The 72,089-nt window shown below is 46.0% G+C and overlaps 2 protein-coding genes and 1 long non-coding RNA gene across 3 annotated transcripts in view; 1 reads left to right on the top strand and 2 right to left on the bottom strand.

Annotated features, from left to right (window-relative positions):
• Window positions 1-16,654: 16,654 nt before the first annotated feature.
• On the bottom strand, window positions 16,655-51,262 carry LOC308309425 (formin-binding protein 1-like). The gene is made up of 18 exons (XM_080755259.1): window positions 51,135-51,262; window positions 45,338-45,453; window positions 43,486-43,542; window positions 42,534-42,681; window positions 42,351-42,413; window positions 39,774-39,875; window positions 37,548-37,562; window positions 36,914-37,042; window positions 33,780-33,926; window positions 30,929-31,126; window positions 29,853-30,029; window positions 27,178-27,192; window positions 25,714-25,823; window positions 24,022-24,154; window positions 22,856-23,034; window positions 19,558-19,694; window positions 18,213-18,371; window positions 16,655-17,139 (listed from the first exon to the last, which is right to left on the bottom strand). The coding sequence occupies exons 1-18, from the start codon at window positions 51,219-51,221 to the stop codon at window positions 17,111-17,113; spliced, it is 2,001 nt and encodes a 666-aa protein (XP_080611385.1). The 5' UTR covers window positions 51,222-51,262; the 3' UTR covers window positions 16,655-17,110.
• A 3,590-nt stretch (window positions 51,263-54,852) lies between these two features.
• On the top strand, window positions 54,853-56,017 carry LOC308309430. The gene is made up of 2 exons (XR_013963398.1): window positions 54,853-55,509; window positions 55,816-56,017. It is a non-coding gene; the product is annotated as an uncharacterized lncRNA (long non-coding RNA).
• An 887-nt stretch (window positions 56,018-56,904) lies between these two features.
• The window catches only part of atosb (atos homolog b), a 27,729-nt gene continuing 12,544 nt past the window's right edge, over window positions 56,905-72,089 (bottom strand). The window contains 6 exon segments of the mRNA XM_080755261.1: window positions 56,905-57,313; window positions 60,298-60,560; window positions 63,515-63,583; window positions 65,747-65,905; window positions 67,482-67,566; window positions 68,875-68,936. Of these exon segments, the coding sequence (XP_080611387.1) occupies window positions 57,160-57,313; window positions 60,298-60,560; window positions 63,515-63,583; window positions 65,747-65,905; window positions 67,482-67,566; window positions 68,875-68,936 (792 nt within the window). The 3' untranslated portion in view covers window positions 56,905-57,159.

Genomic DNA, 72,089 nt, shown 5'->3' with positions numbered 1-72,089 from the left:
CTTCCAATCCGGACTATTTGACTCCCACATAAACACAACCACTGTTGCCAGATTGTGAGGCAGAAATAAGCAACCAGGGGCCCGTTTGTTTCACGAGATTAAACCGGGATTTAACAGATATCCTGGTTTAATATATCCTGGATCAGCGATTAACCGGTTTCATGAAAGCTGACAGCCTGCAGTTATCCTGGATATGTTGAGGCTAGATTCAGTTTCATAAAAGCAATGAATGCCACATTAGTTACCATGGAAACGAATACTGTGGAGTGTGGATTTAGCCTGCTCCGGACGAGGATAACAGCCAGGTTTAAGCAGTCTATCTGATCACAAACCAATGATTTGTTTCGCCACGTATTCAATTATTATGAGTTATTGTTGCCTTGTTTTAATCGGTCTGCATTAAAGGACTAATTTAAGCACTATAACACAAGATCAAATAACAAAACATATATAGGCTGCACAACCTCATCATGACAGCTTGTGAGCTTGTAGATCAGCTGCTTTTGGTGAATGTTCCCACAGAATAGGTTTGCTGTGGTAAAGAGGAATTATTATATTATACCAGTAAGACGCGGGAAGCGAACGCAGCTCGTACATATTTGGGTTTTGGACGTATAGCTGCTTTGGGGACTCCTTATATGGTTATGGCTGAGTCATGGTGACGTAATCACTCAGCTCCATATATGGGCACAAAAGCGGGACAGACACACAGACAGACATGATCTGCTAGGTCTCATAGTAAGTGCTCACTGCATTCGCAATTATACATTTAACATGAAAACATATAGTATGCAGAACGGGTACATCAATACATAAACTGCTAGGCCTACTTTGTGGACGAACCATGTGATAAAGCACTAATCTTCTTTACAATGACGAGGTGTGAGTTTGTAGGGATAAGAAGGGGCACAAAAATGTGAGCCCGGACGACCCCCCAGGCCCCCCCACCCTTTCATGTGCTTGTCAGGGTTGTGGGGGGGGGGTTGTGGGGGGAGGGACACGACCCCCACACCCTGACGGTAACAGGTACGGTCGCCCCTTTTCCATCTCGCCCCACTACTCTACCTATAGCTGTAAATAACATAATGCTCATTTCATTTTGCATAGTGAGCTACTCAGGGCTGTCAACACTCAACTACATATTTTTTCGAATTTTTCATTAGAGTGAATTGTGTAATAATTACTGCCATTAACAGTAAAACTACACTTACAAAAGGAAACGATAATGCCTAGATTGAGCAGAGTACTATACCTCAGTAGACATAGGCCTATGCAGACAACAGACATATAGCATATAATATATGACTTGTCCTTCAATAATTGTCAAGTGAAAAGGGTTGACAATTGAAGCGTATGCCCTTCTTCCAGCTCAGAAGCATTGCTAAAACTTAAACTAAATTATTTGTGTCATCATTTTTGAGACCTTGACAAAGTAAGCCATGCTATTTTATCAAACAAATACAGTATAGGCTACAATAGTAAACATGTTTCTCTTCCCTACTATACATATTCATTTATATAATTCATGTTGGTGATTATTTAAAAGGTATTATCATATTAATGTATCATTGTTAAGTTCACTCTGTATATCAGCGGGCATACATGTATATATACAGGAATAGCTTCCACCTCTTCCCCACCAACCACCACATAATCAGCTGTTACACAATGGAGATAAAGGTCACAGTGCAAATACTTCAGTGTCATCATTGATTACCAGGTTAGAAGCAGAGACAAGATGAGTTAATTCAATTAACAGAATTCTTGGTATAGGGCGTTCCAAAATGTGGAACGCCCTACCAACAGTCATTAAGACATGTGAATCCCTTGACTCCTTCAAAACCGCTCTCAAAGGGCACCTACGGATGGCTGCAATTCGAAACTGGCCCCTGTAAAATCTGAATCTAATTGGGTCGTCCACTCACAGTTAACAGTCTTTGTATTGAGTTTGTGCTTGAAATGTACTGTAATTCTACAAACTGTTAATAAATCAATCAAAACCAAATAACTCTTCTCAGAGATAGAAATGCCATTACACGGGGGTCCGCAGACTATAATGCATGTCACACTATGGGGGTCCTTGAAATTAAAATGGTCGAGAATCACTGCTGGAGCTGCCGTCTCTTACGGGGGTCCCTGGCATATCATTTCTAATGGGGGGTCCGCGGGATAATTAGTGTCAATTTGGGGGCCCCCTTGACATGGAAAAGATTGGGAACAACCACTGGTTGTTTTAGTGGCCTGACCAAACGCCTTGTTTGAGCACCACAGCCTCAGCCGGCATTCCAGGGAAATAGCCAGCGGCCGTTGATAGAAGACAGATGGTGTTCTTACATCCTGAAGGGACACCTACTGTGTCTCTTCCGGTAACAAGACAACTCACCCCGTTTCTGTTTTCCTCCCAGTGAGGGGTGGGAGAGGCTGGACAGCATGACGGCTGGACTTTGACTTTCTCTAACTATAAACTTTCATGACACCAGACGGACAGCCTAAGTACAAATATAATTTATGAAAAGCTGCTACAGTGACGTCTGTTCACAGAAGTTGCTGTAGGATAATGTGGGGATTATCTGACGAGGTACCATTTGAGTGGGCAAAACCTTACATATACTAAATAATACTAAATTGTTTATAGGGTCAATATGAGTAAAATAATATAGCCTTTCCACAGGAGTATCTTTTTATATTTTATACAAACAGCCAATAGCATATTACAAAGTTATCCCCCCCACTGGGGAAAAACAGGCACGCACCGGGGTGAGTTGCCCAGTATTAGTCTCTTCCTGGCTAGAAAGGGGGTTAGGGTGTCAAATGACCACTCCTCCTTTGGCCATCCACAGGCAGGGGAGAGGGACGCCATGTGGTTGTAACATATTGCACGTTTCACTGTTTTACTCAGAGATTCTTTTCACCTACATTATGTAATATTTTCAGGCAAAGGACATACACATGTCTGCTATCATAAACCACTTAAAGTTTTTATACATTCATCAAACAGGTCGGGAGTTCTTAAACCCAAAGTGGACGCTGCTGTTCCATACATTTGCGGCACATATCATATGGGAGTAATTGTAACGGCATGCGCCATAAATGTATAACAACGTAAAAGAAAGGAGGGGAAAAAAAGCCGATGAACATAATATGGTTTTCAGCCCAAATCAATTGAAATAAGGGATTTGCAACTAAGACAATCTGGTCAGAACGCACTGTGTGTGGAGACCACAAACAGAACGCACTGTGTGTGGAGACCACAGACACAAACAACACTGTGTGTGGAGACCACAGACACAAACAACACTGTGTGTGGAGACCACAGACACAAACAACACTGTGTGTGGAGACCACAAACACAAACAACACTGTGTGTGGAGAGACCACAAACACAAACAACACTGTGTGTGGAGAGACCACAAACACAAACAACACTGTGTGTGGAGACCACAAACAGAACGCACTGTGTGTGGAGACCACAGACACAAACAACACTGTGTGTGGAGACCACAGACACAAACAACACTGTGTGTGGAGACCACAGACACAAACAACACTGTGTGTGGAGACCACAAACACAAACAACACTGTGTGTGTGGAGACCACAGACACAAACAACACTGTGTGTGGAGACCACAGACACAAACAACACTGTGTGTGGAGACCACAGACACAAACAACACTGTGTGTGGAGACCACAGACACAAACAACACTGTGTGTGGAGACCACAGACACAAACAACACTGTGTGTGGAGACCACAGACACAAACAACACTGTGTGTGGAGACCACAAACACAAACAACACTGTGTGTGGAGACCACAGACACAAACAACACTGTGTGTGGAGACCACAGACACAAACAACACTGTGTGTGGAGACCACAGACACAAACAACACTGTGTGTGGAGAGACCACAAACACAAACAACAAACTGGCAGCGACTTGTTTTTTTCTTCGGTAGGCCTAATGAGTTAACCCATTCCGACCTGAGATCAGATTCATACGAGGTTTCCACTGGACACACACTGGTCTGATTATAACCCATTCTGACCTGAGTTCAGATTCTATAAATGTCAGTCGTTCTTCGATTTTTCAAAAATAGCAGACCTACAAGCTCGTAGCGCGCCACTCGGTGGCGCGCTATGAGCTTGTAGATCTGCTGTTTTTCAATAGCTAAAGCATAACATGATGCTAACACAAGATCCAACAGCGTCATATCAAGTTAACAATAATGATGATGTTGTGTTTATACTATTGTCACAGAAACACACTGCACGGCTACTGCAACTGGAGAACGAAGATAGCTATACGGCCAATCGAAATGACTCTATGTAAATATACGTGTAGGAATGTTCACTCCCCTAAAATGCGCAGATAAAACTGTAAACACAAAAGACATTTTTGCAATGTAATTGCAACGACTTAATGACACTAAAACGTGACTTTCTGTTGGAATAAAAACCTTCTTTAACATTCCAACTGTGTTAATGTGGCTATAAAAACGAAAACCACCGAAAATGATTGAATGAAAAAGAAAAAGTATTTTGGTCAATTGAGGAGTTTCATTATAGCGCCGACTTACCACTGGGAGGGGTCACATTATAATAATATGCTAATATAAGAATGAAATAATAAATAATTCCTGTAACCAAATCAAATGAAAATCAATGAGTCATAAGTTGTGCTGCTCACTCTGTGCTCTACAATGTGTTCTCCTTTGTCACCTTATGGTGAGATAACAACCCCCTGGCCATGAGCCAATCAGTCGGGGGTTTGGTAAGAGGGGGGGGGGGGATAACCATTTACCCATGTGACTCTAGTCTGAACACTGCAGCAGTGGGTGGAGAGTGGGTGGAGAGTGGGTGGTCCTGCTTGTGGAAACACTGTTCTGTCCAGTGTTGAAACTGTTGAGGTTGGAGAGATTAGTCAGGATTGGAAGCAGAACAGAGGACTGAGTCAAGACCACAACATGTCAGCGAGTAAAGTCACATCCCAGACGGTAAAAGACCACAACATGTCAGCGAGTAAAGTCACATCCCAGACGGTAAAAGACCACAACATATCAGCGAGTAAAGTCACATCCCAGACGGTAAAAGACCACATCATGTCGGCGAGTAAAGTCACATCCCAGACGGTAAAAGACCACAACATGTCAGCGAGTAAAGTCACATCCCAGACGGTAAAAGACCACATCATGTCAGCGAGTAAAGTCACATCCCAGACGGTAAAAGCGGATCTCAAACGTGGATCATCAGAGCGGACCGAAGGAGGAGACGGACTATCTGGGCTTTCTGAAAGAGAGATGTCGGAGGAACAGATCTACCAGACCTCCATGCTGAAGCAGCCTGTGATAAAGCTACACAGAATAAGTATGTGCGCATGTTTTCATGGGACTGTACTGTGTGTGTGTGTGTGTGTGTGTGTGTGTGTGTGTGTGTGTGTGTGTGTGTGTGTTTGACTAAGCAGTGATTGACTAACCCTTAAGTAAATACATAGTTAACCATTACTTTGGATTTTGGACAAAGATCACTATGTGCACTGTATGTGTGTGTGTGTGTGTGTGTGTGTGTGTGTGCGCACACGCTCGTGCGCACGCTCGTGCGCGTGTGTGCGCACGCTCGTGCGCGTGCCTGTGAGTGTGCGGGGGTGCGTGCGTGAGTCAGAGAGAAAGAGTGACTGAGTTACAGAGAGAGAGAGAGAGAGAGAGAGATTTTATTCATGTCTTTACTCTTTTCCCCTCTCCTCATTCTCTCCATCCCAGATGTCTCTCCTGTCCAACTCAAACATGTCGACAGCAGAAAGCCACATCTCAACCAACACCAGAGAATTCATACTGGAGAGAAGCCCTATGCCTGTGACCAGTGTGGGACTAGCTTCAGCCAGAGCCGTCATCTCAATCGTCACCAGATAATTCATACTGGAGAGAAGCCCTACGCCTGTGACCAGTGTGGGAAACGGTTCAGCCATAACAATAATCTCAAAAGTCACCAGATGACTCATACAGGAGAGATGCCGTACCACTGTGACCAGTGTGGGTCTAGGTTCAGCCTGAGAGGTAATCTGAAAACTCACCAGAGAATCCATACAGGAGAAAAGCCCTACCACTGTGACCAGTGTGGGAAACGGTTCAGCCACAGTAGTACTCTAAGAAATCACCAGATAACTCATGCAGGAATAGCCGGAAACATCTACGGCAGAAATAGACATCTCAACAAACTCCAGGAAATTCATACACGCTTGAAGCCCCACGCCTGTGACCAGTGTGGGACTAGGTTCAGCAGCAAAGGAACTCTGAAACGTCACCAGATAATTCATACTGGAGAGAAGCCCTACGCCTGTGGCCAGTGTGGGACTAGGTTCAGCCATAGTAGCACTCTAAAAAAACACCAGAGAATTCATACAGGAGAGAAGCCCTACGCCTGTGAGCAGTGTGGGACCAGGTTCAGCAGGAAAACAAGTCTGGAAGAGCACCAGATAATTCATACAGGAGAGAAGCCCTACGCCTGTGTCCAGTGTGGGTCTAGGTTCAGCAAGAACAGTAATCTCAAAAAGCACCAGCGATTTCATACAGGAGAGAAGCCCTACGCCTGTGACCAGTGTGGGACTAGCTTCAGCCATAGCAGTCATCTCAGTCGTCACCAGATAATTCATACAGGAGAGAAGCCCTACGCCTGTGACCAGTGTGGGGCCAGCTTCAGTTTGAGCAGTACTCTCAAACAACACCAGATAATGCATACTGGAGAGAAGCCCTACGTCTGTGACCACTGTGGGACTAGCTTCAGCCGCAGCAGTCAACTCAAACAACACCAGAGAATTCATACAGGAGAGAAGCCCTACGCCTGTGACCAGTGTGGGACTAGGTTCAGCACGAACAGTGGTCTCAAACAACACCAGAGAATTCATACAAGAGAGAAGCCCTACGTCTGTGACCACTGTGAGACCAGGTTCAAATGTTTAACTAATCTCAAACGTCACCAGATAATTCATACAAGACTGTCTAAAGATGTCATGTAGTCAGAGAGCAGGTAACACTGGTGTAGTTGACCTACAAGCTCCCTCGTGACACATTGTGAGCTTGCAGATCAGCTATTTTTCCTGTTGCCCTCCCACTCTGCAGGGCGTTTTGGTCAGGTGTGGAGCATTCTACAAAAAACCTGTGTGTATGCAAAGAGGATTTTAAACTGGTATAACAACTGATGCGGTGCTCAAAGAACTGAGGGCCATGACAATATTCTACACATTTCTCTGCCACCTCCATTGCTCTAATCATCACCCACAACAGGTCCCTCAAGACCCCCCTGCACAGGAAAGGCAGCAAATTAGACCCTGGCAACTATTTCCATTCTTAGCTTCATCTCGGAAGTAATGGAAAAAATCACACCTGTGTGAACCAAGTGGTGCAACTCCCCTCTCTAAAAGCTGAACAACTCCTAATCTACGGAGCTCTCCATGGTTTGGTCCATTGGCGCGATTTTCGGAGGTTTTTGCTGATAATCCGGTGGTCTAGATGGAAACATTGGTGCTTTCTAGAGCAAGGATGGCTATATTTTAGCTCGCTAGCATTGACGCTAATTATGTAGCAACAACATCCACACACGGGTGCGGGTGCGTGCGCACACCAGTGGTGCACGCGCACGCATGCGCACACCACTCGTGCTCATTGACGTACCTACGACACAAACAGGTACATGGACATTGCGAGCTGGTTGTAGAAGTGGTTGCACCACTTAAAAATAGTCTATGAACAGGTTAAAAAGTACAAACAGCAAAACAGCCAAATGCGCAAATTCCAATCTGGCCTCAGAACATCCCACCCCACATGGCACTGAGACTCTATCTGTGCGACCACATCAAACACGAGGTGGATGCCAGCAAATACTGCGGCATGGTCATGCTGGACCTCCAAAAAGGCTTTCGACACCGTGAACCACTCCATACTGCAGGTTAACAAGCTTACAGCGATTGGTTTTGATAGCAGACGATATCAGTGATCTGGTTGCAATCCTACCTGGAGGGGGTGAACGGAACTCCGCCGGAACTCCACCAACTCTCCACTCCACCTCCCTGCAGCTGTGGCGTTCCACAGGGAACTGTTCCTGTTCGCGGATGACTAAGGGTCGATTCATACTCCTATTTTAGAGCCGAATAAAAGTCGGTTCGGCGCTGTAGAGCCTACAATTTGACGTCATTTGAGGTTCGGGGGGGCGGGTACCGTCCTAAAGTCGGCTCTTCGGTGCTACTGAAATTTTCTGACGAGCCGAAATCATTTCGGCACTACAGCGCCGAAACAGGAGTATGAATCGGCCCTCAGGGCTGCTGGTCTCAGACAGGGACAGATTGCAGGTTGAAGAGGCCCCTCAGCTCTGAACTCGGTAGAATCTGCATCTGGCTCGCTGATAACAAACTGTCATTACACCTGGTAAAAAAAACTGAATCCATTCTCTTTGGATGAAATGGAGGAGACCACATACAAGGTTTCTTCGACTATGCATGCATCTCTTGGTACCACAGCACCTCAAAGGCCCTTAAAACAAACTGGTCAGGCTACTAGTTGGCCCCACTCCCCGAACCCACCTCACCCCTGCCCATTCTGATTCTGCTGAGAACAGCAACTTGCAATGGGTCTGGTCTACAAGATTTGCTACACCCCTATTTTTGACGGGCGCTATAGCCCCTCCTATGCTCAGCTTTCCGGGGTTCATGTGAACACAAACATTGGCTTGTGATTGGCTGATTCCCATAGCAAGGATTTGATTGGCTGAGCAAAGTATTGAAGCTAAAAGTGAGGACAGAAAATTGAAGATGGGGAAAATAAATGATGATTTTTTTTCTAGGGGCGCTACAGACCTTCCTATAGGGGGCGCTACAGATCTTCCTATAGGGGGCGCTACAGACCCTCCTATAGGGGGCGCTACAGACCCTCCTATATCAAGCTTTAAACACAAACATTGTGTAAAACATTGAAGACAAAAGTGAGGACGCAAATTGTGATTGGCCATAATGAGATGATAAGGGTGTGATTTAAAAAAAAATATATATATATATATATATACAGTATATTTGTCTTGAAACGTTTTGATGAATTTAAAATGGAGGACCCTGATTATAAATGTACCCATTCCGCAATTTGTTAATAACATTTTCAATCAATCAATCAATCAGCTGATCTACAAGCTCCCTCGTGGCCACTATGCTCTAGAACATGCTCTATAAGCCCAAAGCTTATCGATAACGGGGACTCCATAAGCTTCTTATCGGATTTTATCGGGTATCGGCTAATGAGCTCCATCCCTATTTGTGACAGTTTCTTTTTATTTCATTGAATTTTTTCAGAGAATGTGTGCACAACAGTGACAATTATTATTATTAATATTTTTTTTTAACGGATTTTATATACCTGTATATATAATTAGGGATGTCAATATAACTGAATTAACTCTGTGTTCATTACCATTAGACAGACAGACAGACAGACAGACAGACAGACAGACAGAGAGAGACAGACAGACAGACAGACAGACAGAGACAGACAGACAGACAGACAGACAGAGAGACAGACAGACAGACAGACAGACAGACAGACAGAGAGACAGACAGACAGACAGACAGACAGACAGACAGAGACAGACAGACACAGAGAGACAGAGAGACAGACAGACAGACAGACAGACAGACAGACAGACAGACATACAGACAGAGAGAGACAGACAGACAGACAGAGACAGACAGACAGACAGAGACAGACAGACAGAGAGACAGAGAGACAGACAGACAGACAGACAGACAGAGACAGACAGACAGACAGAGACAGACAGACAGAGAGACAGAGAGACAGACAGACAGACAGACAGAGAGAGACAGACAGACAGACAGAGACAGACAGACAGACAGAGAGACAGACAGAGAGAGAGACAGACAGACAGAGACAGACAGAGAGACAGAGAGACAGACAGACAGACAGACAGACAGACAGAGACAGACAGAGAGACAGACAGAGAGACAGACAGACAGACAGACAGACAGACAGACAGAGAGACAGAGAGACAGACAGACAGACAGACAGACAGACAGAGACAGACAGAGAGACAGAGAGACAGACAGACAGACAGACAGACAGACAGACAGACAGAAGCCAATATTTACGACAACTTTTTTTTTTTTTTTTTAAGTTTGATTTAATTTAAAACTTGTAAACATCCATGAAATAAAAATTTGCACATAATAAATGCAGTGCTCGTCCTTCCCACAACCAGCGTTCTGGTCCACTTAAAAACAATACAAATCAATCAATCAATCAATCAATCAATAAATAAATACTCAAGCAATAGTATTATTATTAGTAGTATTATTATTGTGGTCGTCGTCGTCGTTTGTATTTAGTTTTTACTATAAAATGAATGAAAAAGATGATATAATTATTTCCTACTATAGCTTCATGGACATTAAAAAAATGTTTTTCACATTTTACACAGGATGAGGAGCCAGTGGTGGAAAGTAACTAAGTACATTTACTTAATACTGTGTACTGAAGTACAATTCTGAGGTATTTGTACTTTGAGTGTTTCCAATTTCCAATACTTTTTTTTTTACCGTACTTATACTCCGCTACACATCTCAAATAAAGTATTTCTACTCGTTATACTTTGTAGATTTATTTCTACTTCTATGAGCTTGTAGATCTGCTATTTTTCAATAGCTGAAGCATAACATAATGCTAACACCAGAAGGGGTTCCCGCCCCAAAATGGTTTAAGGGCAACTTTATAGGTTTTTTTTTCAACCAAGGTTCATGTTTTAAGTTGTTTATTTGACAGTATTTGAAGTAAAAGATTAGTGTTATTATTTCTTTCTTTCGTTTCAGCTACTTTTGACAGGGGGGGGGGGGACGACTAAATGTGTCCTCTTTTTTTTTTACAAAGTTTTACGGTGATTCCTTTATTATTATTTATTATAGTCCTACTAGACCACAGGAAATTACATCTGGCCACAAAAGATCACAGGATCTACTGAATGTGAAGGTGGATCACATACTGTGTGTTGTATAGGCTCAATATGTAAGGAAAGGAAAGGTACTATGTTTACCCAGGGTAACAGGACTAAGGAAAGGTACTATGTTTACCCAGGGTAACTGGACTAAGGAAAGGAAAGGTACTATGTTTACCCCGGGTAACAGGACTAAGGAAAGGAAAGGTACTATGTTTACCCAGGGTAACTGGACTAAGGAAAGGAAAGGTACTATTTTTACCCAGGGTAACTGGACTAAGGAAAGGAAAGGTACTATGTTTACCCAGGGTAACTGGACTAAGGAAAGGAAAGGTACTATGTTTACCCAGGGTAATTGGACTAAGGAAAGGAAAGGTACTATGTTTACCCAGGGTAACTGGACTAAGGAAAGGAAAGGTACTATGTTTACCCAGGGTAACTGGACTAAGGAAAGGAAAGGTACTATGTTTACCCAGGGTAACTGGACTAAGGAAAGGAAAGGTACTATGTTTACCCAGGGTAACTGGACTAAGGAAAGGAAAGGTACTATGTTTACCCAGGGTAACTGGACTAAGGAAAGGAAAGGTACTATGTTTACCCAGGGTAACTGGACTAAGGAAAGGAAAGGTACTATGTTTACCCAGGGTAACTGGACTAAGCTCAAGAACTTGTTTACAGCCAGGCCCTGCTCATATAGAACATTTCATGGTAGAGGTTCAATGCCTTGCTCAAAGGGCACTCCAGCGAGCGGTGGTAATTTTAACGTGCCGGTTCCGGGGATACGAACTATAGCGACCTTCCGATAATCAAGTCCGCTCCGCAAACCGTTCGGCCACCGCTGCCTCGGTGTCAGTTTGTCACGTTCAATTGATCCCTTGATCTTTTGTGGACGGATACAATGTCTTGCGGTCTAGTATAGGACTATAGTAAAATAAATACATATTTAGGACTATGTTGGAATGCCACCCGTCCACCTGTCAAACAAATCTAATGTCGCTAAAGCAAAAGAAAGCAGCAAATGAAATACAATTAACTCATAATCTTTTACTTTCTCTAAAAACCTCCTAAAAACATGAACCTTGAAAAAAAAAATAACAAAAGTTGTCCTTTAAGTAGATTTTGATGCCAACGCTTTCGTACCTTTTTACTCAAGTAACATTTAGAATTCCAGCCTTTTTCGTGTAACAGAGTATTTCCAGTATTCAGTGCATTATTGGTACTTTTACTTAAGTAAATATTGTCAGTACTTTTTTCCCTCCACTGAGCGAGATGAGGCTAAACAGCTAGCTAACATTCATATAGCGTTTACTGGGGGGAGGATGGGGGGGGGGTAAAAGGGGCGGGGCTAGATGAGTACTAGAGGGGCGGGGTCGGGGGGGGGGCTCCAATAGGGAGTAGAGTTAGAAAAGGGGGCGGAGTCCCCCTGGGCTCATGGTTACATTTGATTGGCCCAGGGAGACGCCAGTCAGCAGCACCAGCCATCTATAATACAGTATAGGTCAGGTGGGTCAGAAACCTCGTAAGTCCAAAACGGTTACTTTTCAGAAAAAAAAAAACCCCACAGGCTCCAATTATTTAACTCTTTGAGTGCCAGGTATAAATCAGCGCATTGACTCCTAGAATGGCCCCGTGGTCCCTTCCCTGCCGATGTCTCCAAGCAGGGCATCTTATTTTGAAGACCCCCAAACATTAATATTAATATTAATATTGTGTTCCGGGTATAGCTCAGTCGGCAGAGCGGTTCGATCCCGCGCACAGCCACGGGTTCGATCCCGCGCACAGCCACGGGTTTGATCCCGCGCACAGCCACAGGTTCGATCCCGCGCACAGCCACGGGTTCGATCCCGTGCACAGCCACGGGTTCGATCCCGTGCACCCGCCAACTCAGCGTGTGAGGAGCACGGCTTGATGTCGTGCGGCTGGGAGTACTGGGAGCTGATTGGTTAGGTTTTGCGCTCCACCTCAGCATTCATTCTCCCAGAGGTCTACAGGGCATTGAAACGGAGACAGACTCCATCTCCCAGAGGTCTACAGGGCATTGGAACGGAGACAGACTCCATCTCCCAGAGGTCTACAGAGCATTGAAACGGAGACAGACTCCATCTCCCAGAGGTCTACAGGGCATTGAAACGGAGACAGACTCCATCTCCCAGAGGTCTACAGGGCATTGAAACGGAGACAGACTCCATCTCCCAGAGGTCTACAGGGCATTGAAACGGAGACAGACTCCATCTCCCAGAGGTCTACAGAGCATTGTAACGGGGACAGCCTCCATCTCCCAGAGGTCTACAGAGCATTGTAACGGGGACAGCCTCCATCTCCCAGAGGTCTACAGGGCATTGAAACGGAGACAGACTCCATCTCCCAGAGGTCTACAGGGCATTGAAACGGGGACAGACTCCATCTCCCAGAGGTCTACAGGGCATTGAAACGGGGACAGCCTCCATCTCCCAGAGGTCTACAGGGCATTGAAACGGAGACAGACTCCATCTCCCAGAGGTCTACAGGGCATTGAAACGGAGACAGACTCCATCTCCCAGAGGTCTACAGGGCATTGAAACGGAGACAGACTCCATCTCCCAGAGGTCTACAGGGCATTGTAACGGAGACAGACTCCATCTCCCAGAGGTCTACAGGGCATTGAAACGGAGACAGACTCCATCTCCCAGAGGTCTACAGGGCATTGAAACGGAGACAGACTCCATCTCCCAGAGGTCTACAGGGCATTGAAACGGAGACAGACTCCATCTCCCAGAGGTCTACAGGGCATTGTAACGGGGACAGCCTCCCGCACCACATGGCTGATATACCGACAATAATATAAAATAAGAGAACTTAAAATATCCGAGATACGAGGTTTCGGCCCGACTTTCTTTTTTTTTTTTTTTTTTCATTTACAGTCACATGACCAGTCACGTGACCAGACATCAGAGAGCTGCCGTGTCAACGTTGGTCAACATCAGCGTTTTCCCAAAACAGTTTGTCGCAACTCGAACAGAGGTAACTTCGCAACGGTTTGGCGTGTCAGGGGGCGTCTCTCACGACGCCAATCAATGCCTGCCAAAAATATTCATTTGTCTTTGTCAACAAAATCAACTGTAGATTGAAACTATAGACAAAAAAACTGAAAGCTTTTCAGATGACTAAAATGTGACTCAAACTAAATGGGAATTTCCTTCAAAATTGACAAAAAGAAAAGGGGGGGAAAAAAATAAACCTAAATAAAACAATAAAATGTCACAACTGCCAGGTGCAACAAGCTCTGGTGAAGAGGACTGCAAACTGGACTATAAGCTCCAGAGCTTGAACATCCAAGGTTCCTTACATCAAAATGGACATTCGACAAAGGCTGGAAACGTCGGGATGCGTTTGGAAATGCGCACCACAAATGCGCACCAATAGCAGATCTATAAGCTCATAGCGCGGCACCGAGTGCCGTGCGTGCTACGAGCTTGTAGATCTGATATGATTTGAAAAATCTTGAAAATGTGGCGCAAAGCTTTGAATATATATTCTTTCAGAGCGCACGTTTTTAACTCAAATCTTTGCCTCTGAGGCCGGGGGTCCCTCCCCTGGAACAACATATTTTCAGACGGTGGTCGGTTTGTCAATTAGGAATTACATTATGAGTTTCTGGGGTCCTTGACATGAAATATATTGAGCACCAATGATACAGAACACTCAGTCAGGATCGATTAGAAAGACATTTTGTACATTTCAAAGTCAGGTCTAAATGGGTTAAGCTGTGGAGCTCAGTGCAGTGTGCGGACCGCATTTCCTTTCCTATTGTACAAGCTCTGGTAGTGACGCGTTTTCCTTCGTTTTTTTTCCGATGTTCTTCGGTTCGTTGTCTTTCCCGTAGCTCCAGTCATAGCTCACAGCATTAGCTGCTCCGCGTTGCCAGAATTGATTTTTTAGAGTATGGGGTATATTTATGACAATCACACTCCCATTGGCTTAGGAGAGGCAGCCAATCAATCATGATCAATTAAGGTGGCGTTTGGTTTGGAGTTGCCTTTGCGGTCGCCAGTAGCGGTGTACGTGCACATGTATAGGCCCAGGCTGCGCCGCACCTGGAGAAAATCTGTCAAAATCAACAGTAGTTCTGTGACAACAGACGTAGCTAACAACAAAACAAACAAATTAAATAAATAAATAAATAAATAAATAGGTCCTGAACATGGATTAAAACACATTTACCGCCGACACCCCGGTCTGGATGAGGCGTTCATTCTCTACGGGGAAAAGCCAGAGTCAGGATTCATTCAGGAAGTGGATAATCGCTAACGTAACGGTCCCGGTCCCACGAATGTTATCCTAATTCACCCAAAACATTGCCTACATTTTCTACCAGAATGCGGCGAAAGACGATGTCGACGCCGAGTGAGTTTTAAAGGAAGGAAGGCTACAGTCTGGACGCAGAGGTGCGAGGTGATTGGTTGAACCGTCATGGGGGGGGGGGGGGGACAGTGTCTCTGAGCTGCGAGGTGATTGGTTGAACCGTCATGGGGGGTTGGAACAGTGTCTCTGAGCTGCGAGGTGATTGGTTGAACCGTCATGGGGGGTTGGGACAGTGTCTCTGAGCTGCGAGGTGATTGGTTGAACCGTCATGGGGGGTTGGGACAGTGTCTCTGAGCTGCGAGGTGATTGGTTGAACCGTCATGGGGTTGGAACAGTGTCTCTGAGCTGCGAGGCGATTGGTTGAACCGTCATGGGGGGTTGGGACAGTGTCTCTGAGCTGCGAGGTGATTGGTTGAACCGTCATGGGGTTGGAACAGTGTCTCTGAGCTGCGAGGCGATTGGTTGAACCGTCATGGGGGGTTGGGACAGTGTCTCTGAGCTGCGAGGTGATTGGTTGAACCGTCATGGGGGGTTGGGACAGTGTCTCTGAGCTGCGAGGTGATTGGTTGAACCGTCATGGGGGGGGGACAGTGTCTCTGAGCTGCGAGGTGATTGGTTGAACCGTCATGGGGGGTTGGGACAGTGTCTCTGAGCTGCGAGGTGATTGGTTGAACCGTCATGGGGGGGGGGCAGTGTCTCTGAGCTGCGAGGTGATTGGTTGAACCGTCATGGGGGGTTGGGACAGTGTCTCTGAGCTGCGAGGCGATTGGTTGAACCGTCATGGGGGGGGACAGTGTCTCTGAGCTGCGAGGTGATTGGTTGAACCGTCATGGGGGGTTGGGACAGTGTCTCTGAGCTGCGAGGTGATTGGTTGAACCGTCATGGGGGGGGGACAGTGTCTCTGAGCTGCGAGGTGATTGGTGGTGACGGACGGACAGACGGACAGTATTTCAGTGTCTTTTGGACCAGGGATCTATCTAGTCTAGGGATCTAGTCTAGGGATCTATCTAGTCTAGGGATCTAGTCTAGGGATCTATCTAGGGATCTATCTAGTCTAGGGATCTAGTCTAGGGATCTATCTAGTCTAGGGATCTAGTCTAGGGATCTATCTAGTCTAGGGATCTATCTAGTCTAGGGATCTAGTCTAGGGATCTATCTAGTCTAGGGATCTATCTAGTCTAGGGATCTAGTCTAGGGATCTATCTAGTCTAGGGATCTAGTCTAGGGATCTATCTAGTCTAGGGATCTAGTCTAGGGATCTATCTAGTCTAGGGATCTATTCTAGTCTCCAATATTAAAACCATATGTTCACGTGGTTGAGATCCGACGGTGTCCTTCTGTCTGTCCGTCCTTAATGACACTGCCTGTCTGTCTGTCTTCGTCTGTCTCTGTCTGTCTCTGTCTGTCTGTCCTTAATAAAGACTGTCTGTCCTACCAAAGACCGTCCCGTCTTTAGCCCAGCATATTGAACAGGTCGTCCACAAACATGTTTCATGTCTCCAATGTCAAGAGGACAAAATGTCTCCGAATGTCTCCGAATGTCTCTAAGAAGACAACATGTCCTTTTTATTTATTTTTGTCCCCCTTGCTTTGTTTTGTGTTTGTGGAGAGTGCGTTAAGAGTTACCCAATCCAGACTTCCTGTTTGTGGAGAGTGCGTTAAGAGTTACCCAATCCAGACTTCCTGTTTCGTACGCATCACTTCCTTCCTTCCTCTGGCTGCTGCTGGTTGGCTAGTCTTCACGTCTCCACACAGCGCCTCCTAGTATGTAGTGGCTCAAACTGGTACTACAACTAGACTAGTCGACTAGTCTGCCCAAAGCCTACAACACAGACAGACAGACAGACAGACAGGCAGGCAGACAGCAAGACAGACAGACGGGTGTACACACAGACACAGATGGACAGACATAAATGAGGACAGACAGACAGACAGACAGATTAGAATTGTCAGTTTCAGACAGAAAACCTCAGAGAGAAACACATACTGACTGCCATGGAGTCTTTTGTTTCCATCGTTTAATTCACGGTTTTCTATGAAAATTTAGACTTACGGGGTTTTCCTCGGACAGAGAGACACGGGTGACGCGATCGGATGACGTAACCGCAAATCGATGAGTCGCACTGGCTTGCTGCTAGGGCTTCTGGGAAACTGAGGCTTGCTGCTATAGGGCTTCTGGGAAACTGAAGCTTGCTGCTACAGGGCTTCTGGGAAACTGAGGCTTGCTGCTAGGGCTTCTGGGAAACTGAGGCTTGCTGCTAGGGCTTCTGGGAAACTGAGGCTTGCTGCTTATATTTCAGGACCGTGTGAGCTACGCTGGGGAAAACCTCTTTAAAGAGGCGAGCCGGGATAATGTCGTGCGGCGAACCTGAGGCCTTTATGTGGCTGACTACATCCTCCAAAACGGACAATGTTACAGGTTCAAACGAGCTGAGCACGGCGGGACATGGGACACAGACAGAGGGGTCAGAGGCAGGAGCAGTGATGAGGGAGATCATTTGTAGGTCATTTGTAGATCATTTGTAGGTCATAGCGTTAGCATGGTTAGCATTGCTGTAGGTCATATGTAGGTCATAGCGTTAGCATCGCTGTAGGTCATATGTAGGTCATAGCGTTAGCACAGTTAGCATTGCTGTAGGTCATATGTAGGTCATAGCGTTAGCATCGCTGTAGGTCATATGTAGGTCATAGAGTTAGCACAGTTAGCATTGCTGTAGGTCATATGTAGGTCATAGCGTTAGCATCGCTGTAGGTCATATGTAAGTCATAGCGTTAGCACCGCTGTAGGTCATATGTAGGTCATATGTAGGTCATAGCGTTAGCATCGCTGTAGGTCATATGTAGGTCATAGCGTTAGCACCGCTGTAGGTCATATGTAGGTCATAGCGTTAGCACCTTTAGCATTGCCGTCCAGGAACACCTTGATGTAGGAGGTGGGGACGTAGCCCTCCTCCTCGGGGTTCCTGCGTACTCGGGTCCAGCCGTCTCCTTTGTCTTCCTCCACCACGGAAAGTAGTTCCCCCTCCGCCATGGAGATGGTGCCCTCGTTCTGACCTGGAGCAACATACATTATTAAAGAGGGACATGACTCCAGTTTGTCATGTGTCTAGGTTTAGGTTTAGGTTTGTTTATTTAGCATATAGTACAAAAAATAGACAATAACATATCAAAGAAACAAAAATACAATGCAAGGAAAGGAAGAAGCCAGAAGGCTTATATGGAATCCTTTCCTGAAGGAAGAGGTCATTGGTTTAAAAGATTAAAAGTTCATAAAGAACAGTACATAAATCTACAAGTTGTCAAAGGGGGGCAGCTGTGCAGCGAAGAAAATAAAAACACAGACTGCACAGAAAACAGAAATAAACAATACAACAACAAACACACAAAAGAAAATATAACGCATCAAGGTAAAACATGTAATCTACAGAGAGGAAAGAATAAGATATTTCTTTAGATGTTTTTTGAATATGAGGTGACAGTACTTCATTAGACACCCTGGAGTCTACTGTATGTGTCTATGAGGTAATACCGTGGGAGGGGTACAGGACTGTAATATTACTGTAATACCTTGGAAGGGGTACAGTACTGTAATATTACTGTAATACCTTGGAAGGGGTACAGTACTGTAATATTACTGTAATACCTTGGAAGGGGTACAGTACTGTAATATTACTGTAATACCTTGGAAGGGGTACAGTACTGTAATATTACTGTAATACCTTGGAAGGGGTACAGTACTGTAATATTACTGTAATACCTTGGAAGGGGTACAGTACTGTAATATTACTGTAATACCTTGGAAGGGGTACAGTACTGTAATATTACTGTAATACCTTGGAAGGGGTACAGTACTGTAATATTACTGTAATACCTTGGAAGGGGTACAGTACTGTAATATTACTGTAATACCTTGGAAGGGGTACAGTACTGTAATATTACTGTAATACCTTGGAAGGGGTACAGTACTGTATTATTACTGTAATACCTTGGAAGGGGTACAGTACTGTAATATTACTGTAATACCTTGGAAGGGGTACAGTACTGTAATATTACTGTAATACCTTGGAAGGGGTACAGTACTGTAATACCTTGGAAGGGGTACAGTACTGTAATATTACTGTAATACCTTGGAAGGGGTACAGTACTGTAATATTACTGTAATACCTTGGAAGGGGTACAGTACTGTAATATTACTGTAATACCTTGGAAGGGGTACAGTACTGTAATATTACTGTAATACCTTGGAAGGGGTACAGGGACTTGCAGGTGCCGATGCTCGGTAGAGGCTCCTCGTCGTCAAAGTCGTCGTCAAACTCAGAGCTACGAGTTTTGAAATGATGCTCCGTAGCCGGGTCTTCTGTGTAGCTGCCGTCAGGACTGCAGACAGACAGGCAGGCAGGCAGACAGACAGACAGACAGGCAGGCAGGCAGGCAGGCAGACAGGCAGACAGACAGACAGACAGACAGACAGACAGACAGACAGACAGACAGACAGACAGACAGACAGACAGACAGACAGACAGACAGACAGACAGACAGACAGACAGACAGACAGACAGACAGACAGACAGACAGACAGACAGACAGACAGGTCGAGTATTTACAGATTATAAGTGACTCTTTTCGATACAGAGACAGTCATGGCGTCAGGAGAGGAGAAACACTGATTTGTATTTATCTTTTCATCCAGAATGAGTTAATATCACAGGCAGACTCTTCACATACTAGAGCATGTCTGAAATAAATGAGTTAATATCACAGGCAGACTCTTCACATACTAGAGCACGTCTGAAATAAATGTCAGAGCTGAAAATATGAAATAAATGCTTAAACATAAAATAACACCTGGACCTCTTTGGTCGGGGACGTAACAACCACAAACAAAAGGTAAGAAAGCCCTCTAGCATTTCTCCTTACACATTTAGTGCCGGAAGTGCTTCAAAATAGGAGCTCTGGGGTGCCAGAGTTGTCCGATCGCTTTTACTCTGAAAGCCATGAACCGGAAACACTTTCCTAAAAAAGTTGACTTTACAAAGTGACCTAACATCCCGATCGTCTTAATTTATACGATATATGATCCAAAAAGCGTTCATATTTTGCGGGAGAGAGATGGATGAGGAGCAGAAATGAAGCGCCAGCATATCGATCCATTCATCACCACGGAGAGCGCCCTGGATTAGGAGATACGAGTCATTCTTTCCGCCGCGCTAACATGGGAGTCAACGGCAAGCTAATAATTGCACAGAGCGTTAGCATACGGCAAGAGAAAAGCAAAATGCCAAAAAGAATAATAAGATTTTTTTTTTTCTTTTAATTTTTTTTTTTTATCCCACGATTTTGTAACCCATTTTTCACCCCTGTGCCAATCATCTACTGTGATCCTGGGCTCTACACACCCTCCGCCAACCTGGGGAGAGCAACGGACTTAACTCATGCTCCCTTCATGCCTGAGTGTCCAAGTTGCTCCTTTACACCTGACAGGGGGGAGTTTCCCTGGTTGGACGTAGCGCGTGGAAGGAACACGTTATTCCAACCAGTTCCTTTCCCCTCCATCAGGCGCCCCGGCTGGCCAGGGGGAGGCAGTTTAGAGACCAGGATTACTGCATGTTTTTGTGAGGGTACCTACCCTAGGGGACACGGGGAGAACATGTGAGGGTACCTACTCTAGGGGACACGGGGAGAACATGCAAACTCCACATAGAAAGGCCCTTTCGCCAACCCCCGCCTTCGGGTATGGGCACTGATGACTAGGGTTGGGATTCGTTAGGATTTTAACGGTTCCGAATCCTTCCCGGATCCCTCTTAACGGTTCCGGTTCCTAACGGTTCCCTTAACGGATCCCAATATAATTTTTTCCCCTTTTTTTCTGACATAGATTATGCTTATATTATAACTAACCTAACCAAGTACATAATAAACACAAATTCATTAATTCAATTATTGATAATGCTCTTTACAATTATGAGGTGGCACTATTATTTTAATTTCACCACCACCAGCTAGCCACCACAACAATGTCATTGTTGCAATTTGTACTGTATATTGCAATTTGTACTGTATAGTAAATATACAGTACATACACATTGCAATAATGATATTGTTGTGGTGACAAATGTTGTCTTTAATGTTCAGATTAATTTAATATGAAGGACCCCTGGGCCCTTACCCTAATGGAAACAAATAGTGCTTTCTTGGATTTTAAAATCCAGACCTTGTATTGAACTGTATGCTACGTTCCTGTGCTTTTTTCTGCAAACTCTTTATAAAGTAATCAATCTATGGAGGTATATGCACCTAAACGCTGGGCTCAACAGTCACGCGATTAATTTAGAGACAAATCAAAAGCATTGATAGTGATATTTAACGTGATTCATATAATATCAGACAGAAGGACGTCGAGTCATTGGCGGTCTAAATTAACACCATTAACAACAGTTGTAGGCTACAACACGCCTAATGAAAAGCTCTGTAGAAGTTTAGTAGTTTTGATTTTCTATTACGTTACTATCCTGGGGAAAGTGAACGAGCCTTGCATCATCCTCGTCCCCCGCCGGCTGTGGTGGAGCTGCGGGGAGTGCAGGCACGGCTTTCCGCATGGCTCTCAAACGCGATGTGCCTACTGTAGATTATTCTCGTGAGTTGTGGACTCGTGTAGACATATTGATTTTGAGAACTCGTGGACGTGGTGCAACTGGTAGCCTACAAGTTGCAACAACCTTTGCAGGGAACTATAGCATCGCATTTATTGCACGTTGCGTGCTCAGCCTCAGAGTCATTTCCCTCTCTGTTAAAACCATTGACGCCTGGTGCAACGTATACGTTGTTCTACCCTTGATGCCGGCGCGCTCTCTGTGTCTCATCAGCTATTGCTATACATGTAGCAACATAACGATTTCAAAACTCATCAGAATTTGAAGGTTTTCAGAAACCTTAGGTCAGGCCCTAGAAGGCATTCCCAGATTCGGCCTCAGGCATCAATGGGTTAACCACACTATGGAGATCTCTTCGACATACTGTCCCACTCGCTCCGCGGCGGTGAGCGGTCGCTGAATGCACAGAACAGTGGGCGTATCCTCCCCGACCCCACTCTCTCATGTAGGTGGGGTGACGTCACCACAGGCTCTGCTTGCATGCATGCACAGACACAGCGGAGCTAAATGACGACTGATGAGAACCGTTTGGGGAACCGTTAATACGAAAACGATGGAACCGGCTCCGGATCCGCAATGTCGGAACCGGGTCTGAAATGGACCCGGTTCCGAAACCCAACCCTACTGATGACGCGGAGGAGTTAACACGCCGCCAGCACCCACAGTGCCCCGAGCGGGAATCGAACCCAGGACCTTCTAGCTGTGAGGCGACAGCACTACCAACTGTGCCACCGTGCCTCTAATAAGAAAAATTCTGAATATTCTTATCTCGCCCCGTATCTTTGAGGGTGCGCTAGGACGGCCACAGACGTCGAAGGCACTCATTGTTTCTAATCCTTATGACGGCCTCATGCGTCCTATGAACTGAACCGGTTAAGGTTCCCCCACCTCTCCCTGCTGGCGGGTCCCTGGTGCTGGCTGAGGTGGTCCAGTTGGTTGAGGCTGCTGCTGCCGGGCGTCGTGACGTGGGACTCGAACCCTCCACCTCCTCCTCCTCCTCCTCCTCCCCCGCTCTGTCTTCTGCCGCCCTGCTCCGCTAGCCGGCTGTCTGCCTCCGCTAGCCAACCCTGCACGCACACACGCACACACGCACACACACACACACACACACACACACACACACACGTGCACACACACACACACACACACACGCACACACACACGTGCACACACACACACACACACACGTTCAGACAAACGCTAATGGCGCTTTGGGCCACTCAAACAGAGGTTTTTGGAAACGGATACATTTAGTGAACATTTTCCCAGTGGATCTGTGTAGTGATGCGAAACGGAGCTTTTCTTTTTAAAGAAACGATGACGTCACCGTTCATTCTCATCAACTAGTCGACTAGTACCAGCAAGGTCGACTAGTGGATTCACTAGTCGACTAGTTGCTTAACACTAGGACGTCGGAGAGCAGCCGTTCTGACCGATTTTGAGATTTTAAAGTTTATTTTCTTAGCCCATGGGAGTCCAGAGAAAGTTCCCCTAGCATGACTTTGTCTAAATATTCGATTGAAATCATCTCTGTTTTTTTTCCCCCCCATTTGAAACGTTTTGTAAATATGATCTTAGGCATAGATATACCTAGCCTGGTTAAGATATATATATATATATATATATACTAGGTCTGGCTATTTCGGCCAAATGGACCGGCGTCCCCCTTCCTCCCCCACTCATCTAGAGATCTTCCGCTACCTGATCATGGTGGCTGCTCAGAGTCAGACGAAATACGACATTAGAGTTATATATATTGTCATTTTTATATAGAGGGGGAAACATTATAGGCTACGCGTCAAACACAATGCACAATGTACTGTAGGATGTAGCATTTATTCATATTATACACACAAGTAATTTAATTGAAAACAGCCTTTGACTAAGAAAGGAAAGAAAGAGGTCGCAATATATTGTTTCCGTTTCGGGAGAAATAAAGTCATTGCATGACAGACCTGGTGTGTGTGTGTGTGTGTGTGTGTGTGTGCGCGTGCGCGCGTGCGTGCGTGTGTGTGTGTGTGTGTGCGTGTGCGTGTGCGTGTGTGTGTGTGTACCTGGTGTCGGTGCAGGTCTCTCTGCAGGCGGTCCAGGTTCAGAGACACCTCCTCCAGTCTGGGTTCCAGACTACTGGGGTCCCCCATCCCTACGGTCCGCTCATACACCTCACGCATCTTCAGGAGAGCGTCTCTGCACGCGCACACACACATGCACACACACACACACACCACGCACGCACACACACATACACGCATGCACGCAGACCACGCACGCACACCACGCACCACACCACGCGCACACATGCAAACGAGCACGCACACACACACACACACACACACACACACACAATGTGTTAAGAGTATAATTCTAGTGAATTATTCATATTATTAGTTGTAGTACTAATAGAGATAAAGACCTATATGAATGTTTTGTTTATAGATAAAGACCTATATAACCGAACCGAGACCAGAACTATAAGCAATAATATGTCAAATCTTTAATGGCCTTCTTAATTTTTACATATTTTATTTATTCAGACAGATTAGACTCTGTGACACATCTAGGGGCCGCAATCTTTCCTAGAAGCTTTGTCATTGGTCGATTGGCCCGTCTACTTCCCAATTGGTTAGTCATTTCAACCAGGTTTTTTTTTTTAGACCAATGACAAAGCTTCTAGGAAGCTTTCTACCCACGGTTGGAGATATAGAAACTCCACGGTATGTGTATCATAGTTTTAAAGGAGAATTCCATGCTTACCTTTCTTTGTAGTCGTTACGTCCCCACCAAAGAGGTCCAGGTGTTTTTTTGTGCAAATAAGCCATAAGCCCTCGATGAATTGCATTGCATTGAATGGGAATTGAATGGGGGCTATGGGGTGTTATGCTAATTCGCTTATTTCCATCGAAAGAAGTAGTAAAGTGTTGCCGCTTGGGATATTATTTACATTATGAAGAGAGGATATATACAAAAATATTATAATTTTGAGCGATGGAAATAAGCGAACTAGCACAACACCCCATAGCCCCATTCAATTCAATGCAATTCATTGAGGGCTTATGGTAGGGGAAACAGCCAATAAGGAGCTTTTGCACAAAATAACACCTGGACCTCTTTGGTGGGGACGTAACGACTACAAAGAAAGGTAAGAAAGCCTTTTAGTATGGAATTCTCCTTTAACCCATTCTGACCGGGACCGTTTTGGTGTTAGCATCATGTTATGCTTTAGCTATTGAAAAATAGCAGATCTACAAGCTCATAGCGCGCCACCGAGTGGCGCGCTACGAGCTTGTAGGTCTGCTATTTTTGAAAAATCGAAGAGCGACTGACATTTTTAGAATCTGATCTCAGGTCAGAATGGGTTCATCAGACCAGTTGTGTGTCCAGTGGAAACCTCGTATGAATCTGATCTCAGGTCAGAATGTGTTAACACACATTTGTTCCCCCCGTCAATCAAAAAAATGCTCAATCAGAGATTGCTGAATGCACTTGAAACTGACTACAGTGCACTTTATGGAGGGATGAATGTGTGCAATATCTCTTTCTTTTGTACGTTCCATGGTGTTTTTCTTGCGTGAACGTGTCTGTTATTGGCATGCAGCTGTGACTCCCAAGGGAGACAAATAGAGACAACCTTTTGGACCTTGAAGCTCCCCCTGGTCATTCTGTCACACACCTTTACGGGGGGGTGTGTGTGTGTGCGTGTGTGTGTGTGTGTGTGTGTGTGTGTGTGTGCGCGTGCGTGCGTGTACCTCTGCTCTCTCTCTCTCTGGATCTCTCCGTTGATGCTGCCGATTCTGGACTGAAGTTTCTTGCGTCTTTGTTCAGGAGGAAGATGACTGCAGTCTTCAGAACCGGAGCCCTGCGCACGCACACACACACACACTCACGCACACACGCACACGCACATGCACGCACACGCACACGCACACACGCACACACACGCACACACACACACACACACACACACACGCACGCACACGCACACAACCATTGACCATATCACGACCACGGACATGCTCTGGGAGCACCGCACACAGGCACGTACGTGCACAGGCACGTGCACACAGGCACGTGCACACAGGCACGTGCACACAGGCACGTGCACAGGTACGTACATGCACACAGGCACGTACGTGCACACATGCACGTGCACAGGCACGTACATGCACACAGGCACGTACGTGCACACAGGCATGTGCACAGGTACGTACATGCACACAGGCACGTACGTGCACACATGCACGTGCACAGGCACGTACGTGCACAGGCACGTACTTGCACACAGGCACGTGCACACAGGCACGTGCACACAGGCACGTACGTGCACACAGGCACGTGCACACAGGCACATGCACACAGGCACGTACGTGCACACAGGCACGTGCACACACAGGCACGTGCACACACACAGGCACGTGCACACAGGCACGTACGTGCACACAGGCACGTGCACACACAGGCACGTGCACACATGCACGTGCACACATGCACGTGCACACATGCACGTGCACACATGCACATGCACGTGCACACATGCACATGCACGTGCACACATGCACGTGCACAGGCACGTACATGCACAGGCACGTACATGCACAGGCACGTGCACACAGGCACGTACATGCACAGGCACGTACATGCACAGGCACGTGCACACAGGCACGTACGTGCACACAGGCACGTACATGCACAGGCACGTGCACACAGGCACGTACATGCACAGGCACGTACATGCACAGGCACGTGCACACAGGCACGTACGTGCACACAGGCACGTACGTGCACAGGCACGTGCACACAGGCATCAAAGGGGGGGTGTTGTAAAACCGTCTGTGACACAACTGCCCCCCCCCCCCCCCCCCCCCCGTCAGTCGTTCTCAAACATTTTCACGTCATAAATATAAATATGTGTAATTGGGTTTAATTGGGTAGCAAAGATTTAATTGGGTAGCAAAGATTCAGAACCATTAGATTGCACCAATCAGATCTCTATGATGTGTATGTATTGTAAAAAAACATAAAAGGAATGACAGGCAGACAGGAGGACACAGGCAGGCACAGGCAGACAGACAGACAGACAGACAGGCAGGCAGGCAGGCAGACAGGCAGACAGACAGACAGACAGACAGACAGACTTAACAGGCAGGCAGACAGACAGACAGACAGACAGACAGACAGACAGACAGACAGACAGACAGACAGACAGTACTGACCAGTTTGAGTGACAGCTGTCCGTTTCAGAACAAAGCATGAAGAAATAAAAATGTTAAAATGACAAAAACACATTGATGTAAGTTAGAAGTTGCATAGAGCACCGAAGTCTGACGTCATCAGCACCCCCCACCACCTCAGGACATTGTGGTACTGCAGCTAAAACTGCTTCAGAAGCCAGAAATAAATGTCATGGACTCTTTAAATCAGAGTGGTGACTGAGGCTCAAACCATTAGAAATAGACAGACAATATGATATTAAATATTAAATCAGTTTTAAAATTCATGTTATAGCTGCTTTAATAAACCAATGATTTACGGCGGTTTCACTCATTATGAATATGCTGCAGAATTTGTTAAATTGTATTTGTACTGTATCAAATATGAGTGACTGACTGTCGTAAAATGATACAGAGACAATTCAAATATCTATCAGACATTTTGTTTATTTTTGGACCGCGATGCTTATATGAGACGATTCCAAAATGACCCAAAGTTATAATAAATAATTGTAATAATAATAATTAAAAATGTACTTCCGTGAAACCCTTGGAACCAGGGGATCAGCGACATTAGCGTTTTCTCTCAGTCGGTTGATTCTTCATATCCATATGAGTGAAACGGCCGTCTGGACGATTCGTTTATTTTTTAAACACAGTTCTTATTATGAGCCCCCCTCTGTGGGGATTATGGGGATTACAATGCAAATAAAAAGTACATTTTTTGGCGCCCCCTAGTGCGGTGTTGATGTCAGACTTTAGTGCTCTATTCAGTTAGTTGGTTCTGACATGGTATCATGACTCATAGACACACACGTGATTATCAACCACAAATAATATCTCTGAATGTACAAATAATATCTCTGAATGTATAAATAATATCTCTAAATGTATATAGCGCTCCTCTAAGTATCCCAAAGATGCTCTTTAATGTTTTAAAACATGGAATATAATAAATAATAATAAACTATGGAAGAAAAATGTACATCTGGAAATAAATAAAATGCATAAAATGTGAAAAGAATCAATGTTTATGTAACAGTAGTAACCCGACCCGACCCGACCCGACCCCACGTTTTCGGGCCTGGCCGGGCCCAAAACATTATGCTAATTAGTCGGGCCGTGCCCAAAACATTATGCTAATTAGTCGGGCCGGGCCCAAAACATTATGCTAATTAGTCGGGCTGGGTCCAAAACATTATGCTAATTAGTCGGGCCGGGCCCAAAACATTATGCTAATTAGTCGGGCCGGGCCGAGCCTTCCGGCTCGGTGATTTTGATCTCTTTTTCTTTCTTTAAAAAAAAAAGACTGTTATTATAATAAAAATAGCAATTCTGTTATTTGTGTAATGCGATTGTGTATATTTGCATAATTATGCTACATGCCTGCCTGTCACTTGTGGAGCAATAGGAAGCTCCTGTTGTAAAGGATTCTGTATTGTGTATTGTATATTTTAACCCATTCTGACCTGAGATCAGATTCTAAAAATGCCTTCTACATCCTGACAGTTTTTTATAACTTAAACGCTACACTTAAATCAACTTCACTTCAGAGGAAACTATTAGGGAGCTGCTCAGCAGCTATTCGTGTTTACTCACCAGTCACCACCACCACTGTATGGAATCCATTAGAATGATTGGAAATGGAAGTTATGGAACATTAATAGCCTATATTCTAACGTGAGTTATTACATACATCCTTTATTTCGATAAATCCGTTGATCTCCGTTCTCACTTTCACACTGAAACACGGCGCCGTTGCGCCACGTCATTTAGTGCTGGGGATTTTTTTTTTCTTCTTTCGGGCTTTTGTCGGGTTTCGGGGCTTAAAGGAGAATTCCATACTGAAAGGCTTTCTTACCTTTCATTGTAGTTGTTACGTAATTGAATGGGGGCTATGGGGTGTTGTGCTAATTTGCTTATTTCCATCGCTTAAAATGATAATTTCTTTGTATATATCCTCTCTTCATAATGTAAATAATATCCCAAGCGGGCACACTTTACTACTTCTTTCGATGGAAATAAGCGAACTAGCATAACACCCCATAGCCCCATTCAATTCCCATTCACTGCAATGCAATTCATTTAGGGCTTATGGTAGGGGAAATAGCCAATAAGGAGTTTTTGCACAAAAAAACACCTGGACCTCTTTGGTGGGGACGTAACGACTACAAAGAAAGGTAAGAAAGACAAGAAAGCATTCTAGCATGGAATTCTCCTTTAACATTATGGTAATTTTGTAGGGTCGGGCCGACCCAGTTATAGGGTAGGGTCGGTTCCGAGCCCGTTGAGAACTTTAATTCATATAAACACGGTGTGAACTTGTAGATCTGCCTAATTTCCTGAAAAGGAATCTACCCGACAGCACAGCCATATGAACAAAGCCATGGATGGACAGTAACGTGCGTGTGTGTGTGTGTGTGTGTGTGTGTGTGTGTGTGTGCATGTGTGTGTGTGTGTGTGTGTGCGTGTGCATGCGTACCCCTCTCTTGAGGCTGTGTGTGTGTGTGTGTGTGTGTGTGTGTGTGTGTGTGCGTGTGTGTGTGTGTGTGTGTGTGTGTGTGTGTGTGTGTGTGTGTGTGTGTGTGTGTGCGTGTGCGTACCCCTCTCTTGAGGCTGTGTGTGTGTGTGTGTGTGTGTGTGTGTGTGTGTGTGTGTGTGTGTGTGTGCGTGCGTACCCCTCTCTTGAGGCTGCGGAGACATTGCTTCCTGGTTCTGGAACCAGAGGACATGAGGTCATTGAGCCGCTGCGCTATTGGCTCTCGGGCCGGAGGGGGCGGAGACTCGCCCTCCGGAGAGGGGGAGGTGGGAGGGGGAGGGGGGGGCTGACGAGGGGAAGAGAGGAGAGTCATCAGCTAGAGAGAGAGAGAGAGAGAGAGACATAGGAGACAAGAGAGAGAGAGTGAGACAGACAGACAGACAGACAGACAGACCAAACCCTGGATCGCCTGTATATGTATCGCTATACGCTCACAGACCATTCAGACCAATGTGTATTACAATGCACGTTCAATGGTTCGTAGTGGAAAAACACTGTGAGAGGTGGACTTTCAGCCCAAACCCCGGAATGTGTATTATTCATAACTCTGCATGCGCTGTGCGCTGAGTCTGACAGTACTGGTCCCGACCGCAGAGCAGAGCAGAGCAGATCTGAAGACATTTTATTTGGCGTTTACTTGACATTTACAAGCTCACGTGTGGATGTAGATCAGCCCCCTCAAGGACCTGTGAGGGTCCCTGGATCACACCTTTGAGAGCCACTGCTTTAAATAAATACATAACTAATATAGAGCATATTTTATCAAATTTAGGAGCCAAACTTTTTTGACGAATGAATTTAATTCAAACAGAACCGCACACGCACGACACATGCACATCCACGACATGCATGCGCACGTGCACATGCACGCGCGCATGTGTCCTCTTTTTGGTAATTCAGAATACGGTATGCCTACCCAAGCCGAGAGCTGATCAGGCATCGGCAAAATTCTGTTCAGTGTCTGAAATAGTCGGCAGTCGACCACATATGGAGAAGGCGACGCTTTCTGTACCCGTGATCTGTATCCTGAAGCACTTGTTGTAGAGTTTTCTCTTTCAACTTTGCGCGTCCACTATTGTTTGTGTTCAAGAAATTTCTTGTAAAATGTGAATACAAATAAAGATGTTAAATGTGTGTGTGTGCGTGTGCGTGTGCGTGTGCGTGTGCGTGTGTGCGCGCGCGCGCGCGCGTGTGTGTGTGTGTGTGTGCGTGCACCTTGTTCTTGCGGATGAAGGGCCAGAGTTTCCCTCGGCTGTTGCTCCTCCCCCTCCGTCCTGGCCCCGCCTCCGCGCGCGTGTCCAGGTAGCTGGACTCCGACACGCTCCGCCTCATGGTGGCGCTGTAGTCCTCGAACTCCACGTCGCCCGGGGGCTCGAAGCCCGACTTAAACGCCTCCACCACCTGACGCGTGTCCTGCGAAAACGAACGAAACGAGCGCACCCAGACTCACTTTATTAACCCATTCTGAGCCGGGGAACGGGTTTTGGTGTTATAGCATTATGTCGTGCTTTAGCTATTGAAAAATAGCAGATCTACAAGCTCATATACGAACTTGTAGGTCTGCTATTTTTGAAAAATCGAGACATAGAAACATAGATTTTTTCAGAAAACTGTCAGGATGTAGAAGACATTTATAGAATCTGATCTCAGGTCAGAATGGTAAACTGTCAGGATGTAGAAGACATTTATAGAATCTGATCCCAGGTTTTTCAGAAAAGTGTCAGGAATTATACATTTATATTTGTAGAATCGAGCTCAGGTTTAAATGGCTTAACCTCCACCTGACCAGTGTCCTGAAAACGAACGCACCCAGACTTATTTAAAGGGATAGTACCAGACCATGGGAGGGTTGGATGCTCTTAAAGGGACAGACCATGGAGGGTTGGATGCTCTTAAAGGGACAGACAGACCATGGAGGGTTGGATGCTCTTAAAGGGACAGACAGACCATGGAGGGTTGGATGCTCTTAAAGGGACAGACCATGGAGGGTTGGATGCTCTTAAAGGGACAGACCATGGAGGGTTGGATGCTCTTAAAGGGACAGACCATGGAGGGTTGGATGCTCTTAAAGGGACAGACAGACCATGGAGGGTTGGATGCTCTTAAAGGGACAGACCATGGAGGGTTGGATGCTCTTAAAGGGACAGACCATGGAGGGTTGGATGCTCTTAAAGGGACAGACCATGGGAGGGTTGGATCCTCTTAAAGGGACAGACAGACCATGGAGGGTTGGATGCTCTTAAAGGGACAGACCATGGGAGGGTTGGATGCTCTTAAAGGGACAGACAGACCATGGAGGGTTGGATGCTCTTAAAGGGACAGACCATGGAGGGTTGGATGCTCTTAAAGGGACAGACAGACCATGGAGGGTTGGATGCTCTTAAAGGGACAGACAGACCATGGAGGGTTGGATGCTCTTAAAGGGACAGACAGACCATGGAGGGTTGGATGCTCTTAAAGGGACAGACAGACCATGGAGGGTTGGATGCTCTTAAAGGGACAGACAGACCATGGAGGGTTGGATGCTCTTAAAGGGACAGACAGACCATGGAGGGTTGGATGCTCTTAAAGGGACAGACAGACCATGGAGGGTTGGATGCTCTTAAAGGGACAGACAGACCATGGAGGGTTGGATGCTCTTAAAGGGACAGACCATGGGAGGGTTGGATGCTCTTAAAGGGACAGACCATGGGAGGGTTGGATGCTCTTAAAGGGACAGACAGACCATGGAGGGTTGGATGCTCTTAAAGGGACAGACCATGGGAGGGTTGGATGCTCTTAAAGGGACAGACAGACCATGGAGGGTTGGATGCTCTTAAAGGGACAGACCATGGAGGGTTGGATGCTCTTAAAGGGACAGACAGACCATGGAGGGTTGGATGCTCTTAAAGGGACAGACAGACCATGGAGGGTTGGATGCTCTTAAAGGGACAGACAGACCATGGAGGGTTGGATGCTCTTAAAGGGACAGACAGACCATGGAGGGTTGGATGCTCTTAAAGGGACAGACAGACCATGGAGGGTTGGATGCTCTTAAAGGGACAGACAGACCATGGAGGGTTGGATGCTCTTAAAGGGACAGACCATGGGAGGGTTGGATGCTCTTAAAGGGACAGACCATGGGAGGGTTGGATGCTCTTAAAGGGACAGACCATGGAGGGTTGGATGCTCTTAAAGGGACAGACAGACCATGGAGGGTTGGATGCTCTTAAAGGGACAGACCATGGAGGGTTGGATGCTCTTAAAGGGACAGACCATGGAGGGTTGGATGCTCTTAAAGGGACAGACAGACCATGGAGGGTTGGATGCTCTTAAAGGGACAGACAGACCATGGAGGGTTGGATGCTCTTAAAGGGACAGACAGACCATGGAGGGTTGGATGCTCTTAAAGGGACAGACCATGGAGGGTTGGATGCTCTTAAAGGGACAGACAGACCATGGAGGGTTGGATGCTCTTAAAGGGACAGACAGACCATGGAGGGTTGGATGCTCTTAAAGGGACAGACAGACCATGGAGGGTTGGATGCTCTTAAAGGGACAGACCATGGAGGGTTGGATGCTCTTAAAGGGACAGACCATGGAGGGTTGGATGCTCTTAAAGGGACAGACAGACCATGGAGGGTTGGATGCTCTTAAAGGGACAGACCATGGAGGGTTGGATGCTCTTAAAGGGACAGACCATGGAGGGTTGGATGCTCTTAAAGGGACAGACAGACCATGGAGGGTTGGATGCTCTTAAAGGGACAGACAGACCATGGAGGGTTGGATGCTCTTAAAGGGACAGACAGACCATGGAGGGTTGGATGCTCTTAAAGGGACAGACAGACCATGGAGGGTTGGATGCTCTTAAAGGGACAGACAGACCATGGAGGGTTGGATGCTCTTAAAGGGACAGACAGACCATGGAGGGTTGGATGCCCTTAAAGGGACAGACCATGGAGGGTTGGATGCTCTTAAAGGGACAGACCATGGAGGGTTGGATGCTCTTAAAGGGACAGACCATGGAGGGTTGGATGCTCTTAAAGGGACAGACCATGGAGGGTTGGATGCTCTTAAAGGGACAGACCATGGAGGGTTGGATGCTCTCGGCAGAGTGCGTGATGCCGTCCAGACACCTGGACACGATTGGCAGAACCTTCCTCTCCAGCTCCGCCACCGAGCGCATGGCTCCGCCCACTCTCTCTATCCGCCTCTCCTCCATGTCCTGGATGCGCTGGAGACACGCACGCGCACGCACGCATACGCACACACACACACACACACACACACACACACACACACGTTTGCGTTCACATTTCTCAACACGTTCCTGAGATGCACAGACTCTATTATACGACAACTCCATAACACACAAAAAAAACAACAACATTCGCATATTAAATCGCGCTTAGTTTAGAAAACCTATTATCAACTTGGGCGAGTTTCAGTCGTATCACCGATCACAGCGGCGCACCGACCAAACAGACAACACACCCCAGCACACGCCACGGGGAGGGGAGAAGCCATGTTTGCACCAAACAGACAACACACCCCAGCACACGCCACGGGAGGGGAGAAGCCATGTTTGCACCAAACAGACAACACACCCCAGCACACGCCACGGGGAGGGGAGAAGCCATGTTTGCACCAAACAGACAACACACCCCAGCACACGCCACGGGAGGGGAGAAGCCATGTTTGCACCAAACAGACAACACACCCCAGCACACGCCACGGGAGGGGAGAAGCCATGTTTGCACCAAACAGAAAACACACCCCAGCACACGCCACGGGGAGGGGAGAAGCCATGTTTGCACCAAACAGACAACACACCCCAGCACACGCCACGGGGAGGGGAGAAGCCATGTTTGCACCAAACAGACAACACACCCCAGCACACGCCACGGGAGGGGAGAAGCCATGTTTGCACCAAACAGACAACACACCCCAGCACACGCCACGGGAGGGGAGAAGCCATGTTTGCACCAAACAGAAAACACACCCCAGCACACGCCACGGGGAGGGGAGAAGCCATGTTTGCACCAAACAGACAACACACCCCAGCACACGCCACGGGGAGGGGAGAAGCCATGTTTGCACCAAACAGACAACACACCCCAGCACACGCCACGGGAGGGGAGAAGCCATGTTTGCACCAAACAGACAACACACCCCAGCACACGCCACGGGAGGGGAGAAGCCATGTTTGCACCAAACAGACAACACACCCCAGCACACGCCACGCACAACAGCGTGTGGTTTATGGTCAATGGGTGTGGTTTATGGTGAATGGGTGTGGTTTATGGTATCAGGGTGTGGTTTATGGTACCTGGAAGATGACAGGGATCAGGGTGTGGTTTATGGTACCTGGAAGATGACAGGGATCAGGGTGTGGTTTATGGTATCAGGGTGTGGTTTATGGTACCTGGAAGATGACAGGGATTAGGGTGTGGTTTCTGGTACCTGGAAGATGACAGAGAACAGGGTGTGGTTTATGGTACCTGGAAGATGACAGGGATCAGGGTGTGGTTTATGGTGTCAGGGTGTGGTTTCTGGTACCTGGAAGATGACAGGGATCAGGGTGTGGTTTATGGTGTCAGGGTGTGGTTTCTGGTACCTGGAAGATGACAGGGATCAGGGTGTGGTTTATGGTGTCAGGGTGTGGTTTCTGGTACCTGGAAGATGACAGGGATCAGGGTGTGGTTTATGGTGTCAGGGTGTGGTTTCTGGTACCTGGAAGATGACAGGGATCAGGGTGTGGTTTATGGTGTCAGGGTGTGGTTTCTGGTACCTGGAAGATGACAGGGATCAGGGTGTGGTTTATGGTGTCAGGGTGTGGTTTCTGGTACCTGGAAGATGACAGGGATCAGGGTGTGGTTTATGGTGTCAGGGTGTGGTTTCTGGTACCTGGAAGATGACAGGGATCAGGGTGTGGTTTATGGTGTCAGGGTGTGGTTTCTGGTACCTGGAAGATGACAGGGATCAGGGTGTGGTTTATGGTGTCAGGGTGTGGTTTCTGGTACCTGGAAGATGACAGGGATCAGGGTGTGGTTTATGGTGTCAGGGTGTGGTTTCTGGTACCTGGAAGATGACAGGGATCAGGGTGTGGTTTATGGTGTCAGGGTGTGGTTTATGGTACCTGGAAGATGACAGGGATCAGGGTGTGGTTTATGGTGTCAGGGTGTGGTTTCTGGTACCTGGAAGATGACAGGGATCAGGGTGTGGTTTATGGTGTCAGGGTGTGGTTTCTGGTACCTGGAAGATGACAGGGATCAGGGTGTGGTTTATGGTGTCAGGGTGTGGTTTCTGGTACCTGGAAGATGACAGGGATCAGGGTGTGGTTTATGGTGTCAGGGTGTGGTTTCTGGTACCTGGAAGATGACAGGGATCAGGGTGTGGTTTATGGTGTCAGGGTGTGGTTTCTGGTACCTGGAAGATGACAGGGATCAGGGTGTGGTTTATGGTGTCAGGGTGTGGTTTCTGGTACCTGGAAGATGACAGGGATCAGGGTGTGGTTTATGGTGTCAGGGTGTGGTTTCTGGTACCTGGAAGATGACAGGGATCAGGGTGTGGTTTATGGTGTCAGGGTGTGGTTTCTGGTACCTGGAAGATGACAGGGATCAGGGTGTGGTTTATGGTGTCAGGGTGTGGTTTCTGGTACCTGGAAGATGACAGGGATCAGGGTGTGGTTTATGGTGTCAGGGTGTGGTTTCTGGTACCTGGAAGATGACAGGGATTAGGGTGTGGTTTATGGTGTCAGGGTGTGGTTTCTGGTACCTGGAAGATGACAGGGATCAGGGTGTGGTTTATGGTGTCAGGGTGTGGTTTCTGGTACCTGGAAGATGACAGGGATCAGGGTGTGGTTTATGGTGTCAGGGTGTGGTTTCTGGTACCTGGAAGATGACAGGGATCAGGGTGTGGTTTATGGTGTCAGGGTGTGGTTTCTGGTACCTGGAAGATGACAGGGATCAGGGTGTGGTTTATGGTGTCAGGGTGTGGTTTCTGGTACCTGGAAGATGACAGGGATCAGGGTGTGGTTTATGGTGTCAGGGTGTGGTTTCTGGTACCTGGAAGATGACAGGGATCAGGGTGTGGTTTATGGTGTCAGGGTGTGGTTTCTGGTACCTGGAAGATGACAGGGATCAGGGTGTGGTTTATGGTACCTGGAAGATGACAGGGATCAGGGTGTGGTTTATGGTGTCAGGGTGTGGTTTCTGGTACCTGGAAGATGACAGGGATCAGGGTGTGGTAGTGCTGGTGCTGGTCTTGGTTGAACTGGTTCAGACTGGTCAGGTAATCCTGCTTGGACTCCTGAGCCGACTGCTGCTTCTGCTGCGCTGCGTGGCGGGCCTGAAACATGTTGAACACATCCTGAAACATGTTGAACACATTCTGAAACATGTTGAACACATCCTGAAACATGTTGAACACATCCTGAAACATGTTGAACACATCCTGAAACATGTTGAACACATCCTGAAACATGTTGAACACATCCTGAAACATGTTGAACACATCCTGAAACATGTTGAACACATCCTGAAACATGTTGAACACATCCTGAAACATGTTGAACACATCCTGAAACATGTTGAACACATCCTGAAACATGTTGAACACATCCTGAAACATGTTGAACACATCCTGAAACATGTTGAACACATCCTGAAACATGTTGAACACATCCTGAAACATGTTGAACACATCCTGAAACATGTTGAACACATTCTGAAACACTGTGGATATTGGATCGTGCGTGCGTGCATGCTTGCGTGTGCGTGCATGCATGTGTGCATGTGTGTGTGTGTGTGTGTGTGTGTGTGTGTGTGTGTGTGTACATGTGTGTGTGTTGTACCTTCACTGAACAGCGCTGGCATGCGTACAGAGAGAGAGGGAGAGAGAGACATAAGAAAACAGTGGCAGTCAATAATCACTAGTGGTAATCAATAGACAGACACACAAGGCAGGTGTAAAAGGGTAAAGGGGGCAGTTGTTGTACAGACGGGTAAAAGGGGCAGTTGTTGTACAGACGGGTAAAAGGGGCAGTTGTTGTACAGACGGGTAAAAGGGGCAGTTGTTTTACAGACGGGTAAAAGGGGCAGTTGTTTTACAGACGGGTAAAAGGGGCAGTTGTTGTACAGACGGGTAAAAGGGGCAGTTGTTGTACAGACGGGTAAAAGGGGCAGTTGTTTTACAGACGGGTAAAAGGGGCAGTTGTTGTACAGACGGGTAAAAGGGGCAGTTGTTTTACAGACGGGTGAAAGGGGCAGTTGTTGTACAGACGGGTAAAAGGGGCAGTTGTTTTACAGACGGGTAAAAGGGGCAGTTGTTTTACAGACGGGTAAAAGGGGCAGTTGTTGTACAGACGGGTAAAAGGGGCAGTTGTTTTACAGACGGGTAAAAGGGGCAGTTGTTTTACAGACGGGTAAAAGGGGCAGTTGTTGTACAGACGGGTAAAAGGGGCAGTTGTTTTACAGACGGGTAAAAGGGGCAGTTGTTTTACAGACGGGTAAAAGGGGCAGTTGTTTTACAGACGGGTAAAAGGGGCAGTTGTTTTACAGACGGGTAAAAGGGGCAGTTGTTGTACAGACGGGTAAAAGGGGCAGTTGTTTTACAGACGGGTAAAAGGGGCAGTTGTTTTACAGACGGGGTAAAAGGGCAGTTGTTTTACAGACGGGTAAAAGGGGCAGTTGTTTTACAGACGGGTAAAAGGGCAGTTGTTTTACAGATGGGTAAAAGGGGCAGTTGTTTTACAGACGGGGTAAAAGGGCAGTTGTTTTACAGACGGGTAAAAGGGGCAGTTGTTTTACAGACGGGTAAAAGGGCAGTTGTTTTACAGATGGGTAAAAGGGGCAGTTGTTTTACAGACAGGTAAAAGGGGCAGTTGTTTTACAGACGGGTAAAAGGGGCAGGGTCGAAGAACGACTGACATAGAAACGTAGCTTTTTCAGAAAACTGTCAGGATGTAGAAGAACATTTATTAGAATCTGATCTCAGGTCAGAATGGGTCAATATGCATGGGAGCCTCAACGCCACACAGACCTTCTCTCTGATCTCAGGTCAGAATGGGTCAATATGCATGTGAGCCTCAACGCCACACAGACCTTCTCTCTGATCTCAGGTCAGAATGGGTCAATATGCATGTGAGCCTCAACGCCACACAGACCTTCTCTCTGATCTCAGGTCAGAATGTGTTAATAACGCCACACAGACCTTCTCTCCGTCCATCTAGAATCTGATCTCAGGTCAGAATGGGTCAGTAACGCCACACAGACCTTCTCTCCGTCCATCTAGAATCTGATCTCAGGTCAGAATGGGTCAGTAACGCCACACAGACCTTCTCTCCGTCCATCTAGAATCTGATCTCAGGTCAGAATGGGTCAGTAACGCCACACAGACCTTCTCTCCGTCCATCTAGAATCTGATCTCAGGTCAGAATGGGTCAGTAACGCCACACAGACCTTCTCTCCGTCCATCTAGAATCTGATCTCAGGTCAGAATGGGTCAGTAACGCCACACAGACCTTCTCTCCGTCCATCTAGAATCTGATCTCAGGTCAGAATGTGTCAGTAACACCACACAGACCTTCTCTCCGTCCATCTAGAATCTGATCTCAGGTCAGAATGGGTCAGTAACGCCACACAGACCTTCTCTCCGTCCATCTAGAATCTGATCTCAGGTCAGAATGGGTCAGTAACGCCACACAGACCTTCTCTCCGTCCATCTAGAATCTGATCTCAGGTCAGAATGGGTCAGTAACGCCACACAGACCTTCTCTCCGTCCATCTAGAATCTGATCTCAGGTCAGAATGGGTCAGTAACGCCACACAGACCTTCTCCCCGTCCATCTAGAATCTGATCTCAGGTCAGAATGGGTCAGTAACGCCACACAGACCTTCTCTCCGTCCATCTAGAATCTGATCTCAGGTCAGAATGGGTCAGTAACGCCACACAGACCTTCTCTCCGTCCATCTAGAATCTGATCTCAGGTCAGAATGGGTCAGTAACGCCACACAGACCTTCTCCCCGTCCATCTAGAATCTGATCTCAGGTCAGAATGGGTCAGTAACGCCACACAGACCTTCTCTCCGTCCATCTTGCTGTTCAGCTCGTTGTCGATGCGGTCCGAGTTCTGCTGCGCTCGCTCTGCCTCTTTACAGTCCCTCTCGAACCGCCGTTTACTCTGTAGGACACACAATAATGTAGGCAACCATTTACTGTGTAACACACACACACACACAATAATGTAGGCAACCATTTACTGTGTAACACACACACACACACACAAACACACACACACAACAATGTAGGCAACCATTTACTGTGTAACACACACACACACAATAATGTAGGCAACCATTTACTGTGTAACACACACACACACACTAATGTAGGCAACCATTTACTGTGTAACACACACACACAATAATGTAGGCAACCATTTACTGTGTAACACACACACACAATAATGTAGGCAACCATTTACTGTGTAACACGTCACACACAATAATGTAGGCAACCATTTACTGTGTAACACACACACACACAATAATGTAGGCAACCATTTACTGTGTAACACGTCACACACAATAATGTAGGCAACCATTTACTGTGTAACACACACACACACAATAATGTAGGCAACCATTTACTGTGTAACACACACACACACACACTAATGTAGGCAACCATTTACTGTGTAACACACACACACAATAATGTAGGCAACCATTTACTGTGTAACACGTCACACACAATAATAATAATATGTGACCAAATTTGACTGAGAGACTGCCATTGGATTTTTCATGTCATGTGAAAGCAGGGAATTGTAGTTTCAAATTGACATATTGGTTGTTCAGTTTTGGAGATATGGCTTATGGCTTATAGTTTTATGCTGGGTTGCATGCTGAAAATAGCAGATATACAATCTCACAACGCGTCGGATTGTAGATCTGCTATTTTCAGCATGCAACCAAAGTGTAAAATATGTCATTACAACGACATCAAGGCCTGTCAAAACACATTTTAGTCGACTAAATCAACTGTAGATTTAGTCGACTAAAATCGTATGACATTTAGTCGACTAAAACTAGACTAAACACTAGAACAGGGGTGCCCATTACGTCGATCGCGGTCGACCAGTCGATCGCAAGCACTGCGCAAGTAGACCGCTTGGCCCCGACATGAAAAAAAAACAAAAAAAACAACCCGCGCCTCGGGCAGGCGGCGGCGGCTTTAAAACCCCCCAAAATGCAGTGCCTTGTTTTCAAGTGTGGGGAACGTCGGGTCTGTTCTGTTGTTAAACAAACAAATTAAAAGGATATCTATCCATCATTGTTCATATAGCAAGATGCACGCGGCAAAGAAGCCTAAAACATATCACTTCCATGCAGAGTGGAATTCACATTCCAAGTCCAACTGCGTTTGCCTTTACTCGAGCCCATCGCTACATTCATGTGCTTCCCATTCAGAAGCTGATGTTGATTCCATTGCCTCGAAAATAGCAACACTTTTTAACATGAACTCTTCTGCGTTGGGAGAATGAGATCATGGCACTGCAGGCTGACATACAGTTAAAGTTGCGCGCCCGCGATGGAGGGTTTTGGAACTTACTCGTGAAGGAAAAGTATCCAAACATCAGGACTTGTGCAGCCTCGCTCACAGCGTTATTTGGCTCCACATATTTATGTGAATCAGCGTTTTCCCACATTAATTAAGTATTAATTTTGTCCAAATATCGTTCCACGTTGACGGACGATCATTTGGAGGAGGCCTGTTTAAGACTAGCTGTCAGCAGTGACTGTCCGGATTACGCAGCGCTGACGGACTCCATTCAGTACGAAGGCTGCAAGCAGTCATCTGATTAAAGGGATAGTTCAGATTTTTTTAATTTAAATTGTATGAAATACTTTTCATTAATATAGTGGTTGCAACTGTAGGCCTATTAATTGATTGCCAGAGTCCTGTGGTGGGAGTTCTGCTCTGGTTGAGTTGAGTGCATCATTCCTTCATGTGATTGTGTATGCTTTTTATGTGTGATACTTTTAATATTTGTAACATTTTATGAGCAATATGTTATTACAAATTGAAAATGATTGACGTTATTACAAAGAGTAACTTTAACAAAATAAAGGTGGTAAATAAATAGAATTGATTTTGAAACAGTCCTAATGCCTTAATGTTATTTATTTTGAGTATTTTAAGCAATGGGGTAATATTTATTTTGGTTGGTAGATCACCTTGAGCTGGCAATTTTAAAAGTAGACCTCAAGTCAAAAAGGTGTGGGCACCCCCCCTGCACTAGAACAAAGTGTGGGCACCCCCCCTGCACTAGAACAAAGTGTGGGCACCCCCCCTGCACTAGAACAAAGTGTGGGCACCCCCCCTGCACTAGAACATTCCAGGTGACTAAAATGTGACTACGTGAAAACTATTCAAGAGACAACGACTACAACTAAAATAGAAATTTGCTGCCAAAAACAACACTTCTCAAGACCATCTGTAAACAATTCCCCCCCTCCTATCAGTAATGTGATCTATCACATTACCCACACTGAACATCATGTGCCGTTCATATATTCAGAACGGGTAAGGACTAGTAACAATAACAATAACAATAACAATAACAATAACAATAACAATAACAATAACATACAGATTCCAGTTGTTTCCAGGAGCTCTCGATGTGCTGCTGGGCGCGGCGGCCATCTTGGAAATGCTGTGACGAATACAAGAAGAACATTAAATTTATGTTGTATGAATCTGATCTCAGGTCAGAATGGGTTAACCACTTATAACGTCGTGTGTGTGTGTGCGTGCGCATGCACGCGCGTCGTACCGACTTCCTTTCCGCCTTCAGGTCGGAGGTGAACCGCGACAGCTCGGCGACCACGTTGGAGTTCAGGCTGTCCGCCAGCGCCTCCCTCTGGCCAGAATACTCACTGAGCTCTCTGAGGGTGAGGACGAACGCACGGCACCACGAGAACCTGCAGCGCACGCGCGCACACACACACACACACACACACACACACAAGAACATACACACACACACGCACACGCACACACACACACACACACACACGCATACACAGACAGACAGACAGACAGACAGACAGACAGACAGACAGACAGACAGACAGACAGATAGACAGACAGACAGACAGACAGACAGACATGGTCTGTAACTCTGAGAGTATACAAATGCAACCCCTTAGATAGCATTTCTGTCGACTTTTGATACAGACTTATAGCATGTTATGTAGACAGCACTATAATTGCATTGTATGTAGTCATAGCACGCCATAGTACGTATAGCATAGTAGTATAGATGTATAGTTTATATGTATAGTTTCATTATATAGATATTCCACTGTTACTTTCTTAGCTTACGCATGTTTCATGATAAATGTTTTTATGTGATGTATTCCCATGCTTTTTTGTTCTTGCTTAATGTAAATCGCTCTGGATTAAGAGCGTCTGCTAAATGCCTACATTGTAAATTGTACATTGAATGGACCCGTACAGGTCTGTAACCAAAAGAGCTTCTAGACCTGATATTTTTGAAGAAATTGTGAAAAATGTGGCACAAATCTCATAGCTTTGCTTCAGGGGTGGAAATAATCATATTTCAACTGGGAACCCCCGCCCCAGAAAAACAAGGCCTCGCACTGTGAGCTTGTAGATCGGCTATTTTTCACAAAGCGTAATATCGACCACTTTGTCAGACCTCATCATGGTCCTGGAACAGGAAGAGGAAGTGACACTTAACAGGAAGAGGAAGTGACACTGACCTGTTTTCATCTTCTTCTCTGGAGTTCTTTTTAGGCTGATACTTCTTAGACAGATTCCTACAGAGAACGCACACACACACACACACACACACACACACACACACACAGCCTTTAACAGTCTATAAAATGTTACGTTACCCTGCCTATAACTGTAATGTTGTTGTTTTTTTCCGTCATCATTATAGTTTTATAATATAATGGTATATATATAATTTATATATTATATCGGAGACACTCGCCACGGTAACCTGAGACCTCCTGTGGCTTTATTGCCTTATTATAGATGTATCTTTATTGTCTTTATGGCGTTTTTCTTAAACAAACATCGTTGCAGAACAAACTCTCCCATCCTGCACGTCCCCTCTTCAATCTCCTCCCATCAGGCAGGAGATATAGAAGTATCCAGAGCTCAACATCTCGCTTCAGAGATAGCACTTTATACCCCGTAGCCATTAATAATAATAATAAAATAATAATAAAACTTTATTTGTATAGCACCTTCCATGACATGAAATGCAGCTCAAGTGCTTTACCTACAAGCTCATAGCGCGCTACGAGCTTGTAGGTCTGCTATTTTTGAAAAATGACTGACAGAAACATAAGCTTTTTCTGAAAACTGTCAGGATGTATAGAAGAACATTTTATATAATCTGATCTCAGGTCAGAATGGGTTAAATGTACTAAACCAAGCGTTATCAGGACGTTGGGATGTGGCTCACATAATTATGGCCATACTGGCATACTAGACATGGTGGCGTTTGGCTGTGTGGAGCAGACACAGCCTGGTCAAGGGCTCCCCCTGCTGGACCGTACGTGTCACTTCCAACTGTCAGCGCATGGAAACCTCTGTCATCGGCATCAGTGACACAAAAAAACAAAACGCTCCCATAGTTTCAGTTCTGGATTTCCCAGTATGTCCATTATCACATACTGGGGGTATTTATAAAGGTGATTATCACATACTGGGGGTATTTCTAAAGGTGATTATCACATACTGGGGGTATTTATAAAGGTGATTATCACATACTGGGGGTATTTCTAAAGGTGATTATCACATACTGGGGGTATTTATAAAGGTGATTATCACATACTGGGGGTATTTCTAAAGGTGATTATCACATACTGGGGGTATTTATAAAGGTGATTATCACATACTGGGGGTATTTATAAAGGTGATTATCACATACTGGGGGTATTTCTAAAGGTGATTATCACATACTGGGGGTATTTATAATGTGATTATCACATACTGGGGGTATTTCTAAAGGTGATTATCACATACTGGGGGTATTTCTAAAGGTGATTATCACATACTGGGGGTATTTATAAAGGTGATTATCACATACTGGGGGTATTTCTAAGGGTGATTATCACATACTGGGGGTATTTCTAAAGGTGATTGTCACATACTGGGGGTATTTCTAAGGTGATTATCACATACTGGGGGTATTTCTAAAGGTGATTGTCACATACTGGGGGTATTTCTAAAGGTGATTATCACATACTGGGGATATTTCTAAGGTGATTATCACATACTGGTGGTATTTCTAAAGGTGATTGTCACATACTGGGGGTATTTCTAAAGGTGATTATCACATACTGGGGATATTTCTAAGGTGATTATCACATACTGGGGGTATTTCTAAAGGTGATTGTCACATACTGGGGGTATTTCTAAGGTGATTATCACATACTGGGGGTATTTCTAAAGGTGATTGTCACATACTGGGGGTATTTCTAAAGGTGATTATCACATACTGGGGATATTTCTAAAGGTGATTATCACATACTGGTGGTATTTCTAAAGGTGCTGTTCACCAACATTCTTCCCATCATGCACCAAAGCGTGTACCTGATCTGCTTGGCGTAGCTCAGCTCGATCTCGGCTCTCTCCTTCACGAACTTGGTGTATCGCTCCACGAACTCGATGCCCCAGCTGGTGTGTCTCTCCAGGTTGTCAAACTGGTCCTGGGGGTGCAGAGAAGAGGTTGAGAGACCCCAGAACCCAAGATTCATCTAGAGAAGAGGTTGAGACCCCCAGACCCCAAGATTCAACTATAGAGAAGAGGTTGAGACCCCCAGACCCAAGATTCAACTATAGAAAAGTCGCAATTTTGAAAAAATGTTAATTGTGAGCTTGTAGATCGGCTATTTTCAGCATGCCAACCAATATTGTAAAATGACTTATTCTGGATATCTTGTCCACTAGTCCCTTCCTAACATTTTAGTCTAGTTTTTATTTGTTGACAAAATTGTCAGTATATTTAGTCTTAGTTTTAGTCATCATAGCTTAGTTTTCATTTAGTTTTCCCCACAAGTTGCAAAACTTACATACCGGTAACTAATTATGGTGTTGTTTTTTTCCCCAGGCAAACCATATGGAACAGATTGCAAGCTGCTGTACAGACTGTACATTGGATGGAGATGAATCACGAATCACATTTTCATTGATAGAAAATTACTCTGTTCTTAATGATATTAAAAACAATGACCAGTGACCACAGCCCCTTCTTTCTATACTGTAAATTGTTTTTCCTTTTTCTAACCCTGTATATATATCTGTACCCATGCTATACAAACTGTTAATACAATAATCAATTAATCAGGTACAACTGTTGAGCAGGTGTCAGAATGAGCTATATCTAGCTGAATTACATTCTGCATGGTGGGCTACCAACATGAGACAAAATTACAATATATTTATTTCATCATAACCACAGCAATGTTATATTTACGTTCCATCTCTACAGCTTAAATCAAATGGAAAGTAGTTTCCAAAGTGGGTTATGGGCTAAATGATAGTTTGTACACTCAGAGTTAATTAACATTGATATTACAATATAAATTGGGGGTCCTAGAGACAGAAATGCCATCAAAGTTTGGGGACCACTGGCAGTGAGCTTGCAGATCAGCTATTTTCTGAGAACAGGTTGTATATCAATATCTACAAGGGACGTTCAATATTTAGGGACGTTCCAATTCCTAGGGGGATGATTTATCTCCCTACCCCTTGACACTCATTATGTAGGGACAAGGGGAAGGGGCAAGGGCTGAGGGGTAGGGTTAAAAAACGAATTGGGATTGGGTCGCCAACCTGCCCTTGGCAGCTAAATAAATCACTAAGGGTCGCCCACCTGCCCCTGGCAGCTAAATGAAACACTAAGGGTTGCCCACCTGCCCCCTGGCAGCTAAATGAAACACTAAGGGTCGCCCACCTGCCCCTGGCAGCTAAATGAAACACTAAGGGTTGCCCACCTGCCCCCTGGCAGCTAAATAAAACACTAAGGGTTGCCCACCTGCCCCTGGCAGCTAAATGAAACACTAAGGGTTGCCCACCTGCCCCTGGCAGCTAAATGAAACACTAAGGGTTGCCCACCTGCCCCTGGCAGCTAAATGAAACACTAAGGGTGTTTCCTACAAGCTCATATGTGTTGTGAGCTTGAAGATCTGCTGTTTTCGGTGCGCAGCATGCTTTCACAGAAGCTTTACTTCTATGCAATTCAGATTTTACGGGGGCCAGTTTCGAATTGCAGCCGACCGTAGGTGCCCTTTAGGGCTGTCAGAACGAATTTCATAATATGAAAGAAATTCGAATATTAAAAAAAATATATATATTCGAAAGCTAAAATTGCCATTCGAATGGAGCTTTTATCATTTATTAATTCTATTTCATATTTTTATTTTGTTTTATGTTATTTTATCCGCTCACTAAATGTATTGAGTAACGCATCTACCGCTGTGAAATCTCCCCGGCCGCTTCCACTGCATGTGAAAAGGTGCACGCCGGTCACGTCGCAGAAGAGGTCATTGATTGGCTAAAGTAGGGCCAGATTTCAGGGTAAGCCAATCAGAGACAGTCTACAGGGTGGGCGGGCTTACTGGCTGTTGTAAACAGTAGCACATTTAATGACAGACACACAAACCCTTGTAACACATACATAGATACTAGTATACTACGCAGACAGGAATCGCCGGTAGAACGAAAATCATAATACAGTCTCACGACGCAACTTTATTGCACATCTGTGCTTGCCTTTCATCCACGCTTCTATAGCCTTTTAAATCTCATTTCCCATCCACGGGCACAAGCAAAGTGATATCAGCATCTTCCACCCGATCTGTGGTGTTGTTTCTGACGAGGGTAGCAACTAGTTAGCATGGGAGCTAACATTATTTAACTCTGGTCCATATCGTTAGTAGCCCTGAAACATGACTCTCGTATTCATACGAGAGTCATGACGAATCTTCACCCTATTTTTGGCACTTGCTGCATTTACAAACTAAACGTATATATAAACATTCAGATTTCAAATATAAAGTACTCACATTTTGTCTCACGGGTGTTAGCTAGTAGCAGCCCAATCGCTAGCACTGCTGCATTCCGCGTTCTTTAATAAAAAGCATTTTTGTCCGGTCATTTCTGTGTTTTGCCCGTTTTTGCCTTCAACTTCCGCCTTTCGGAACTGCACCTCAGCGCCCCTGTCGGTTGTCACTTGCAATGATTTTCAATGCCCAAAGGAAGAAGATAAATCTGGCCGACGTCTACAATTTATGTTTTACATTTCTGCATATGTTTTAGGTTATATGATCCGTTTGTTGGTTTGTCTAATGTTTCAGTAGTTTTTACTTTCCTTAGTTTTTTTGTTTATAGATCTATTATAGATTGTTTGATTTATTATTCTTTCAGTTAGTGTGTTTTTTCAGCTTATTAGCCTACAGTTATTGAAAAGTTATTATTGATTACCGTATTGTTGTAGGTTATAGGCTTAAGTAATGATAGGTTAGTAGGCCTACTCTTTATTTTCTTTAATAGTTTGATCCATTTAATACTTTTGGCTATTTATTTATTTTTTTGGAAAGTCTATGTATGACACTGCATTGAAAATCATTGCAAGTGACAACCGACAGGGGCGCTGAGGTGCAGTTCCGAAAGGCGGAAGTTGAAGGCAAAAACGGGCATAACACAGAAATGACCGGACAAAAATGCTTTTTATTAAAGAACGCGGAATGCAGCAGTGCTAGCGATTGGGCTGCTACTAGCTAACACCCGTGAGACAAAATGTGAGTACTTTATATTTGAAATCTGAATGTTTATATATACGTTTAGTTTGTAAATGCAGCAAGTGCCAAAAATAGGGTGAAGATTCGTCATGACTGTCATGATAATCATCATGGCAGTCATGTTTCAGGGCTATATCGTTAGAAGCCAAGGAGGACTCCTTGGCTTCTAACGATATAGCCCTGAAACATGTACAGATGACATTAGCACTCGATGCTGCGTTTACACGGGCAGACACAGACGAATGCTAATATCATTTGGAGCAGGCCGAGCAGCTACTGTACACGTCTGTTTGCATCAACATGTTGCTGGCTTCACAATGAATGATAGATTTTATCGTTGCCTCTGCCCGTGTTTAATGGTCAGGATTTCACTGTCCACAGCAGGCAGACCTGCAAAACTATGCACTTCCCAAAACTCACAAGACATGCCAGCCACGTGTATTATTATAGGCTAAATATGAGCTAAAATAAACAATGTAAATATTCGAATATTTTCGAAAATTACAAATAATTAAGCAATGAAATTCGAATTGGATTATAGAGGTGAACTGACAGCCCTAGTGCCCTTTGAGAGCGGTTTTGAAGGAGTCAAGGGATTCACATGTCTTAATGACTGTTGGTAGGGCGTTTCACATTTTGGTGGCATAGGAGCGAAAATAATTTAGTCCCTTGTTTGTGCCGAATCTGGGTTGTACATGGTTTGTTGCACTCCCTCTGGTGTTGTGGGTGTGGACTTCGTTTACATTAAGGAAGTATTTAGACAGGTACATGGGTATCTTAGTGGTGTATCGAATCTTGTGGACGAGACCCATTGCAAGATGCTGTACTCTGTCGTCGACCCTAAGCCATCCCAGCCTGTCAAAGTGGGCAGGGGTGAGGTGGGTTCGGGGGGTGAGGCCAAGTACTAGGAGCCTGTTCAAATTGAGACCCTGTCTGTCCCACATTGTGACTGACAGGCATCAGTGTTCACATTGAGACCCTGTCTGTCCCACATTGTGACTGACAGACATCAGTGTTCACATTGAGACCCTGTCTGTCCCACATTGTGACTGACAGGCATCAGTGTTCACATCGAGACCCTGTCTGTCCCACATTGTGACTGACAGACATCAGTGTTCACATTGAGACCCTGTCTGTCCCACATTGTGACTGACAGACATCAGTGTTCACATTGAGACCCTGTCTGTCCCACATTGTGACTGACAGACATCAGTGTTCACATTGAGACCCTGTCTGTCCCACATTGTGACTGACAGACATCCAAATGCCCCAATATATAGTCCCCTATAGTTGGCCTTCTGTTGTAAAGCTCCCTCATTGTCTCTTCTCCTGTCTTTTTAAGCCTGTTAAAATATAGCATTTCATAAATAATAGGCATTTAATAGCAACTCAAGTACTAAGTTGCTAACCCGGTACTCCAGGGACGCCGTCCCCCAATCCCACACTTGTCCCACACAAGCGATATTTCTGATACTCTGGAAGCTGAACTAACGCCAGCTATACGTTAGCGTAGCGTAACGCACCGCAGCACAGCCAGTGCACATATGCATGCGCAACGTTCCTGACGTAAATATAGAGGCGGCTTTGGGGATGCTAACGGTAGCAACCAATAGTCAAGTGTAACGTCTCCCCCATAGCTCCTCCTCGGCTACTATAAATGGTGTTCAGGGAATATGATGATAATAAATACAGGATATTGAATTGGTATTCATAACATATACCCAGGTACGCTGCTACAATGAAGGCAACACCTTGTAAAAAAAATATACGGTTTAAATAAACACCTATGATAGCTAAATATATGAATATAAACATTAAGGTATTAAATGTGAACACCATATAGCTACTATAGCTAAAGGGTATAAGGTATTGAAGAATGAGGCTGTATTGATAATAAAATTAACGGTCACCACCGTTAACGGTCGTTAACGGTGACAAGGTCTATAACTCTATATTAATATCATTGATAAAACGGTAACATTATAAAAGGTATAAATACAATAGTCACATAATTGATAAAACGGTAACATTATAAGGCATATAAATGAATTATCGTTGATAACCCGGTAACATCCATGTGCTGCTGTGCTGTGCATGCCATTATATATATTCTATTGTGAATGTGAAGGGGGTCCGCAGGCTACACGTTAACGGTGCTATTATTCTGATTATGGTGGATGTGAGGGGGGGTCCGCAGCTAGGCTACCTATATACACACAGTTCGGTCAGCTCGGTTCCTATATTATTCTTATTGTGATGGATGTGAGGGAGGCGGGGTGGGGGGATCGGGGGTCCGCAGCAGCCAGGCTACTCACCCACAGTTCGGTCATATAGTATTCTTATTGTGATGGATGTGAGGGAGGGGGGGGGGGGGGATCGGGGGTCCGCAGCAGCCAGGCTACTCACCCACAGCTCGGTCATATAGTATTCTTATTGTGATGGATGTGAGGGAGGGGGGGGGGGGGGGATCGGGGGTCCGCAGCAGCCAGGCTACTCACCCACAGTTCGGTCATATAGTATTCTTATTGTGATGGATGTGAGGGAGGGGGGGGGGGGGATCGGGGGTCCGCAGCAGCCAGGCTACTCACCCACAGCTCGGTGCCCCAGCTGCAGCTCATGGCTCCGGTGGTGGTCCGTCTCATGGTCCCCCCGCCTGGCGCTGCTGCAGGCTGCATGCTGAGACCACCCGTCCGAACCCACCGATCCACAGCACACCGAACCGAACCGGGCCTCAGTCAGGACTGTGCCATAATGCTCCCTCTCTCTCTCTCTCTCTCTCTCTCTCTCTCTCATGCAACGTGCACGCGCCCGTATGGTAGGTTGCTTGCTTGGTTGTTTGTTTGGTCGGAAGAGCGCATGCGCGCCGGCCGGCCGGTTGGCCGCGCGCTTCACTGTTCAGCAGGAGGACGTACCATAAGGGACGTACGCGCACGGCACGTACTGCGCCACGCAGGCGCAGAAAACGGCCCCGGTCACGTGGTTCATGTAGCTCGAAATAGTGACAGATATGCCTAAATATTATAGACTGCAGGGACACATGTCCATATATAGACTGCAGTGACACATGTCCATGTTGTTTATTTATTGTTTATTGTTTATAAGGATCCCTATTAGCTTTTGCCTCGTCTTCCTGGGGTCCGACACAGACAAACATTTAACATTTAACAAAGGCAATACTTACAATTGTTTACAAACACTAACTCAAAATAAAACATAGTAAAATAAAAAATACAATAAGAAATAAAAAACATAGGAGAAAAAAACAAACAAAGAAAAACATAGCAAAAAATCACTTTCAACACATTTATACATTTGAATTATTATTTTCCCAGGGTTTACTGTAGTATGGTTTACATAAGGTGTTATTTTAACTTGATTTTAAAGATGAATGTTGTATTTGTATTGGTTATAACTTATACACTTTGGTAGTGCATTCCAACCTATTACTGCTCTGTAGATAATAGAAGATTTAAGAATATTTGTTCTTGGTTTAGGTGCCACCAAAACACCCGAACTGGCTTGTCTAGTCATATGGTTATGTTCGTCTCTTACATGTGCTAAGAGTAAGAGTAGGACCCACAGGTTCAGAATCAGAACCCAACCTGTCCCCCTAGAAACATTCAGATAGCTGCATGACGACATGACAAAGGGGCAACGGTCCTTCCGCGCTGCACTCCTTTTAGCCACTAGGTGGGAGCAGTGGGCCGTTAATGAACCACTTTTTTCAACCTATATCCTGCTACCCTAATAGACAGGGGGTACATGAGCACATCATTCGTGCTCTATCTCCGACCAAACCACACTTCCACCACACATCTCTCTATGCAAAATAAAACCTGCACACTCCCACAAAACATATAGACTACATTGCATTCGCCAAAAATGTCTTATTTACTGTTTAAATATTACTTTTCTGACCTAATAGACAGGGGGTACATGAGCACATGGCCGTTCATTCGTGCTCTATCTCCGACCAAACCACACTTCCACCACACATCTCTCTATGCAAAATAAAACCTGCACACTCCCACAAAACATATATAGACTACATTGCATTCGCCAAAAATGTCTTATTTACTGTTTAAATATTACTTTTCTGAAACACGCTATTCTTGCTCAACCTCAACAGCCTACGTCAAAATCGTCATGTTGGCGTCTACTACGCCAACTACGTTCACTTCATGGGACCAGTCCTTCACAGTGACACACACGTTAGATCAACCACGCGACCGGGATGGTTTCTACCCCTCAATGTCATGCCTACTCTACACTGCCATCCGAAGGCCCCTCCCCCTTTCACTGCTCCTGTGTCGCCAACTACGTTCACTTAATGGGGCCAGTCCTTCACAGTGACACACGTTAGATGAACCATGCGACCGGGATGGTTTCTATCCCCTCAATGTCGTGCCTACTCTACACTGCCATCCCAAGTCCCCTCCCCCTTTCACTGCTCCTGTGTGTGACCTGTGAACTACTCTCTGACTGCACTGTAGGGAGTGTAGGCTACTCACTCCACCAACAAAATATACTCTGCCATCACCCCCCCAAAAACACAATATGCCACGAAGAAAACGCAGCGCACTTTCTCAATACACGCGTGCCTCCAAACATTTGCGAGCCAGTCGCGCAAAACAAACCCAAACAGGTAAATCACACAGCATGTTGCATCCTTCTCAATGTTGCTTGCTTAATCGTTCGTTTGATTTATCCATACATCGCCCTGTGTGTGTGTCGCGAACCGAAACAGGTAATCACACAGCATGTTGCATGCTTCTCAATGTTGCGTGCTTAATCATTTCATTTATCCATACATCGCAATTGCGCGTGTGCGAGCATGTTGCATGCTTCTCAATGTTGCCTGCTTAATCATTTCATTTATCCATACATCGCAATTGCGCGTGTGCGCTGAACCTGCACACTCATGCACTATCCATTCCATGCACATTATTAGTCGCCTATATTTACTACAGTAGACTATGCCTACACGCTGGCCCCAGTGTGTGTGTGTGTGTGTGTGTGTGTGTGTGTGTGTGTGCCCCTCCACCCTCCCCCATGGCGCTGGCGCTGTGGAATGTCCATCTAAAAAGGAACAGTGAACCTCACGACGGCCATTTACACAAAGCACGCCAATTGTTGCAGCCTACACAGATCTATTCAGGCCCATTCAATTAATCAATCACTACATTAGTTGCCTGTTCAATCTATCATCTTTTGTTTTACTGCCCATTATATGAAGCATTAACACATGTATTATTTTGTAAAATGACAACCATCTGTGCAGACTTTTTCTGGTTGGAGGACTATGAAAAACTGGAATTATGTTTTAGGAAAGGTACTTTTGCTTTGGCAGACTTTTTATGCAGGGCGTGGGAAATAAGGCAGAATGTTTTGTTTGTGTAAAAAAAAAAAGGGAATATCAACAAAACATATCTGTTTATTGTACACAATGCAATATTGAATGCAATGATATGGTGTGTCCTGTAAGCCCATGTGGGCTGGGCGCCTTTGGTGCATGACACAAAAAGCTGCAATTGCGAGTGTGCGCTGTGTGCAGGGCACACTACTGAGTTTAAAAACACAGCTGAAACATGAAGTGGAGTCTGTCAACTCCCGCAATTTCCTTCTTCCCATATTGCGCTGCAACGACACTGGGATGAGCTGCCCGAAAGGGGGCGAAATTCTAGTTCATATAATTGCTCCTCAATAAATGTCCGTGATAAAATAGCAAAAAAAAAATCCTACTTAAGAATAATAAGAATAAGAATAAGAAGAATAAGAATAGACTTTTATTCATAAAGCACTTTTCAAAACAAAGTTAAGTATGTAACTGTAGGTCTGCGTGAAATTTAAATTGAACACAAAATGTTTGCGTTTCTTAATGTAGTAAATGATCTAAGGCTATGCCCCGCCCACAGGCCTCATAGGAGGGCTGTGGGCGGTTCAGAAACCAGTCTGTGTCTCATAGGAGGGCTGTGGACGGTTCAGAAACCAGTCTTTGTCTCATAGGAGGGCTGTGGGCAGTTCGGAAACCAGTCTGTGTCTCATAGGAGGGCTGTGGGCAGTTCAGAAACCAGTCTGTGAGGGCTGTGGGAAGTTCAGAAACCAGTCTGTGTCTCATAGGAGGGCTGTGGGAAGTTCAGAAACCAGTCTGTGTCTCATAGGAGGGCTGTGGCGCACAGCACTCTCTCACACACACACACACACACACAATGAGAAACACATTATTTTCTTCACCAGTCGCGTTTTTATTCTTTAAATATACATAGATTTGTTTTCTATATTAAATACCCCCCCCCCCCCCACACACACACACACACACACATCCAGCAGAAATAACACACACTCTACTTTGTGCAGCATATTTGCTTATTAAGACATTTTGCGAAAAGTAGAAAAGAAAAGAAAAGAAAAAGTACTGTACAGCCTGTATTTTTATCTTTCTTTCTTTCTTTCTTTGGGCACTAAGGAAGAGAGAAGCACTGATGGACTATAGAGCGCCGCAGTCCCGCCCCCTTTCAGAAAAGCGAGTGGCCCAGGAAATGAAACCCCAATGCATTCTCCCATCGGCACTTCTAATATAATTTGTTTAAAGACGGTTACGCCGCGGACAAAGCCAACTCGGATCGTGATGAATCATGACAATGAACACAATGTTTTGGGCCGATCAAATCATTAGAAAGAAGAAAAGAAAGTCAGGAGACACAACACTATTTGTTTTGTTTTTCGTCTTATAAATTATTTGATCGGCCCAAAACATTGTGTTCATTGTCATGATTCGTCACGATCCGAGTTGGCTTTGTCCGCGGCGTAACCGTCTTTAAATAAATTATATTAGAAGTGCCGATGGGAGAATAATGCATTGTGTTTTCATTTCCTGGGCCACTCGCTTTTCTGAAAGGGGGCGGGACTGCGGCGCTCTATTCATTAAGGAAGAGAGAAGCACTGATGGACTATTCATTCACAGTCAAGAGGTGACCACCCAAACGGCTCAGTGATGTCACGTTGTAGTTCTAGTAAAAACAGAGACCACCCAAACGGCTCAGTGATGTCACGTTGTAGTTCTAGTAAAAACAGAGACCACCCAAACGGCTCAGTGATGTCACGTTGTAGTTCTAGTAAAAACAGAGACCACCCAAACGGCTCAGTGATGTCACGTTGTAGTTCTAGTAAAAACAGAGACCACCCAAACGGCTCAGTGATGTCACGTTGTAGTTCTAGTAAAAACAGAGACCACCGAAACGGCTCAGTGATGTCACGTTGTAGTTCTAGTAAAAACAGAGACCACCGAAACGGCTCAGTGATGTCACGTTGTAGTTCTAGTAAAAACAGAGACAGTGATGTCACGTTGTAGTTTTTGTCAAAACAGAGACAGTGATGTCATGTTGTAGTTTCCGGGTGGTCACCTCTGCACCGAAACCTGAAGTATGAATAGACCTTAAAGGGACACTTCACCGTTTTGGAAAAAACATAATATGTTAATGACCTTTAGAAGATTTAGATCACTTCCCTGGGGTCTTCTTCTGTGGTTTTAGACACCTATCCACAAGGAGGAGCAGTGCACCAAAGCATGATGGGAATTGTAGTCCAGTAAATGAAGTGAACCCAGTGTCTATGGCATCATGGACACTGGGGAAATCTAAAATATCTAAAAGCACACATTACACACATAATGAAGACCCCAGGAAAGTGTTCTTCTAAAAAAAAAAGAAAAAAACCCCAAAAAGTGTTAAAGGAAGAGAGAGGTTACCCCAGAGTCACGACATCGAGGGGGGGCAGAAAACAGTCGCCGGCTCACGTGGTTCTCGTCGTGTGACTCCTTTGTCACTGTAAAGTCCATAGACTCCAATGCATTCTGTAAAACTCCCGGTTCAGGGCTTTGTTTGTCACTGGAAGAGCCGCGCTTCCAGTGGACTGAAGGCCCATATATGGAGTGAACGGAGTTCGTCGTAAAAGGGCCACAACGAAAGCGTGAAAAAGCCAAACGGTATCCAGGTCTGGTGAGTCGCAGGGGGGGCGGGGGAGGGGGGGGGGGGGCGTGTGCACGTAACGATCACGCACGCAAAACAAATTCACGGGACCGCGCTCAGCGTAGATACGCTTGCGGTGCTCCGCGCAAAAACGCAGGTCTCGTTTGAAAACGGCGCGTCAGATCGCTCCACGTTCGAAAGGCCCTTAACTCCGTCTATGCTCCATGCCCCCGCCCCCCCCCCCCCCCCCTCCCCCGGAGAGGGCGGGGTCTATGCTCCATGCCCCGCCTCCCCCAGAGAGGGCGGGGCTTATCAGGCAGAGTGGAGGACATTGATTGGACAACAGCACTAAGAGGCATGCATGTTCACACTCCTACAACGTTGTTCTACAGTGTGTGTGTGTGTGTGTGTGTGTGTGTGTGTGTGCGTCTGTGTGTGTGTGTGTGTGTGTGTGTGTGTGTGTGTGTGTGTGTGTGTGCGTCTGTGTGTGTGTGTGTGTGTGTGTGTGTGTGTGTGTGTGTGTGTGTGTGTGTGTGCGTGCGGATGTGTGAGTGTGTGAGAAATTGTGTACAAGTCTTTTCAAGTTTGCGTCCATAGCAGTCTCTCTCTCTTCCGTCTGTGCCGAGGGGGGGGGGGGGGGGGGGGGTCAGACTCGAGGGCTGTATCGGGGGTCCCGTGGCACCTCGGTGAAGGACTTCAGCTCGTAGGGGATCCCCGTGTCCACCTCGATGGACTTGCGCGAGAACAGCAGGCGGATGTCGTTGTGAAGGTAGATCTTCCCCGATTTGGAGCTCTGGAATCTGAGGAGGACGAACAGAACAGGGAACCCGTTTATCCAGAACACCAACAGAACAGGGAACCCCTTTATCCAGAACACCAACAGAACAGGGAACCCGTTCATCCAGAACACTAACAGAACAGGGAACCCGTTTATCCAGAACACCAACAGAACAGGGAACCCGTTTATCCAGAACACCAACAGAACAGGGAACCCGTTTATCCAGAACACCAACAGAACAGGGAACCCGTTTATCCAGAACACTAACAGAACAGGGAACCCGTTTATCCAGAACACCAACAGAACAGGGAACCCGTTTATCCAGAACACCAACAGAACAGGGAACCCGTTCATCCAGAACACCAACAGAACAGGGAACCCGTTTATCCAGAACACCAACAGAACAGGGAACCCGTTTATCCAGAACACTAACAGAACAGGGAACCCGTTTATCCAGAACACTAACAGAACAGGGAACCCGTTTATCCAGAACACTAACAGAACAGGGAACCCGTTTATCCAGAACACTAACAGAACAGGGAACCCGTTTATCCAGAACACTAACAGAACAGGGAACCCGTTCATCCAGAACACTAACAGAACAGGGAACCCGTTTATCCAGAACACTAACAGAACAGGGAACCCGTTTATCCAGAACACCAACAGAACAGGGAACCCGTTTATCCAGAACACTAACAGAACAGGGAACCCGTTCATCCAGAACACTAACAGAACAGGGAACCCGTTTATCCAGAACACTAACAGAACAGGGAACCCGTTTATCCAGAACACCAACAGAACAGGGAACCCGTTTATCCAGAACACCAACAGAACAGGGAACCCGTTCATCCAGAACACTAACAGAACAGGGAACCCGTTCATCCAGAACACCAACAGAACAGGGAACCCGTTTATCCAGAACACTAACAGAACAGGGAACCCGTTTATCCAGAACACCAACAGAACAGGGAACCCGTTCATCCAGAACACTAACAGAACAGGGAACCCGTTTATCCAGAACACCAACAGAACAGGGAACCCGTTTATCCAGAACACCAACAGAACAGGGAACCCGTTCATCCAGAACACCAACAGAACAGGGAACCCGTTTATCCAGAACACCAACAGAACAGGGAACCCGTTTATCCAGAACACTAACAGAACAGGGAACCCGTTTATCCAGAACACTAACAGAACAGGGAACCCGTTTATCCAGAACACCAACAGAACAGGGAACCCGTTTATCCAGAACACCAACTGAACAGGGAACCCGTTTATCCAGAACACTAACAGAACAGGGAACCCGTTTATCCAGAACACTAACAGAACAGGGAACCCGTTCATCCAGAACACTAACAGAACAGGGAACCCGTTTATCCAGAACACTAACAGAACAGGGAACCCGTTTATCCAGAACACTAACAGAACAGGGAACCCGTTTATCCAGAACACCAACAGAACAGGGAACCCGTTTATCCAGAACACTAACAGAACAGGGAACCCGTTTATCCAGAACACTAACAGAACAGGGAACCCGTTTATCCAGAACACCAACAGAACAGGGAACCCGTTTATCCAGAACACCAACTGAACAGGGAACCCGTTTATCCAGAACACTAACAGAACAGGGAACCCGTTTATCCAGAACACTAACAGAACAGGGAACCCGTTCATCCAGAACACTAACAGAACAGGGAACCCGTTTATCCAGAACACTAACAGAACAGGGAACCCGTTTATCCAGAACACTAACAGAACAGGGAACCCGTTTATCCAGAACACTAACAGAACAGGGAACCCGTTTATCCAGAACACCAACAGAACAGGGAACCCGTTTATCCAGAACACCAACAGAACAGGGAACCCGTTCATCCAGAACACTAACAGAACAGGGAACCCGTTCATCCAGAACACCAACAGAACAGGGAACCCGTTTATCCAGAACACTAACAGAACAGGGAACCCGTTTATCCAGAACACTAACAGAACAGGGAACCCGTTTATCCAGAACACCAACAGAACAGGGAACCCGTTCATCCAGAACACTAACAGAACAGGGAACCCGTTTATCCAGAACACTAACAGAACAGGGAACCCGTTTATCCAGAACACCAACAGAACAGGGAACCCGTTTATCCAGAACACTAACAGAACAGGGAACCCGTTTATCCAGAACACCAACAGAACAGGGAACCCGTTTATCCAGAACACTAACAGAACAGGGAACCCGTTTATCCAGAACACCAACAGAACAGGGAACCCGTTTATCCAGAACACTAACAGAACAGGGAACCCGTTTATCCAGAACACCAACAGAACAGGGAACCCGTTTATCCAGAACACTAACAGAACAGGGAACCCGTTTATCCAGAACACCAACAGAACAGGGAACCCGTTTATCCAGAACACTAACAGAACAGGGAACCCGTTTATCCAGAACACCAACAGAACAGGGAACCCGTTTATCCAGAACACCAACAGAACAGGGAACCCGTTTATCCAGAACACCAACAGAACAGGGAACCCGTTTATCCAGAACACCAACAGAACAGGGAACCCGTTTATCCAGAACACCAACAGAACAGGGAACCCGTTTATCCAGAACACTAACAGCGGCCCGGCCGTGACCGTTTTACACCCTTAACCCATGTTGTTATAATTTAGCTATTGAAAAAACAGCAGACCTACGAGCTTTCAGCCAAGCTTTCATCCAATCAGGATAGAGAACCAAAAACGAAACCTAAGGTTTTTTGACCCCCAGGGGTTAACTGGGGACAGGGAGGAACTCCTTATATGGTCAGCACACTCTATAGTAGAGAGGATTATCACAACAAAACAAAAAAATAAGTGATATTTGAATTAAGTGAAATCACTGAATATACCTTTAGGTTCTGTATTTATTATAAACACTAGAGCGGTCGGGAACGATGCAAGTTGAAATGCATGTCATGCCCCGCCCCAGGCTGTGTCCCTTCTATGCCCATATATGGAGTTTATTTTTCCTACCTGAGGTGGATCAGGTAGCAGAGGATCCTCTTCCTGTCCTTGCCGGCCACTCCCCCTGCCGCGGAGGCCGCCTCCCCCTTGGCCTCGGGCCCCTCCCCCTTGTCACCAGGCCCCTCCCCCTTGTGGTCGGGCCCCTCCCCCTCCTCCACAGGCACCAGGAAGAGGCGTTGCCTGAGGAAGGTCATGTGACTGACGGGCATGTCCCCGAAGTTGTAGGTAACCAGAAACATCTTCACCACCGTTTTGTTTGGGTTGAATAAGGTCTGTGCACGCACACACGCACACACACGCACACACACACATGCACACACACACACACACACACACACACACACACACACACACACACACACACACACACACACACAGTGTCTCAGTAAACTATAGGGTCATAGAATGCAGAGAGACAGTAAACTATAGGATCATAGAATGTAGAGAGACAGTAAACTATAGGATCATAGAATGCAGAGAGACAGTAAACTATAGGATCATAGAATGCAGAGAGACAGTAAACTATAGGATCATAGAATGCAGAGAGACAGTAAACTATAGGATCATAGAATGCAGAGAGACAGTGTAGCGTCTCAGTAAACTATAGGATCATAGAATGCAGAGAGACAGTAAACTATAGGATCATAGAATGCAGAGAGACAGTAAACTATAGGACCACAGAATGCAGAGAGACAGTAAACTATAGGATCATAGAATGCAGAGAGACAGTAAACTATAGGATCATAGAATGCAGAGAGACAGTGTAGCGTCTCAGTAAACTATAGGATCATAGAATGCAGAGAGACAGTAAACTATAGGATCATAGAATGCAGAGAGACAGTAAACTATAGGATCATAGAATGCAGAGAGACAGTAAACTATAGGACCACAGAATGCAGAGAGACAGTAAACTATAGGATCATAGAATGCAGAGAGACAGTAAACTATAGGATCATAGAATGCAGAGAGACAGTAAACTATAGGACCACAGAATGCAGAGAGACAGTAAACTATAGGATCACAGAATGCAGAGAGACAGTAAACTATAGGATCATAGAATGCAGAGAGACAGTAAACTATAGGATCATAGAATGCAGAGAGACAGTAAACTATAGGATCATAGAATGCAGAGAGACAGTAAACTATAGGACCACAGAATGCAGAGAGACAGTAAACTATAGGATCATAGAATGCAGAGAGACAGTAAACTATAGGATCATAGAATGCAGAGAGACAGTAAACTATAGGACCACAGAATGCAGAGAGACAGTAAACTATAGGATCATAGAATGCAGAGAGACAGTAAACTATAGGACCATAGAATGCAGAGAGACAGTAAACTATAGGATCATAGAATGCAGAGAGACAGTAAACTATAGGATAATAGAATGCAGAGAGACAGTAAACTATAGGATCATAGAATGCAGAGAGACAGTAAACTATAGGATCATAGAATGCAGAGAGACAGTAAACTATAGGATCATAGAATGCAGAGAGACAGTGTAGCGTCTCAGTAAACTATAGGATCATAGAATGCAGAGATAAATAGCATTCTGTACAACCCTTTTCATATCAAGGCTCATATTTATTGGGTATCTGTTTTATTATTCATCTGAGCCACGGAACAACCGTTTGACGACATTTAGCCTCTCAGACCCATTTGAGCCACGGAACCACCATTTAGCTTCTCAAATCCCAAACTAAAGAATATTTTGATGTTGTTAGATAAGATTTTGTCCACAATTTCATGCCGTTGGAAAATGTTGATCAAAAATCACAATTCTTCTACATTCTCTAATTGTGTCGACTTCTTGTAAGTAACGCAGATGTTTAACAATAATTTAACTCTTGAGAGCTTTTAAAATGAAACTTCGCTACCAACTCTCCATCATTTACCCATGGGGACCATCTGGAACCCCCTCAAGGACCACTGGTGGTCCCCGGACCACTGGTTGAGAACCACTGAACTATAGGATAGCTAGCAGGTCGTTAAGGGCGCGTTCGGAAATGCGCCCTGAACGCACTGCTGTTCTCTCTTGTCGTTCATTTATTCTGCTGGGGTCTTCCACTGAGCGACCCTACCCTGAAGCTGGGGTTGTCCACTGAGCGACCCTAACCCTGAAGCTGGGGTCGTCCACTGAGCGACCCTACCCTGAAGCTGGGGCCGTCCACTGAGCGACCCTACCCTGAAGCTGTGGTCGTCCACTGAGCGACCCTAACCCTGAAGCTGGGGTTGTCCACTGAGCGACCCTAACCCTGAAGCTGGGGTCGTCCACTGAGCGACCCTACCCTGAAGCTGGGGTCATCCACTGAGAGACCCTACCCTGAAGCTGGGGCCGTCCACTGAGCGACCCTACCCTGAAGCTGTGGTCGTCCACTGAGCGACCCTAACCCTGAAGCTGGGGTTGTCCACTGAGAGACCCTAACCCTGAAGCTGGGGTCGTCCACTGAGAGACCCTACCCTGAAGCTGGGGTCGTCCACTGAGCGACCCTACCCTGAAGCTGGGGTCGTCCACTGAGCGACCCTACCCTGAAGCTGGGGCCGTCCACTGAGCGACCCTACCCTGAAGCTGGGGTCGTCCACTGAGCGACCCTACCCTGAAGCTGGGGTCGTCCACTGAGCGACCCTACCCTGAAGCTGGGGTCGTCCACTGAGCGACCCTAACCCTGAAGCTGGGGTCGTCCACTGAGAGACCCTACCCTGAAGCTGGGGTCGTCCACTGAGCGACCCTAACCCTGAAGCTGGGGTCGTCCACCGAGAGACCCTACCCTGAAGCTGGGGTCGTCCACTGAGAGACCCTACCCTGAAGCTGGGGTCATCCACTGAGCGACCCTACCCTGAAGCTGGGGTTGTCCGGTGTTGAATCGGTGTGAATGCGTCACAGCTGTGGTCGTTCGTAAATAAGGCACACTGAACGCACTCTGTGACGTCACCGCCCACCACACTCAACAAACTGACCACATTCCCGGTGCGCATTTCCGAACGCGCCCCAATAGGCGAGTGCACTGAGCACACTGAGCAATGCAAACCAATAAGGCGAGTGCACTGAGCACACTGAGCAATGCAAACCAATAAGGCGAGTGCACTGAGCACACTGAGCAATGCAAACCAATAGGCGAGTGTGCTCTCGGTGCGCACTTCCAAACGCACCCATATCTCACAACGGGTAAGGGCTAGTGAAATAAATGAAAGTAAGAACCAAGTGAAAAAGGGTTCAGATCTCACCACTTGAATGGTCCCTGCTTTGGGTACACTGTACCCTTTCTTTCCAAGAGTGTCCAGGGAGATTACCCCCTGTAGAAAACACACGCACGCACGCACACAAACACGCACGCACACGCACACACACACACGCACACACACACACACGCACACACACACACACACACACACACACACACACACACACACACACACACACACACACACACACGATTTTTTTAATCATGTATTTGTGTCCACATAAGACACAATATTCACAAGGTGCTGTACAGAATGCAATCAGCAAACACCCACTCGTCCTTCACGGGTACGAGTAACAGTGTCTCTTTCCTGTTATAGCGCCACCATGAGGCTGATATGAAAGTGGCATTTCGTCCTCTGCATATAGTGGGAATGTGCGTGCTGAGTTTCACATGCATTTCATTTCATATGATTTGAGAACAACATTTGACTGAGGGACTGCCATTGGATTTCTTTGAAGTTTGAATGTCATGTCATATGAATGTCATCATGTCATATGAAAGCAGGGAATCATAGCTTCAAATTGACATATTGGTTGTTCAGTTTGACCCACCGGTTTTGGAGATATGGCTTATAGAGTAATGTCTTGTAGAGAAACAGCGAGTTGAGAAAACAGACTTGAAAAGTTCACTTCTGTGGTCTCTAACATTACACCTACTGTAGCTACATGTTTAAGCATTTATTTCATATTTGCATGTCTTCTGTGGACTCTATAACATTACACCTAGCTACATGTTTAAGCATTTATTTAATATTTACATGTCTTCTGTGGTCTCCAACATTACACCTAACTACATGTTTAAGCATTTAATTAATATTTTGCATGTCTTCTGTGGACTCGAACATTACACCTAACTACATGTTTATGTATTTATTTCATATTTACATGTCTTCTGAACATTACACCTATAGCTACATGTTTAAGCATATTTACATGTCTTCTGTGGTCTCTAACATTACACCTAGCTACATGTTTAAGCATTTATTTCATATTGACATGTCTTCTGTGGACTCTAACATTACACCTATAGCTACATGTTTAAGCATTTATTTCATATTTACATGTCTTCTGTGGTCTCTAACATTACACCTATAGCTACAAGTTTAAGCATTCATTTCATATTTACATGTCTTCTGTGGACTCTAACATTACACCTATAGCTACATGTTTAAGCATTTATTTCATATTTACATGTCTTCTGAACATTACACCTATAGCTACATGTTTAAGCATGTTTACATGTCTTCTGAGGACTCTAACATTACACCTAGCTACATGTTTAAGCATTTATTTCATATTTACATGTCTTCTGTGGACTCGAACATTACACCTATAGCTACATGTTTAACCCTCTAGCACCCAGAGTTGCTTTTTAGCAACACATTTAATTTAATTAATTACTAAATTATTATAATTTTTTTCTGTTCATTTTTCACCTAAACGTCATCAGTGATGTTCATTGCAATGCCATTTCAATGCCATTGGTCATGATATTTGTATATAAACACCCCCCACAGAGGCTGAAATTCACACAAATAAAAAATGTCTGGACTCTGTGTGATTTTGAACATTTTTTAAGACTTTTGACCTTTACCCTAATTAAAAGTAGGTAAAATAATTGTAATATATGTTTTTTTGTGATCATTAGAATGTCTAGAACATGTTTTATTCATTATTGTGAAAGATATCCCCAAAAAGGAAATTATTAATTTGTGCTGCTAGTGCAGCAGGGTTGGGGCCCGGGGGCCACATAAGGGCCCCAACCTTCACTTAATGCGGCCCGCAGGTTAATATCTGAATACCGATTTATTATTGGTCACAAATCCAAACATGACTCTCTTTAATTACTTCAGTCGACAATAGTAGCTGAATGACTAGCATTAAAATGTTATTGTCATTTTGTCATTTTGTGATTTGTATTTAGTTCATAAAGTTAACATAACTATAATTAAAGGCATTTGAACATTAAATGAACAGGAATCCAGTTAAAAAAATAATCACAAAAGCAATTTCAGGATTTCAATTCAAATAAACAGCAAATTAAAAAAAGCTGATCTACAAGCTCCAAACGCGTCGCAGTGCGACGCGTTTTGAGCTTGTAGATCAGCTATTTATTTATTCATTTTTTGCTACGACAGTAACACGCAACGAAGCGTCCCTCTTCCATCGTCGAAGTAAATAGCACAGGGCAGGGTGCAGTGACGCGGACTCACCAGGAAGGGCGAGGGGGCGCTGTGCTCAGAGAGGTGGTAGTAGGTGACGCCCACAGGAAGTGTGGCGTGCTGCGGGCAGTAGGAGCCGCTGGCGCCGATCTCCGCCGTGAAGCCGTCCACGCGGCCCGACGGAGAGAAACGACCCTTCAGCATCGACTCCTGGTGGTACGGGGGGACATTACAGTAGGTTTGATACGGGGGGACATTACAGTAGGTTTGATACGGGGGGACATTACAGTAGGTTTGATACGGGGGGACATTACAGTAGGTTTGATACGGGGGGACATTACAGTAGGTTTGATACGGGGGGACATTACAGTAGGTTTGATTGCGAACGCAGTGAGCACTAACTATGAGACCTAGCAGATCATGTCTGTCTGTGTGTGTGTGTGTGTGTGTGTGTGTGTCTGTGTGACACCACCTGCCCGCCACCAGAGGGCGCAGCTGTATCACACACAAAAAAAACACACACACACACACACACACACACACACACACACACACACACACACACACACCTTAACTTAAAAAAACTTAACTTAAAAAAGAACTTAACTTAAAAAAAACTTAACTTAAAAAGAAATAACTCAAAAAATCTTAAAAAAACCCAAATATGTACGAGCTGCGTTGGCTTCCCGCGTTTGCGCGTCTTACTTGTATCCTACTGTAAATGTCTCTGTGTGCGTGTCATAGACTGTAAAAAATATGCATGGACAAAGCGTTCCGCGGGTCTAACATGTACGTAAAATTAAGCCAGTCAGTCCTTGAATTGTACGTCGCCATCTTTCTAGATCCGTTTTGGCCGAGCTGGCCCATTGGCTGGCCCAGACAACGAGGCGGGACTTCCCCCCCCCCCCTTCTTCTCCGTTGGTTTTTATTTTGACTCGAGTGGGTGGGGGATCCCGTTCATAGACTGTAACGGTAGCCACGCCCCTCAGAACATACGCGACTTTGTGGTCATTTTTTTTATAAATGGGACCATAATTTTCCAAAAAGAATATTATGACATTAGAAATGAGACTTTAAACTAGTGACTGGAAGCAGAAAGTATTCATGACCATGTTTATTAAGGTAATACAGTCTAGGTGAAGTTGGGCCCAAATACATGGACTTCTATGGGGCTATGGGTTTTTATGGGTCCAATGACAGCGCCACAACAGGCCATTATATGAACTTTCAGGAAATCCCGATTTCCTTATTGGCTTCACAGACTATCTGTCTGACTGCCCCCCTGGTGCGTGTATACGTGTGTGTGTGTGTGTGTGTGTGTGTGTGTGTGTGTGTGTGTGTGTGTGTGTGTGTGTGTGTGTGTGTGTGTGTGTGTGTGTACGTGTGTGTGTGTGTGTGTGCGGTTGTAATGCACGTAACTCGAGAACCGTTGGCCCCGCCGACTTCACATTCGACACACGCGGTCCACACCCCCGCAGGGAGGGCAGTGCCCGGTGTCGAGTCGGTCGGTCGGACCCACGGTTCTCCAGAACCACCACAAAAGGCTCTGCTCAGGCTCTGCCATGCAGTGGGGCTAATGAGGCCAACTCCTTTCACCTGGGCAATTTCCAGCCTCTGCCTCAGCCAATCAGTGGGCCGAATTGATTGCCAAAGTACACTTTTCAGTTTGCAGTCTACACACACACACACACACACACACACACACACACAGATATCTCCATGTGGGACACCGGCTGACAGTTGAAACGGGTGCCATGACATTGACTGCGACGCGACTGCGACGTACCTCAAAGTTCCCCAGCAGCGAGCGGCTGAAGGAGCGCGGAGCGGGCCGGCAGGACTCGCTGTGTCTGCCACTGCGTAGCTGTCGACTGGAGAGAGACAGGAGACAGTTAGAGAGACAGGGGACAGTTAGAGAGACAGGGGGCAGTTAGAGGACAGTTAGAGGGACAGGGGACAGTTAGAGGGACAGGGGACAGTTAGAGGACAGTTAGAGGACAGTTAGAGGGACAGTTAGAGGGACAGTTAGAGGGACAGTTAGAGGGACAGTTAGAGAGACAGGGGACAGTTAGAGGACAGTTAGAGGGACAGTTAGAGGGACAGTTAGAGGACATTTAGAGGGACAGTTAGAGGACAGTTAGAGGGACAGTTAGAGGGACAGTTAGAGGGACAGTTAGAGGACAGTTAGAGGGACAGTTAGAGGGACAGTTAGAGAGACAGGGGACAGTTAGAGAGACAGGGGACAGTTAGAGGGACAGTTAGAGGACAGTTAGAGGGACAGTTAGAGAGACAGGGGACAGTTAGAGAGACAGGGGACAGTTAGAGAGACAGGGGACAGTTAGAGGGACAGTTAGAGGGACAGTTAGAGGACAGTTAGAGGGACAGGGGACAGTTAGAGGGACAGTTAGAGGGACAGTTAGAGGGACAGTTAGAGGACAGTTAGAGGGACAGGGGACAGTTAGAGGGACAGTTAGAGGGACAGTTAGAGGATAGTTAGAGGGACAGGGGACAGTTAGAGGGACAGTTAGAGGGACAGTTAGAGGACAGTTAGAGGGACAGTTAGAGGGACAGTTAGAGGACAGTTAGAGGGACAGGGGACAGTTAGAGGGACAGTTAGAGGACAGTTAGAGGGACAGGGGACAGTTAGAGGGACAGGGGACAGTTAGAGGGACAGTTAGAGGGACAGTTAGAGGACAGTTAGAGGGACAGGGGACAGTTAGAGGGACAGTTAGAGGACAGTTAGAGGGACAGGGGACAGTTAGAGGGACAGTTAGAGGACAGTTAGAGGAACAGGGGACAGTTAGAGGGACAGTTAGAGGACAGTTAGAGGGACAGGGGACAGTTAGAGGACAGTTAGAGGGACAGGGGACAGTTAGAGGGACAGTTAGAGGACAGTTAGAGGGACAGGGGACAGTTAGAGGGACAGTTAGAGGACAGTTAGAGGGACAGGGGACAGTTAGAGACAGTTAGAGGACAGTTAGAGGGACAGGGGACAGTTAGAGGACAGTTAGAGGGACAGGGGACAGTTAGAGGGACAGTTAGAGGGACAGTTAGAGGACAGTTAGACAGATAATTCTGGGGGTCCAAAACGTGAAAAAGGTTGAGCACCAGCTGACATAGAAACATAGTTTTTCATAAAACTCTCTAAAAGAGATAAAGTGTCTGTGGCGTTCTCTAACCTCTTCAGTCGCAGCGCACGATTCAACCTCCGGGCGGAGCGTGAGCTCTCTGCAGCGGCACCCTGCAGGTCAAAGGTCAAAGAATGAAACGTTACGACCACACTGTTATTGATCAGGCTTATCGAGCGTCCCAGTCCCGCCCCCTTTCATGACGACGCCAGGCCCGCCCCCTTTCATGACGACGCCAGGCCCAGTCCCGCCCCCTTTCATGACGACGCCAGGCCAAGCCCCGCCCCCCTTTCATGACAACACCAGGCCCGCCCCCTTTCATGAAGACGCCAGGACCAGTCCCGCCCCCTTTCATGACAACGCCAGGCCCAGTCCCGCCCCCTTTCATGACGACGCCAGGCCTAGTCCCGCCCCCTTTCATGAAGACGCCAGGCCCAGTCCCGCCCCTTTTCCCTTCAGCGTGGATGATTACATTTATTTATTGATCACCTCTTGTCTTGATTGTTTAAACATGACATCATGGACCGCTATCCTCCATAAGAGGCTTGATAAGCCCAAAGCTTATTGATACTGGGTACTGGATAAGCCCAAAGCTTATCGATACCGGGTACTGGATAAGCCCAAAGCTTATCGATACTGGGTACTGGATAAGCCCAAAGCTTATCGATACTGGGTACTGGATAAGCCCAAAGCTTATCGATACTGGGTACTGGATAAGCCCAAAGCTTATCGATACCGGGTACTGGATAAATCCAAAGCTTATCGATACCCGGTACTGGATAAGCCCAAAGCTCATATCCCCTAACCCCTAACACAGTCTGGAGCAACGGAAAGAGCTGTCATGAGTCAGCGACTGGAGACTAAAGTACTTACTGAGACTAAACTACTTACTGGAGACTAAAGTACTTACTGAGACTAAAGTACTTACTGAGACTAAAGTACTTACTGAGACTAAAGTACTTACTGGAGACTAAAGTACTTACTGAGACTAAAGTACTTACTGGCTGCCGAGAGCTGAATGGCAACATAGCGACACTGTTGCCCATGTCCTGGGGGCCGCCGGCCGCGGGGGTCACCCACTCCCCCTCCCCCCCCTGGTGGCGAGCTAACGGCGGCGGGCTACGTAGCCCGAGCGTCGTGGCGGGAACATGGCGGCCAGCGAAGGCCACCGACACCCCTCTCTCCTCCTCGTCCTCCTCCCCCCCCCTGGCTGGCACCACCACCACCGCCCCCTCCCCCTCCCCCCGACGCGGGGGAGGGGCTCTACGTCAGCTGGGGGCGGGGGGGCTCCGCGTCACTCCCACCCCTCCCCCCACGGAGGAGGAGGAATACATCCTGATTGGTTAAGTTTGTTTTGTTTATTATAGTTCCGACTCCGCTCCGCTCCTCCTCCGGGCCTGGGTTTATTATAGCTCCGACTCCGCTCCGCTCCTCCTCCGGGCCTGGGTTTATTATAGCTCCGACTCCGCTCCGCTCCTCCTCCGGGCCTGGGTTTATTATAGTTCCGACTCCGCTCCTCCTCCGGGCCTGGGTTTATTATAGCTCCGACTCCGCTCCGCTCCTCCTCCAGGCCTGGGTTTATTATAGTTCCGACTCCGCTCCGCTCCTCCTCCGGGCCTGGGTTTATTATAGTTCCGTCTCCTCCGGGCCTGGGTTTATTATAGTTCCGTCTCCTCCGGGCCTGGGTTTATTATAGCTCTGACTCCGCTCCGCTCCTCTTCCGGGCCTGGGTTTATTATAGTTCCGTCTCCTCCGGGCCTGGTGGTGTTTTTTTCCTGCCTTTTTCCGTCCGGATAAAAAAAAGTAAGTCCTGTCCGTCGGGCTGGGTTGCCCACCCCCCCTCTCTCTCTCTACCTGTCTATCTGTGTGTGTGTGTGTCTCTCTACCGTGCTCTGGAGACCCCGTGTTTCCCCCCCCCCCACCGTGTGACACCCCCCCCCCCCCCCTCCCTTCATAGAAACTCACTTGTAAAAAAAAAGAAATTGAGAAAAAAAAAGAAGAAAAAAAAGTGGTTCTGGAACTGGAAGCCAACGGACTACTCAGAGACCAGAATGAGCCATGTGTGTGTGTGTGTGTGTGTGTGTGTGTGTGTGTGTGTGTGCGCGTGTGTGTGTGTGTGTGCGTGTGTGTCATGGAGGGGGTCAGAACAATGACAGTCTCTTCAATAGGTTTCATTCTGGAGCTACTCTGCCTGTTCCAGTATGGCGTGATGATAGCCCCCCAACCCTACCGTTGCTCCAGACTGTATGACGGAGGCATTTATATTTTACTCGTGATCAGAGCTTCCGTTGCTCCAGACTGTATGACGGAGGCATTTATATTTTACTCGTGATCAGAGCTTCCGTTGCTCCAGACTGTATGACGGAAGCATTTATATTTTACTCGTGATCAGAGCTTCCGTTGCTCCAGACTGTACAACGGAGGCATTTATATTTTACTCGTGATCAGAGCTTCCGTTGCTCCAGACTGTACGACGGAAGCATTTATATTTTACTCGTGATCAGAGCTTCCGTTGCTCCAGACTGTACGACGGAGGCATTTATATTTTACTCATGATCAGAGCTTCCGTTGCTCCAGACTGTATGACGGAAGCATTTATATATATATATATTTTTTTCACTGTTTTGTTTATTCAAGATTCAGGGTATACAGTAAATCAAATGACAGTATATGTGACACCCATATGAAACATATAAAAGATAACAAAATGTTGTGAGTCCATACACAAAATATTGTGGTAGCATAAAAAAAAATAAGAAAAAAAAATAAAAAGTTGCATAGTCCTATGCTAACATGGAAGCGACACTAATACAAACCACATAACCTGAATCAAGTTTTGAAACAAAAACAAGACAAACGTACGACAAGACAAGACAAGACAACATGGCATGGTCATTGGTCACCCAAAACATAATGGACGTGGCAGTGCATCCACACATGGCTCCTAATAATAAATATACTGAACAACCCAGCTGCGTCGGGAATCTACAGTAGCATGCTCAGATCCAGGATTAAACTCATTAAATCTGGAATTGCTTGGAACTGCAAGTTATTTACTAGTGCGAGGAAGGGGCCCCATGTGTCCTCACATTTAGATACAGAGCCTCTCAGGGTACATCTAATTTCTTCTAATTTAATAAAGTGGAGTACATCTCTAGTCCAGTGAAGATGGGTTGGGGGAGCAGAGGACTTCCATTTCATCAGAATCAGACGCCTAGCTAAGAGAGTGGTAAAGGCCACCAAGTGAGCTTTGTATTTTGACAGGA

The sequence above is a fragment of the Protomyctophum bolini genome (assembly GCF_963924005.1).
Source record: "Protomyctophum bolini genome assembly, chromosome: 22".
Taxonomy (NCBI): Eukaryota; Metazoa; Chordata; class Actinopteri; order Myctophiformes; family Myctophidae; genus Protomyctophum; species Protomyctophum bolini.
Note: the sequence above shows the minus strand (reverse complement) of the source record. Positions and strands in the feature narration are given on the sequence as shown.

Bases quoted from the DNA above. Each gene is read 5' to 3' on its own strand.
- LOC308309425 (XM_080755259.1), bottom strand. From the start codon at position 51,221: ATGCAGCCTGCAGCAGCGCCAGGCGGGGGGACCATGAGACGGACCACC. The intron at 45,454-51,134 runs GTGAGTAGCCTG...CTGCACCCCCAG, and splicing joins GCTGGGGCACCGAGCTGTGG to GACCAGTTTGACAACCTGGA. The intron at 17,140-18,212 runs GTGCTAACGCTA...TCTGTGTTGTAG, and splicing joins CCTGGACGGCAATGCTAAAG to GCTTTGGGCAGACTAGTCGA.